Raw genomic sequence first — 72089 nt, 5'->3', positions numbered from 1 at the left:
AGATGGTCATACCTGTGCTGTCGTAGAAGTGTTCCATGACATTAACAAAATTATCATCATGGAAGTGTCCACTTCCATGACGATAAATCGCACGTCACAGAAGTGCTTTCGTCAAGAGTGACTGACACGTGGCATCCACCGTAACGGGTCGCTGTTAAGCTATCGGGTCCGGTTTTGGATCCGATAACCCGCTAACAGCCCGTACCAATAAGGATTTTCCACGTGTAAAATTCTCATTGGCCGGAGGAAACACGTGTTAGCTCACCGTTGGGACAGATATCATCCATTCATTGGACAGGAGGTGCCTATGATACATCGACACATGGCACGGCCCAACAGAGGCCCATTCTGGTGAAAAGGCCGGCCCGTTTGACTTGGTCAAAAGGTAACGGGACGGCCCACGGAAAGCCTGTTAACGGCATGTTTGTATAAAGCCCATTTACGGCACGCTAACTCATGGCCTGTTACAGCCTATCGGAATTAAGCCCAGTAGCTTCATCTGGGCCGTCCAATATGATTCCATCATGTTGTAACTTCTGGCCCATGATGTCTTTCGGTCCATACGAGGCCATTTGTAATTCTTCGCCCATTAACGGCCCGTGGTGAATCTAGCCCGCGATGAACAGTGTACCCCTTTATACCCATTAACGGCCCATTATTCCATTGGGCCGTTTCCAGCCTGTGTTATCTTTCGGCCTTCTCAGGGCCCATTTATTCTTGGGCTCATTTCCATCATTCGATTACTTACGGCCCGTCATTGGTCTTTTCTACTTGTGGGCCAAATTCAGCTCGCGGTTACAATCAGCCCGTTTGAGGCCAGTTAATCCGTTGGGTTGTTTTCATAACGTCATCAAATACGACCGATTAACAACGACCTGTTATTGTCGGCCCATGAACGGACGATTCCAAATCTAGCCCGTTTACGGCCCATAATGCGGTCTGTTATTGGCCCATGTTTGGCCTATCGATCATACGGCATGTAGAAGGCCCATTGATGCTACAGCCCATAGAAGGCCCATTCTTTCTATGACCCTAAGAAGGCTCATTGTTTCTACGGCCCGTAGGAGGCCCATGGTAACTACAGTAAAAATAGGTTATTGCGGCCACTAGCAAACTGCGGAAAAAGAACTACACTGACTACAAGCAAACAAATAGACAAGACAACAAGGAAATAAATAAGCAAGCAACTTACGCTAGGCTATCACGGCTATTACACATATTATATCCACTTGGCATCAAAGTTCGCCACCAGTGCAAATATAGGGAACAAATCAGCATATCATATACACTGGTTGTCAAAGTTGGCGACCAGTGCAAATAAATGCCGCAGCAAAACAAGTCCAGAACTGAAACCACTTCAGAAGAGCTCAAGAAACAATATCTTGGGTACCCATAATGTTGGCAAGATGCTTAGCAAGCTTATTAAACTTCTCTTGTTTGGCGCTTAAATCTTCCAGCACTTGCTGTTGCACCAGAAAGTATGCATCTGAATTCTGCAGGGACTTCCTCAGTCCTTCGGCTTCTTACCGCAGCACAGCTGACTGATGCCTTTCAGCTTGTAGCTGAGACTGACGAAGCTGAAGTGATTCAGGCAACGAGGTCGAAGAGCTTGTGCCAGCAGTACTGTCCAGTAACTCAAACACTACATCAACGCATGACTGTGGGGTTTTCTCACTGTCTACAAGATCGTTTTTATCACCTTTCTTGGAGACCAACAGGGTTGTCTCACTATCTTGAACCTTATCTGCATTACTTTCTCTACCATTGCATAGTGGGGTGCTCTTCTCCAATATTCTGTTTGCATACTACAAGAGAAACAAGCAGACACATCACAAATTTAGCATGTAGTATACCAAACTCATTTTGGTAAACCGGTTCAGTAGTAAGGTGTACAAGATAACAACATGAAACAAACATATCTCTATGTTCTATGGTCACTGTATTGTCCATATCATTCTAGTTTATGTTGCCAAATCAAGATAGAGACACAGTTCAACTCATATATTTTTAAGACACAACAGCATAGACAGAATATAAGTGTGAGAAACTACACAGCATTGGCAACACTTGTAATGTGCATCACATGAGAACATAACTGTTTATACAACTAAAAGTGAAATCAACATAGAGCAAGAAGTTAGAACATCAATCCAGTTAAAGAAATAGGTTTAGAACATACCTGTTGCGCCATTGGAGTTTCAATTGGATCCTTCAAATTCGAAAGTAGTTGGTATGAGTAAATACAGTGATGCAACAGCAAAGGAGTATGGACCATAGCTACGGAATCTGACCTGACAACAGTTGCTCTTCTGCTTTAAACATGGAGTTTGGGTTCGCTGTGGTGGTGTTCGTGCTTTGGGCACTGCAGTTGCTTTACAAACTGCTCGTGTGGGGGTACTCTATGGTGGACATGGTGCTTTATCAACTAGAAGTGGGTTACTATCCGCTGGGGTTGGGGTTAGATGGGTTGTAGCTGGTTCCCTGCCCAACGGTGTAAGTGTGCAATCTAGAAGAGTGTCGATTATGTGTGGTAGGGCATGTTTGTGGGCCAGTACAACCATGGTTCTATCTGCATCGACGGGTAGCACTGTCTTTTGTGAAGAACGGGTTTTTGCTCCCTTAGATACTGCCATCACCCCCTCCAATTCAAATGGCTGATAAAGAAGAAAAGAAATTGAATGTACACACATTGTATGATAGACAGATGTGGTAATTCACATATATGTTGTCTAACCAAACAGGACAGCATGACACAATTTCAGATATATGATGCCTAACTAAACAGGATAGCATGACACAGTTTCAGATATATGATGGATAACTTAACAGGATATAATGGCATAATTCAACATATGGTGAGTATCTAAACAGGATGACATGACAAAACTATATGATGTCTTTCTAAAATAGATTGGGATGAAATAATTCACATAAATGTTGTCTAAGTATACAAGATGGCATGATATAATTAACATAATTGATTCATATACTAAGCAACCGGCACTCGCATGTATGATGTCTAAACTAAGCAGATGTAATTCAATATTGTGCATATGATGTCTAAACTAAGCAATGCAAGACACCATATGAATGATATGAGAAATATAAACATTGCAACTTAGAGCATACACCTCAGGTGGGATGTAGGACTGGTCATTTGTCTCTGAATCCTCCTCCGAGGAGCTCCCTATAACCATCGAGATATATGCTTCAACAGGTACCATTGCATGCTCTGAAGACCTTGTTTTCACTCCTGATTTTTCCATAACCGGCTAAAATGGCTGATACACATGAAGAGTAGTTCAATATACACAGATTGTCGACAATGAAATACGTAATGAAAAAAAGATGGCATGAGATAATTCACATATATGATGCATGGCTACATGGCGGTGCATAATTCACATATATGATAACTGGCTGAAAAATATGGCATTGCATAATTCACATATCTGATATAGAAAGCAAACAGGAGGCATTCACACAAAGCATGTCTAATCTAAGTAGATGGCATGGCAATGCAAGACACCATATGCATGATATGAGCAATATAACCTTGCCAAGTTAGAGCATGCACCTCGGGGGGTGGGGGGAATACGACTGGTCATCTGTCTTTGAATCGTCCTCTGAGGAGCTATCTGTAACCAGGAAGAAATCTGCATCGACAGGTAGCACTGACTGCTCAGAAGACCTTGTTTTCACTCCAGATTTTCCCATGACCGACTCAAATGGCTGATGCATAGGAAGAGTGGATGAATGTATAAATATTGTTGACAAATGGAATACATTATGAAAAAAATATGGCACAATACAATTCACATAAACGATGACTGGCTAAATAGGATGGCATTGCATGATTCACGTATATGATGCCTGGCTAAAGAAGATGGCATTGCATAATTCCCATATACTCCCTCTGTTCCTAAATATTTGTCTTTTAGAGATTTCAAATGGACTACTGCATATGGATGTATATAGACATATTTTAGAGTGTAGATTCACTCATTTTGCTCCATATGTAGTCACTTGTTGAGATCTCTAAAAAGACAAATATTTAGGAATGGTGGGAGTATGATATAGAAACCAAACAGGTGGCATTCACGCAAAGCAAAACTAAACTAAGTTGATGACATATAAGATGAATAATGTAAGCAATGCGAGGCGCCATATGCATGATATGACCAACATCAGCATGCCAGGTTAGAGAAAACACCTCAGGTGGTAAATAGGAGTGGTCGGCTCCCTCTGAATCCCCATCTGAACAGTTATCTTCCTCTAGAATACAATTTAGAATGGCGGGAGGGGGGCACTTTGGCCACCATGGAGCGGCGTCTGCATGACATCGTATTCCCACACAATGGTCTTCTCTTTTTCTCTACATGTTCAGTACGATTGTGTACAATAAGTAACATGCATAATAAAAAATTAGTTAGATTTTGTAAGGCCTAGGGGGTGCATGTAGAAATCAAGACTGATGGTAGCAAACGAGTGGATAAACCCAAAACTAATGATAGCAAGTAGATTATAGCTTCAGTTTAAAAAGATAGACAATGGATCATCTACTGTTTGTTGCCCACCCAAAATGAACCACATGGAAGACCCCAGATGAACCAAATAGTAGACAAATACTATTCATTGCTGCCTCGATATGAGACCCATGGGCATTTTAAAACTCAAGTTTGAACGATAAAGTAGCAGGTAATAATAACCGATGTATAACGTAATCAAACACGAAAGATTGCGACCTCTCTTCTGGAACTGTGTAATTCTCAGGTTCATCTTCTCAGTCGATGATGGTAATGCAGTTGGCGTGTCTGCCGGCAACGGGGAAGATGATCTGAGGCAGCGAAAGAAAGTTTACAGGGGGAATCTCTGCTGCAGTGAACGCTTCTATCGATGGTGCACCTCAGGTGGGGTGGATGATGGCACGACAGGAGTAGGACATAACACACAGAGTTTTCTTTGATGCCTATCTGCAAATGAAGTAAATCTGTAAGGGCTCCTTAGAATTGGAGGATTCTATAAACGCAGGGACATGAAAAACACGGAATATGATAGGAATGCACTTGCAAAATAGAGCATTTGGAAACATAGGATTTCTGCAAACCTTGGTGTTTGGTTCACATGAATTGGAAGAACACAGGAATGGAGAAACATGGTCAAATTAAAGTCAAACCAAGTGAAAATGAAAAAATAAGAATCTTATTATGACAGTAATGCAAATAGCCTTGTTCTTCATGCATATTAATTTGAAAAGGACGTCCAACTGGATATTAAAATTCCTACCATTTTTCTTTGAAAGAGACACCAAAGGAAAAAATCCTCCAGTTTTGCTTTGCTCCACTCCTAACCAAATGCACGAATAGTAGTACCATAGTAGTTCCATAGCAAAGGATCCCTGAGGGATCGACATGAATGCAGAGTAACAAAGTGATGCAACGATTGTACAAGCTCTTTGGCATAGCCTTGTCGACCTCAGTATCATTGGGTTGGATGTGGAGGATAGTGATGCTGGTGTGACTGTCAGAGGTGGGGAAGAAGATCTGAGGCCTATGGAAATGGCGCTGAGGGTACTGCTCCGCTGTGATGGACGGTTCCGTCATTGGAGCAGCTTCGATGAGGTGTACAGCGGCGAGGCTGAAGCAGGACAAGATAGACAGCGTTAATCCAAAGTGGGACTCTAATATCATCTACAATAGATGATGTAAAATACATCACCAAAAAGTGCTAGATGTAAAACACATCAGCCGCATCACGGCCGCTCTGACAGATGCTATAAATACTATTTACTCTGAACTTAACTGAAGAAACTGAACTTTATAGTCGAAACAGAATTTTACTGTCGAAACTGATTGAACTAGTAGAATAGCATTGCAATAGATGTTTAGGGCGTTCAAGCACTAGTAGCAGGGAAGCAGTGATCTAAATCAGCAGACGCTCGAGCAGGGAACACACTAGCAGAGAGCAAGTCATCCAGCAGAACCGCAAGTGAGTGCTAATTAGCAACTCCTGTAGCTGTCGGAGGTCGTGCAGCAACAGCGCGAGTGAGAGCAAGAGCAGAGCAACAACACGAACGAGAGCAAGAGCGGAGCAGTAGCGCAACCGACAGCAATATCATAGCAGAGCAGCAGCACGAACGAAAGCAAGAGCAGTGCAGCAGCTTAACTGACTGCAAGAACAGAGTCACATCACGAGCGAGAGCCAGAGCAGCAGTAACATCATGAGCGAGAGCCGGAGCAGCTGCGGCTAGTGCCGGTGTGGAAGTCGCTGCCGAGGACGCAATGACATGGGGGAGAGACATCGTGGATGAAGTGGCCGGCGACTGCGCTATCGATGGAGAGCCGCCATGGCTGCTTGGTATCGAGCAACAACAGCCCCGTGAGATCGAATAAAAGATAAAATGCAGCGGCAAGTGCAGAACCTCCTTGGTGGCGCCGAGTTGGCCTCGGCTTCATCGGAGGAATTGGTGAGGGTGATGCGGTTTCGGTGGGGCAGGTCAAGATGGCACTGTGGGGATGGAGGTGGCGCGATAGACGAGGTGAACATCGGGGCAGCTCCTTGGAGGTGGAGGACGGGGCGACTGATCCGGCGGGACAATGAGATCGACGACGGATCCTCATCCAGTGTGGTGGATGAGGGACGGCGAGCTGTTACGGTGGACGACGTCGTCGGGGAAGAGTCTCCGGCTGGGTGGCGGTCGGGAGGCCGACCGAGGAGTGTGGGGTTTCGTGGGTTTTGGCGGCTTCAGTGTACGAATGGGGGTGAAGGGGAAGGTAGGGGGATCCATGGCTTAGGGACGCGCTTGTCCGAAATGTAGGGTAAGTTACCAGCGTACCCCCATCGGTTTTGACACCACGACGTCGAACCGGCATTTCCGGCTGAGGGGTAGAAGGGGGATTTCACGTGTCTGGGCTGTGGGACCAATTTTGGATGAGGAGGGAGTTTTCGCGTGCGTCAAAATTTGGGGATAACAAGGCGTGGTGCGGGTTGAAGAGATAGGAGTTTCAAAGCAGATGAGACAAAAGATACTCGAGCTTGAAAATTTTGGGATAACAAGGCGCGGATTCCTTGTTCGGGAGAACAAACTTAACATGTACAAAAAAACAATTCATACAAGACACAAGAGAGTCATGTCCCCTTTTACTATATTGCTATAGATGTCATTGAAAAAACTACAAGAAAAATGTAAAAGGATCAGGAGAACAAGATTACCCTGCACAGTACCAAATCGATTCGCACTTCCCTCAACAACAACAAAAAACAAATCAATTCCCACCAAAAGAAAGAGTCATGTCCCTTTTTATATGATTACAAATGCCAGGATCTCGAATTTCAATTTTTGAATCCACGTTATGTTGAATTGGAATATATTGTTAGGTGACCTTGCGGTTTATAATGGATGTAGTCCTATATTTTGATCTTCCATCATATATGAACATTTTACACCACCCTATGAACGTATATATTGTCGTCTACCATATGTACTAAATTTGAATCAAATTTCCTTATTTGAATACGATTGTTGTCAAGTTATACAATCATTTTAAATAATATCTTGATAAAAAACATGCATATAGCAGTAATCATATTTCACTATAAACTACATGTAACATACGATCTCCAATTCAAATATTTGTATCCATTTTATGTTGAATTCAAATTAGAGTACATTGGTCTAGGTGGCAAGATGTTCGGGATAATCTAAACCTTGTTTTAATATGTATATAATTATTAGCTGAATTGGGAAAAGTTTTGGTATAAGCTTCTTGCAAAACCGGAGATTCTCTCAACAAGAGAGGGAACGTGTCACCTTTGTGTGCGAAACAATATACGCTGCCTCCCCCCAGATTTTCTTTACAGAGGCAACATAGAACTATATGAGTGCCCAATTGAATTTTGGAATTATTCCGGGTTCGTTTAGCCTTTTTTATACATTAATTGAGTTTCTAGACATTTAATGTGCATAATACAAATTTGAACTACAAGCAGATGTTCCGGTGCACCAAAGTTGGTTGAAAAAACACATGTGTGTCCTTGGCTGAATTTCTAGGTCCCATGCAAGAAATGGGAATGGAATTCAAACATCTGGGCGTCATGCCTCGGCCGAGAACATCGAGAAACTTGGTTTTTAAATTCATGTAAATCCAAAACTCGCCTGGAAATCATGAAATTTGGCATGGTGTCATGTCATGGCACTAACATGATGTGGTAAAAAATTGGGCCGATTTGGAACAAGATTTGGTATAAGCTTCTTACAAACTGGAGCTTCTCTCAAGAAGGCTCGTGGTTCTGAGAGGGAATATGTCACCTTTGAGTCTGAAAAGATATACGCTGCCCCCTGACTTTCTTTACAGAGGCAACATAGAACTACATGAGTGCCCTATTAAATTTTGGAATTATTCCGGGTTCATTTGAACCTTTTTATACATTAATTGAGTTTTTGGTCATATAATGTGCATAATTCAAATTTGAACTACAAGCACATGCTCCCGTGCACCAAAGTTGGTTGAAAAATCACATGTGTGTCCTCGGGTGAATTTCTAGGTCCCATGCAAGAAATGGGAATGAAATTCAAACATCTGGATAGCGTGGCTCGGCCGAGAACATTGAGAAACTTGGTTTTAAAATTCTTGTAAATCCAAAACACGCCTGAAAATCATGAAACTTGGCATGGTGTCATGTCATGGTACTACCATGCCGTGGTAAAAAATGGCCGAATAGGAACAAATTTTGGTATAAGCTTCTTGCAAACCGGAGCTTCTCTCAAGAAGGCTCGTGGTTCTGAGAGGGAACGTGTCACCTTTGAGTGTGAAAGAATATACGATGCCCCCCTTGAGTTTCTTTACAGAGGCAACATAGAACTACATGAGTGCCCTGTTAAATTTTGGAATTATTTCAGGTTTGTTTGGCCTTTTTTATACATTAATTGATTTTCTGGTCATTTAATTTTCATAATTCAAATTTGAACTACAAGCACATGCTCCCGTGCACCAAAGTTTGTTGAAAAATCACATGTGTGTCCTCGGGTGAATTTCTAGGTCCCATGCAAGAAATGGGAATGAAATTCAAACATCTGGGCATCGTGGCTCGGCCGAGAACATTGAGAAACTTGGTTTTAAAATTCTTGAAATCCAAAACATGCCTGAAAATCATGAAACTTGGCATAGTGTGATGTCTACTACACAACGTTCTTCTTGTAGACGTTGTCGGGCCTCCAAGTGCAGAGGTTTGTAGGATAGTAGCAAATTTCCCTCAAGTGGTTGACCTAAGGTTTATCATCCGTGGGAGGCATAGGATGAAGATGGTCTCTCTCAAACAACCCTGCAACCAAATGACAAAGAGTCTCTTGTGTCCCCAACACACCCAATACAATGGTAAATTGTATAGGTGCACTAGTTCGGTGAAGAGATGGTGATACAAGTGCAATATGGATGGTAGATATAGGTTTTTGTAATCTGAAAATATAAAAACAGCAAGGTAGCAAGTGGTAAAAGTGAGCACAAACGGTATTGCAACATGTGGAAACAAGGCCTAGGGTTCATACTTTCACTAGTGCAAGTTCTTTCAACAATAATAACATAATTGGATCATATAACAATCCCTAAACATGCAACAAAGAGTCATTCCAAAGTCACTAATAGCGGAGAACAAATGTAGAGATTATTGTAGGGTACGAAACCACCTCAAACTTATTCTTTCTGATCAATCTATCATAGAGTTCATAATAGAATAACACCTTAAGACACAAATCAACCAAAACCCTAATTTCACCTAGATACTCCAATGTCACCTCAAGTATCCATGGGTATGATTATACGATATGCATCAAACAATCTCAGATTCATCTATTCAACCAACACAAAGAACTTCAATGAGTGCCCCAAAGTTTCTACTGGAGAGTCAAGACGAAAATGTGTGCCAACCCCTATGCATAAGTTCACGAGGTCACGGAACTCGCAAGTTGATCACCAAAACATACATCAAGTGGATCACATGATATCCCATTGTCAGCACAGATAAGCACATGCAAGACATACAAAAAGTGTTCTCAAATCCATAAAGACTCAATCCGATAAGATAACTTCAAAGGGAAAGCTCAATTCATCACAAGAGAGTAGAGGTGGAGAAACATCATAAGATCCAAATATAATAGCAAATCTCGCGATACATCAAGATCATGCCGACTCAAGAACACGAGAGAGAGAGATCAAACACATAGCTACTGGTACATACCCTCAGCCCCGAGGGTGAACTACTCCCTCCTCGTCATGGAGAGCGCCGAGATGATGAAGATGGCCACCAGTGAGGGATCCCCCCTCCGGCAGGGTGCCAGAACAGGGTCCCAATTGGTTTTTGGTGGCTACAAAGGCTTGCGGCGGTGGAACTCCCGATCTATTCTACTCTCTGATGTTTTTAGGGTATATGGACATATATAGGCGAAAGAAGTCGGTCAGGGGAGCCACGAGGGGGCCACGAGGGTGGGGGCGCGCCCAGGGGGTAGGGGCGCCTCCCTGCCTCGTGGCTTCCTCGAAGCTTCCCTAACGTCTACTCCAAGTCTCCTGGATTGCTTCCATTCCAAAAATAACTCTCCCGAAGGTTTCATTCCGTTTGGACTCCGTTTGATATTCCTTTTCTTCGAAACACTGAAATAGGCAAGAAAACAAGAATTTGGGCTAGGCCTTCGGTTAATAGGTTAGTCCCAAAAATAATATAAAAGTGTTTAGTGAAGCCCATAAACATCCAAAACAGATAATGTAATAGCATGAATACTTCATAAATTATAGATACGTTGGAGACGTATCAGCATCCCCAAGCTTAATTCCTCCTCGTCCTTGAGTAGGTAAATGATAAAAGAAAGAATTTATGAAGTGTGAATGCTAGCAGGTGCACAAGTTTGATCAATGGTAATTTCAATCACCTTTTCTAGCATCATTATATCATAACAGTAGCTCAACTCATAGGACTTCTCATGATCAAGTAACAAGCTATTCACATGTTAAAGTATAGATCATAAACTTTCTTGAAAATTAACAAACCGTGTTATTGGTCATCAAACAATTACAATTCATCTTATTTTCAGGAAGGGTCTATGTCAGAGCTTTGATTCAGCAAACTTCACATACTCAACTATCATTTAGTCTTTCACAATTGCTAACACTCACGTGATATTTATGGGTTCAAAGTTTTAATCAAACACAGAGAAAGATGGGGGCTTATAGATTCACCTCCCAACGTTTTACCTCAAGGGTAATGTGAACAATAATTGTTCATGATGCGTTACATCCAATTGGATATATATATATATATATATATATATATATCAGGATCTTTCCAACACAATGTGCTTGCCAAAGGATACAATGTAAAAAGGAAAGGTGAAGATCACCATGACTCTTGCATAAGGTATAAGACAAGAATAAAAGATAGGCCCTTCGCAGAGGGAAGCAGAGGTTGTCATGCACTTTTATAGTTTGATGCACAAAATCTTATTGCGAAAGAACGTCAATTTATTTTCCACTTGTGATAGGGACCTGTATTATGTAGTCCGTCGCTTTTATTGCTTCCACATCACAAGATCGTATTAAAAGCTTATTTTCTCCACACTAATAGATCATACATATTTAGAGAGCAATTTTTATTGCGCACACCGATGACAGCTTGCTTGAAGGATCTTACTCAATCCATAGGTAGGTATGGTGGACTCTCACAGCAATACTGGTTTAAGGGATGTTTGGAAGAGCAAGTAGTATCTCTACTTGGCGCAACGAATTTGGCTAGCATGAGGGGGAAAGGCAAGCTCAGCATGTTGAATGATCCATGACAATATACTTTATTTCAGATATGAAAACATAACCCATTACGTTGTCTTCCTTGTCCAACATCAACCTTTTAACATGTCATATTTTAATGAGTGCTCACAATTACAAAAGATGTCCAAGATAGTATAATTATATGTGAAATCTCTCTTCCCTCAATATTCTTTCATGAATTGTTCAAGTGACCAATACAATGTTTGCTAACCTTCAATAAATTTACCACCTCTACTTCTTATATGTGAAGTCATTACTCCCCATGGGATAAGCATATGAAACATATATAATTTCAGATTTATTATATTCAATTCATTCAACCATTTACTCATAGGATATATGTGAAGCACGTGAATGAATAACAAACTACTCCGAAAGATATAAGTGAAGATCAATGAGTAGTTAAATAATTATTTAGCGATGTGAAGACTCTCCCATTTAATAATTTCAGATCTTGATATTTTATTCAAAAGCAAAACAAAATAAAATCACATTCTAAGAATAGCAAACATCACATGAAGAAGCAAAAACTTAGGATCAACCGATACAAACCGATAGTTGTCGAAGAAGAAAGGTGGGATGCCAACTGGGGTATCCCCAAGCTTAGACGCTTGAGACTTCTTGAAATATTATCTTGGGATGCCTTGGGCATCCCCAAGCTTGATATTTTGTGTCTCCTTAATTCCTCTCATATCACGGTCTCCCTAAATCTCAAAAGCTTCATCCACACTAAACTCAACAAGGACTCATGAGATAAGTTAGTATAAACCAATGCAAAAACCTTATCATACTCTTCTGTAGAAAATCACTGAAATTATTAATCAACATTGAATACTAAATGCCTCCACATATTTAATAGTCCTATCCTCAAATATAATCATTAAACAAGCAAACATATGCAAACAATGCAAACATAACAGCAATCTGCCTAAACAGGACAGTCTGTAAAGAATGAAGCAAGATCCATACTTACCTAGCTCCAAAAATTATGAAAGAAAATTCCCATTGTGGTAAATTTATCAGAGCATAATATGCAAAAGGTTTCAACATTTTATCACATTCTAACTTTTCTAGGGAATTATTGCAACAGTGGTAAACTTTCTGTTTTCAAACAGCAACATGAAGACTTGTAAAATAGGCATAGTAAAGGCTATCAATGCCACATTTATTGAAATAAAAGATGCAAAACATTGTTCTAAATAACAGCAAGCAAATCCTAATAAAATAAATTGACTCTCCAAGCAAAACACATATCATGTGGTGAATAAAGATATAGCTCCAAGTAAAGTTACCGATGAACAAAGACGAAAGAGAGGATGCCTTCCAGGACATCCTCAAGCTTAGGCTCTTTGTTTTCCTTGAATATTACCTTGGGCTGCCTTGGGAATCCCCAAGCTTAGGCTCTTTGCCACTCCTTATTCCATAGTCCATCGAATCTTTACCCAAAACTTGAAAACTTCGCAACACAAAACTTAACAGAAAAGTCGTAAGCTCCGTTAGTATAAGAAAATAAACCACCACTTAAGGTACTGTAATGAACTCATTATAAATTCATATTGGTGTAATATATACTGTATTCCAACTTCTCTATGGTTCATACCCTCCGATACTAGTCATAGATTCATCAAAATAAGCAAACAACACATAGAAAACAGAATCTGTCAAAAACAGAACAGTCTGTAGGTTTAGAATACTTATGGAACCCCAAAAATTCTAAAATAAATTGCTGGAAGTGAGGAATTTATCTATTAATCATCTGCCAAAAGAATCAACCTAATCGCACTCTCCAGTAAAAAATGGCAGCAAAACTCGTGAGCGCTAAAGTTTCTGTTTTTTACAGCAAGATCGCAAAGACTTTGTCACATCCCTAGTTCTGGTAAGCTCTAGGCTAGCTGGTCGTGTGAGCATCATGTTTAATTTTCAAATGAACTTGAAATGGGGATTGGTCAAACCCCTAGAACCAAAACAATGCAAATAGGTTCAACTTAATATTATTGTCAATAACCCAAATTGATCTGCAAAAATGTTCATGATTTATGGAAAAGGGTGAAAACCATATCCAGAGATGATGCATATTTTTCCAGGACATTTTTGGTATTTGAATTAACACAATACCTATTTGAGTTGGAGCAAATAAATCCTATAAATATATTTATTGCTCTAAAAATTCTGAAACTTGAGGTGGGGCTCTGTAATAATATAGTTTGCACCCACAAATATTTTTCAGAAGCAACCAACTTGAATTGGTTTAAAAACCAAATTCAAAACACATATGAAAAATAGAAAAACAGAAACAAATAAGAAAGGGAACCTACCCAGGCCACTTACCTGGCGGCCCACTGGCCGGCCCAGCCCACCTGGCGGCTTGCTAGTCATCTTCAACCTCTGCCAGTAGGCAGACGGAGAGACCTCGCACGCGGCCGAGCGCGCCACCTCCTGCTTCGCGCTGGCTATCCTCCCCCGAGTCCACCTGCACGCCCAGGAGATGAGGACGACCCCCTCTCACTTTCCCCTCCTTCCTCTGCCTCGTCCCCTTCCTCTGGCCTCTCTTCCTCGCGCCGCCGAGCAGACCCAAGACCGCCGCTCGCCATAGACATGGCCACCGGCCACCCCACTCCCTGCCGATGAGACCTCGAGCTCCGCATCATTGTCTTCTTCATCCACACCGAGCCAAGAAACCGGGGAAGCACCACAACGTCGTCCCCGACGTCTTCTTCAACCTCGGTGCCCGGAGATCCCCGGTGTCGATTCGCTGCCCACCGGCCGTCCCCGCGCCCGCCGACCCCTCCATTAGCCTCTCTGTGAGCTTCCGCGTCGAACCCGTCTCCTCCCTCCCTCGTTTATGCTCGCTAGCTCCGATCCCCACCATGCCGTGAGCTCACCGCCGGTGTCCTCTTCGCTGCCGTCGCTTTAGTTCGCGGTAGTCGCACCCGAGCGCACGGTCGTGCTCCTGGTTACGCCAGGAAGCCGTAGACAACCCCAGTCGGGCTCCTCATGCTCCGCCGCCTCCATGGTCGTGGTCGTCGTTTCCGGCGACCCTACGGCCTCCCGAGCAGCCAGCAAGATGCGGGCGTGTGCGGGCTATCTTCTGGTGGCCTTCGCGCGTCCACCCACCGCCTATAGCGCAGCCCCGGCGAGCTTCCGCCGTAGCTTTGGTCGCCGCCGGCGGAACACCGGCGAGAGCCGACTTGGCGCGGTCGTTAGCACTAATCCCCCCTAATTAGCCACCTCACTTCCACTGACTGTGGGCCCCAGTGCCCACTAATCTTGTAATTATGCTAAACACACACATGTTTAACTCTGTGACACTGATATGTGGACCCCACACGTCAGGTTTGACTCCAGTCAGCGCTGTTGACTTGCTGACGCAAGCATGACGTAGAAATTGACTTTCTGGATTTTAAATAAATCAGGAAATTCTAGAAAATTCCCAAAACTTCTAAAAATCATAGAAAATTATCTATAACTCCAAATAAAATAATTTATATATGAAAAATTATCAGAAAAGTTTAAGGAATCCATCTGTACCATTTTCATGCATGTTTGAACAATGGTTGTCCTTTATTTTGGACAAAAAAAATAAAGGGCATTTAAATAATCATATATGGAGTTGGAATTTGAATCATGTATTCAAACCAACTTCATTTAAATCATAGCTAGATGCATTAGCTCAAATCACATCATATTGCCATGTCATGATCATGCATCATATTGTCGCATTGCATTGATCGTGTTCTTTCTCTGTTGCCGGTGTTTGTCCCCTCTCAGTACACGTGGTTTTGACGATGAGATCGATGACACCGATGAAGAGCTATACTATCTTCGGAAGTGTCAGGCAAGCAAAACCCCCTTGGTCATTCCGATACAATCCCACTCTCTCGCTCCTACTCTCTTTTACTGCATTACGACAACAACATTTCAACTGTTACATGCTGCGGTAGTTGAACCCCTTTCCTCTGCATGACCTGTCATTGCCACAGTAAATAGAGGAAACCCACTAGCATGAGTAGGAATTGTTTGAGCCCTGATGTGCCTACTCATTCATGCTTGTTGTCATGCCTGCTACTGCTTAGAGTTGAGTCAGGTCTGATTCATCGGGAATGAATTGGAACGTGGTGAACATGTCCTACCGTTGAGAGCTAAGTACTTGAACACGATTTGGTAAAGGTAGTGGTGAGAGGCCATGTAGGAGTACATGGTGGGTTCTATGTTTGTGATCCATGAACAGTTCCTACCACACATTGGGTTCCGGTAACTCGGCCCCTCTCGGCTTATTAATCAACTCGATCTCTGTCCAGGAGTTGCAACTAGTTTCTGGTGTTTGTAGGTAGTGTTAGTAGTCTACGAAGTGGCACCCGGTACAGGTGGGCTTGGGACAGACTAGGCACAGTGGCATGGTGTACCAAGTGGCACCCGGATGGTGGGCTAGGGAACCCTGCACACATCGTTTGGGCCCGTGAGCGACACCCCGGCCGGATGTCCTTGTGGATGGAACCCGAATAGGCGATAAACCTGGACTAGAGACTTGTGGTTAGTCAGGTCATGGCCGATACCCTCGCCCGGCTTCCGCTTGAAGGTTGCCGAGGTACATGACGTGTACAGGGCGATAAGTGGCGAGAGAGCGTGTGTGAAGAAGTACACCCCTGCAGGGTTATCATTATCTATTCGAATAGCCGGATTCCTCGGATATGGAAACTTGGACCCCTTGCATAGTTCATAGACAAGTGAAAGTGGATACTCTAAAATGCGCCAGATAAGTGTGAGTGCTATGGATGGCGTTCTCGCAGGGAGACGGGAGCGGATCCATAGTGGTGTATTGGTATGGTGAATTTGTGGACTCGTGTGCGCCACCTCAAAAGAGTTACTTGCAGTCATAGTTCAGGTTAGCCACCGAGTCAAAGCTGGCTTGCTGCAGTCAAACTCCACCACCCCCTTTGTTGATACTGATGCATATGTAGCTAGTTCTGATGTAAGTCTTGCTGGGTACATTTGTACTCACGTTTGCCTATTTTATTTTTTGCAGAGAGACGTCGGTCTCGCTAGTAGTCCCGTGTGGACTTCGACGTTTAGCTTGTTACCTCAGCTACGATCTTGTGCCCTCGGCAGGATCTGGTAGATAGTCAGTCTTCTCAGCCTTTTTTTCTTTTGTAGAAGTCTGTACTCAGACATATTAAGCTTTCGCTTGTGCTTTGACTTGTATGCTCTGAATGTTGGGTCATGAGGCCCATGTTTGTTTTATCTGGCTCTTCGGAGCCTAATGAATAAATACTTCAGTCGTAGAGTTATGTTGTGATGCCATGTTGTATTTACACATATCGAGCATATTGTGTGTATGATTGAAATGCTTGGTATGTGTGGGATCCGACAACCTAGTTGTTTATCCTTGGTAGCCTCTCTTATGGGGAAATGTAGTCTTGTGCTTCCATGAGCCATAGTAGTCTGCTACAGCCTGGTTCACCGGAGTCCTGCTAGCCCAGCACTACTGCTCCGGAACACTTGACTAGACGGCATGTGATTCACTTTGTTCCTGTGTCTGTCCCTTCGGGGAAATGTCATGTGGTGACATCCGGAGTCCTGCCTAGCCTGCTACAGCCTGGGTTCCCGGAGTCCTGTTAGCCCAGTGCTACAGCCCGGATTCACACGCTGATGACCGACATGCTCGATGTTGATTCATGTATGCCTGTTCCCGTAAGTTAGTGCCACTTTGGGTTCACGACTAGTCATGTCGGCCCGGGTTCTCTGTCATATGGATGCTAGCGACACTATCATATACGTGAGCCAAAAGGCGCAAACGGTCCCGGGCCATGGTAAGGCGACACCCGTGGGAATACCGTGCATGAGGCCGCAAAGTGACATGAGGTGTTACAGGCTAGATCGGTGTGACTTAGAATCGGGGTCCTGACAGCTTTGGTATCGGAGCCTGACTGCCTGTAGGATTACCAAGCCAAGATGGTCGAAGTCATGTCTAGAAATGCTTTAGTTATTTAAGGGAATTGATTGTGGATGGGAACGTAAGGCTCTTTTTACTCCTTATCCTCATGACCTTGTGATCTGAGTCATCTTATCTTTTCTACGGGGTTAAGAACTAGGCTTCTCTTCTATCTCTCAGGATGACGTGTTACTAAACCGTGGTTGCCTAGGATTGTTGAGTTCAAGCCTCAATTCAGTTCCTACTACTTCCATATGTTCATAGCTGGCCTTAGAACCTTGATATTGTGATGTTGAGTGGTTATGCCACCATTTTTGCAGGATGTCTCAAATCATTTTGAGCATTTACAGTCATTATGCTGTCCGAGTCATCCCAGGTTTCTAAATAGTCTGATGCACTTGCAAATCTTTCCTCCATGTTCCGTTGTATTTTTGGGCCAGATTAAGCACACTAATCGGTGTGTTGAGGTACTCCGTTGCCTTGACGTGTATGTTGGAGTTAGTATTATGACCCTAGGTGTCCTCGAGAATTTAGCAATGCTTTATATTGCCAGTGTGATGATTCTAGCCACCATTCTCGAGAGCATCCCGCGATGCTACTTAGTAGTAGGTATTCTACTCTTGGGTTCTTGACCCAAGATTCACTCTACTTACCTCGTGTTGATAGTGTTGCTCGTACCTTTAGGATATTAGTAACCTTTGCGATAGTCTTCGAGGTCCGTGATATATCATTTTTCCTAATACCACGAACCATTATGGCAGAAACTCGTTAAGCCAATGATCACAACAAGAGTGCTCTTGATGAGGTCTCCATTCATAATTATGATTCTGCCAATTCTACCTTTCTGCATGGGTTATCCAGAAGAAATATGTTGAACTCGTTCGACATACTAATCCATGCATCCACAACTCAGAAAGTATATGTTCCTTGAGTTGTCCCCCTTCAGTTATATTCCGACCTTCATCTATCAATTGATAGTCAAGGGTATGTCTGCGATCATGTTCATCGATGCCTACTATTCTTGTGGTCCGTCAAGCCGTTCTATTTTAGAATGAATAGGAGATATAAACTCCAGAACCTCATCCATATCCAGGATTGGGTCAAAGTAGTGGTATTCCGCAGATCAATTGCCAAATCCGCTTTTGTTCTGTTCTACCTTGGAGTATTACCCTATTTATGTCGAGAATATCATAGGAATTGCACCATCTCTTATGAATTCTTGATGCAGTGATACTTCTCACCATCATCATTCATTCCTCGGTCCTCGTGTTGTTGTAACCGGAATGCCGAAAAGTGAATTGTGATGTGTGAAATCAATACTCCGAGCAACTCGTTGCTTGGTAGTAAATGGACAATATTCTCATTCTTAGTGTGTTGGTTATTGAATCATCATTCTAAGATAGATTGTGCTACCTAGTCCTTATTTCTGGTGCACTCTTCGATCAATGAGTTAGGATTATTAAATCCCTTGCTTATTTGATCATATCGTCTTGCTCTAAAAAGCAAGATTGTTCTCGAGCTTAGTAACATATCGGTGGTTCGTGATGTTCCGAATATCTTCTCGGAGGTATTACCAGGTTGTCACCTGACCGCTATGTTGAGTTCCTGATCATGTTGGTTTTCCTCCAAACCACCCATTCTCCAAGAATCTGTGTTGGATACCCCTCGGCTAGTTGGTTAAAACAAACAACAACTTGGAGAGTTGGAAGATAAAATCTTGTCTGACTTAGTTCATGTTAAGGGATATCTTTTTGGTGTGTGTGTGTTCAAGAAAGATGATATCTCCATCGATTGGTCCTTGTGATCAGTTGTTGGATCTATTGCCTTGTCAAAACTTTGACTTGAGTATGGGCTATCGTCAAGTCAAATCAGAACCAACGATGTTCGTAATGTTGTCTTACTCGTGGTTGATCCCTCAAGCATACACCATTACATCTTTTGGTCCGACCAATGCTATCACCATGTTCACATGATGGTGGAAGTCTAGTGATATGGAAATTCCGATGGGTTGCTGTTGAGCCCATCAACAGCATTTTGTCTCACCCATGATTCATGTTGAACATCAACCTAGTGTTGAAAACTCTGTAAGCAATGCCTTCATGTTCCGTTCATGAAGCTTATGCTTGGATGGAAGAAGTGACTTCCTCGAATTCATGTGCATTTGGTGCAAGTTGTCGTCGTGAGTTCGAGAAAGATTGTTTTTGTTTCCTCTGGTACCATCCCAAGTCAGTTATGCATTTATGAATGTATTCTATGGTTTGGTAGATTAATTACCTCCACTCCATATGTATTCCCTAGCACAACAAGCCACTGATTGACTTGTTCAAGGAAAAGAAGTCTAGCGCGCGTAAAGACTTCGAAATCCTTGATGATGGAACCTAACCTGAACTCGATAGTGTTTTATTATAAGACTACTATGTGGTCATTCTTGTCTTGGACAACATGCTCACGTGTATGTAGCAGAACCAGCTCGTGTTTTGGAGCTTGCTATCATAGCTCATTCCCAAGAATCTCGCAATGTCATCTCGTCGATTTGTGTTGCAACTTTCTTTTCCAGACATTCTGTCTGAAATATTCCGTTACCAACCGGATCTGAATCTCAGGAAAATATGATGGTTGGAACTTTTCCAAGATCTATGATGTAGGTCCCGACAAGGTTGATGTTGGCCGACACACCTAGCCGGAAGATCTATTATTGTAGCTTCTTGATTAAGCAATTTGACAATCTTCTCCATGAGGATTTCGTATGATCTATACTAAAAGTTGATCCTTATGGATGTTTGTGCCCCCGAAGTCAGACCCTTGTTTGATGTTCCAGATACCAAATGATATTGAGTTAAGCTGGTACATCAAGGAGAACATTAGAAGCGGAGTGCTAAATGTCTCTCGGTCGATCATCCAAATTTTGTTTCCTTGGCGTCGTCAAGGTAAAATCTGAGAAAGTGTTGTCCTCCTCTACACTTGCATCCTCCATCATTATTCATCATGGTAGTACGAGGTGTCACCAGGATCTTGGCATAGATGTTGGTAAAACCTTGATGAATATGGGAATGCTCAAGTTCTTGAAAGAATGCTCAGTCACTAGGTTATATCCTTGGTATCAACTGGAATGTGCCTTCCACTTGTTGAGTTGTTTTATAACCGTAATTTCCTTTTCAAACTGAGTATACCATCCTCTCGAATTCTTTCAAACAATCAATTGTGATTTGCCTTAGGCTGGTATTGAGAGTTTCAGTGATCTCTGAATCAAAGTAATTCTTTTTTCCACTTAAGGGGATAATACTATGAGTCACCTTCCCTAAGGTGCCCCGCTATGGAAGCATGGCAGCTACCCCCCCGCTACGTCATGACCGGGTGTGGGATTGTTGCCTACCAAATTGAACCCTTGTCATCAGTTTGGTTCCATTGCTTCTGATGGGTGTTTTGCATCTCAACTCGAGAGATATTGTTATGTCTCATTCCATTAGTTGATCGTCAGTTGTTCGATCTTTGAGAAGATCGATTCCTATAGAGTCTCTTTCTGTCATCGTCGTGCTGGATGAAGATCTCGAAAGCGAAGACGTCAAGATCAATATGAAGTATGGGTCATGAAGATTGTATCAGCTTTGTGTTCCCTCTGTCTCCTTACCTCACGTCTTGAATCTCGGGACAAGATTCTTGCTTAGTGGGGGTGAGCTGTCACATCCCTAGTTTTGGTAAGCTCTAGGCTAGCTGGTCGTGTGAGCATCATGTTTAGTTTTCAAATGAACTTGAAACAGGGATTGGTCAAACCCCTAGAACCAAAACAATGCAAATAGGTTCAACTTAAAATTATTTTCAATGAACCCAAATTGGTCTGCAAAAATGTTCATGATTTATGGAAAAAGGTGAAAACCATATCCAGAGGTGATGCATATTTTTCCAGGACATTTTTGGTATTTGAATTAACACAATACCTATCTGAGTTGGAGCAAATAAATCCTATAAATATATTTATTGCTCTAAAAATTCTGAAACTTGAGGTGGGGCTCTGTAATAATATAGTTTGCACCCACAAATATTTTTCAGAAGCAACCAACTTAAATTGGTTCAAAAACCAAATTCAAAACACATATGAAAAATAGAAAAACAGAAAAAAAAAATAAGAAAAGGAACCTACCCAGGCCACTTACCTGGTGGCCCACTGGCCGGCCCAGCCCACCTGGCGGCTTGCCAGTCATCTTCAACCTCTGCCAGTAGGCAGACGGAGAGACCTCGCACGCGGCCGAGCACGCCACCTCCTGCTTCGCGCTGGCTATCCTCTGCCGAGTCCACCTGCACGCCCAGGAGATGAGGACGACCCCCCTCACTTTCCCCTCCTTCCTCTGCCTCGTCCCCTTCCACTGGCCTCTCTTCCTCGCGCCACCGAGCACACCCAAGACCGCCGCTCGCCGTAGACATGGCCACCGGCCACCCCACTCCCTGCCGATGAGACCTCGAGCTCCGCATCATCGTCTTCTTCATCCATGCCGAGCCAAGCAACCGGGGAAGCACCACATCGTCGTCCCCGACGTCTTCTTCAACCTTGGTGCCCGGAGATCCTCGGCGTCGATTCGCTGCCCACCAGTCGTCCCCGCGCCCGCCGACCCCTCCGTTAGCATCTCTGTGAGCTTCCGCGTCGAACCCGTCTCCTCCCTCTCTCGTTTATGCTCGCTCGCTCCGATCCCCACCATGCCGTGAGCTCACCGCCGGCGTCCTCTTCGCCGCCGTCGCTTTAGTTCGCGGTAGTCGCACCCGAGCGCATGGTCGTGCTCCTGGTTACGCCAGGAAGCCGTAGACAACCCCAGTCGGGCTCCTCGTGCTCCGTAGCCCCGTGCCTGTGCACCACCGAACTCCGGCCGCCGCCTCCATGGTCGTCGCCGTCGTTTCCGGCGACCCCGCGGCCTCCCGAGCAGCAAGCCAGATGCGGGCGTGTGCGGGCTATCTTCTGGTGGCCTTCGCGCGTCCACCCGCAGCCTATAGCGCATCCCGGCGAGCTTCCACCGTAGCTTTGGTCGCCGCCGGCGGAACACCGGCGAGAGCCAACGTGGCGCGGTCGTTAGCGCTAATCCCCCCTAATTAGCCACCTCACTTCCACTGACTGTGGGCCTAGTGCCCACTAATCTTGTAATTAGGCTAAACACACACCTGTTTAACTCTGTGACACTGACATGTGGACCCCAAACGTCAGGTTTGACTCCAGTCAGCGCTGTTGACTTGCTGAGGCAAGCATGACGCAGAAATTGACTTTCTGGATTTTAAATAAATCAGGAAATTCCAGAAAATTCCCAAAACTTCTAAAAAGAATAGAAAATTATCTATAACTCCAAATAAAATAATTTATATATGAAAAATTATCAGAAAAATTCAAGCAATCCATCTATACCATTTTCATGCATGTTTGAACAATGTTTGTCCTCTGTTTTGGACAAAACAAATAAAGGGATTTTAAATAATCATATATGGAGTTGGAATTTGAATCATGTATTCAAACCAACTTCATTTAAATCATAGCTAGATGCATTAGCTCAAATCACATCATATTGCCATGTCATGATCATGCATCATATTGTCGCATTGCATTGATCGTGTTCTTTCTCTGTTGCCGGTGTTTGTCCCCTCTCAGTACACGTGGTTTCGACGATGAGATCGACGACACCGATGAAGAGTTATACTATCTTCGGAAGTGTCGGGCAAGCAAAACCCCCTTGGTCATTCCGATACAATCCCACTCTCTCGCTCCTGCTCTCTTTTACTGCATTAGGACAACAATGTTTCAACTGTTACATGCTGTGGTAGCTGAACCCCTTTCCTCTGCATGACCTGTCATTGCCACAGTAAATAGATGAAACCCACTAGCATGAGTAGGAATTGTTTGAGCCTTGATGTGCCTACTAATTCATGCTTGTTGTCATGCCTGCTACTGCTTAGAGTTGAGTCAGGTCTGATTCATCGGGAATGAATTGGAACATGGTGACCATATCCTACCGTTGAGAGCTAAGTGTGTGAACACGATTTGGTAAAGGTAGCGGTGAGAGGCAATGTAGGAGTACATGGTGGGTTGTCTCATTGCAGACGTTCTCAGGAACTGAGTTCTGTGTTTGTGATCCATGAACAGTTACTACCACACATTGGGTTCCGGTAAATCGGCCCCTCTCGGCTTATTAATCAACTCGATCTCTGTCAAGGAGTTGCAACTAGTTTCTGGTGTTTGTAGGCAGTGTTAGTAGTCTACCAAGTGGCACCCGGTACAGGTGTGCTTGGGACAGACTAGGCAAAGTGGCACGGTGTACCAAGTGGCACCCGGATGGTGGGCTTGGGAACCCTGCACACATCGTTTGGGGCCGTGAGCGACACCCCGGCCGGATCTCCTTGCGGATGGATCCCGAATAGGCGATAAACCTGGACTAGAGACTTGTGGTTAGTCAGGTCGTGGCCGACACCCTCGCCCGGCTTCCGCTTGAAGGTTGCCGAGGTACATGACGTGTACAGGGCGATAAGTGGCGAGAGCATGTGTGAAGAAGTACACCCCTGCAGGGCTATCATTATCTATTCGAATAGCCGGATTCCTCGGATACGGAAACTTGGACCCCTTGCATAGTTCATAGACAAGTGAAAGTGGATACTCTAAAATGCGCAAGATAAGTGTGAGTGCTATTGAAGGTGTTCTCGCAGGGAGACAGGAGCGGATCCATAGTGGTGTATTGGTATGGTGAATTTGTGGACTCGTGTGCGCCACCTCAAAAGAGTTACTTGCAGTCGTAGTTCAGGTTAGCCACCGAGTCAAAGCTGGCTTGCTGCAGTCAAACTCCACCACCCCTTTGTTGATACTGATGCATATGTAGCTAGTTCTGATGTAAGTCTTGTTGGGTACATTTGTACTCACGTTTGCCTATTTTATGTTTTGCAGAGAGACGTCAGTCTCGGTAGTAGTCTCGCGTGGACTTCGACGTTTAGCTTGTTACCTCAGCTACGATCTTGTGCCCTCGGCAGGATCTGGTAGATAGTCAGGCTTCTCAGCCTTTTTTTTCTTTTGTAGAAGTCTGTACTCAGACATATTAAGCTTTCGCTTGTGCTTTGACTTGTATGCTCTGAATGTTGGGTCATGAGACCCATGTTTGTTTTATCTGGCTCTTCGGAGCCTAATGAATAAATACTTCAGTCGTAGAGTTATGTTGTGATGCCATGTTGTATTTACACATATCGAGCATATTGTGTGTATGATTGAAATGCTTGGTATGTGTGGGATCCGACAACCTAGTTGTTTATCCTTGGTAGCCTCTCTTATGGGGAAATGTAGTCTTGTGCTTCCATGAGCCATAGTAGTCCGCTACAGCCCGGTTCACCGGAGTCCTGCTAGCCCAGCACTACTGCTCCGGAACACTTGACTGGCCGGCATGTGATTCACTTCGTTCCTGTGTCTGTCCCTTTGGGGAAATGTCACGCGGTGACATCCGGAGTCCTGCCTAGCCTGCTACAGCCCGGGTTCCCGGAGTCCTGTTAGCCCAATGCTACAGCCCGGATTCACACGCTGCTGACCGACATGCTCGATGTTGATTCATGTATGCCTGTTCCCGTAAGTTAGTGCCACTTTGGGTTCACGACTAGTCATGTCGGCCCGGGTTCTCTGTCATGTGGATGCTAGCGACACTATCATATACGTGAGCCAAAAGGCGCAAACGGTCCCGGGCCATGGTAAGGCGACACCCGTGGGAATACCGTGCGTGAGGCCGCAAAGTGATATGAGGTGTTACAAGCTAGATCGGTGTGACTTAGAATCGGGGTCCTGACAGACTTCACCCAAGTCTTCCCAAAGGTTCTGCTTGACACATAGCTACTGGTACATACCCTCAGCCCCGAGGGTGAACTACTCCCTCCTCGTCATGGAGAGCACCGGGATGATGAAGATGGCAACCGATGAGGGATCCCCCCTCCGGCAGGGTGCCGGAACAGGGTCCCGGTTGGTTTTTGGTGGCTACAAAGGCTTGCGGCGGCGGAACTCCCGATCTATTCTGCTCTTTGATGTTTTTAGGGTATATGGACATATATAGGTGAAAGAAGTCAGTCAGGGGAGCCACATGGGGCCCATGAGGGTGGGGGCGTGCCCAAGGGGGTAAGGCGCGCCTCCCTGCCTTGTGGCTTCCTCGAAGCTTCCCTGATGTCTACTCCAAGTCTCCTGGATTGATTCCGTTCCAAAAATAACTCTCCTGAAGGTTTCATTCCGTTTGGACTCCGTTTGATATTCTTTTTCTTTGAAACACTGAAATAGGAAAGAAAACAACAATTTGGGCTGGGCCTCCGGTTAATAGGTTAGTCCCAAAAATAATATAAAAGTGTTTAGTAAAGCCCATAAACATCCAAAACAGATAATATAATAGCATGAATACTTCATAAATTATAGATATGTTGGAGACGTATCATAGTGTCATGTCATGGTACTACCAAGCTGTGGTAAAAAAATGGCTGGATAGGAACAAGTTTTGGTATAAGCTTCTTGCAAACCGGAGCTTCTCTCAAGAAGGCTCATGGTTCTGAGAGGGAACGTGTCACCTTTGAGTGTGAAACAATATACGCTGCCCCCTTGAGTTTCTTCATAGAGGCAACATAGAACTACATGAGTGCCCTGTTAAATTTTGGAATTATTCTAGGTTCGTTTGGCCTTTTTATACATTAATTGAGTTTTTGGTAATTTAATGTAAATAATTCAAATTTGAACTACAAACACATGCTCCCGTGCACCAAATTTGGTTGGAAAATCACATGTGTGTCCTCAGGTGAATTTCTAGGTCCCATGCAAGAAATGGGAATGAAATTCAAACATCCGGGCATCATGGCTCGACCGAGAACATTGAGAAGCTTGGTTTTAAAATTCTTGGAAATCCAAAACATGCCTGGAAGTCATGAAACTTGGCATGGTGTCATGTCATGGTACTACCATGCCGTGGTAAAAAAAATGGCAGAATAGGAACAAGTTTTGGTACAAGTTTCTTGCAAACTGGAGCTTCTCTCAAGAAGGCTCATGGTTCTGAGAGGGAATGTGTCACCTTTGTGTGCATAATTCAAATTTTAAATACAAGCACATGCTCCAGTGCACCAAAGCTGGTTCAAAAATCACATGTGTGTCCTCAGGTAAATTTCTAGGTCCCATGCAAGAAATGGGAATGCAATTCAAACATCTGGGCATCGTGGCTGGGCTGGAAACATTGAGAAACTTGGTTTTTTAATTCCTGTAAATCTGAAACATGCATGAAAATCATGAAACTTGGCTTGGTGTCATGACTCTCGGTGTTCTGGGAACGGGGGTCCCCAGACTTGCTTGCCTGCGGCCTGTGGCGTGGCTCAAGCGGGGGCCCAGCGCGGCCCATCTTCATCAGCTCAAGCTCAAGACCCTCGCGAGGGGCCAAGCCTCGCGGGGCAGACAACAGGAAGCTTCCTCACAGGCGGCCTCATCAGGCAGGCTCGCGAGGAGGCGGGGAGATCAAGGCAGGGGTACCTCGCGAGGAACCCATGATGCAAGCCATGACGATCGAGACCAGGCGGGCGCCAGGCGAGCGCCAGCCTGCGCAGTGTCCTTGTTTCCCCTTTGGTGCAAAGGGGGCAAGCACAGGCCAGGGCATCAGGCAAAGGTTACCATTCCGGTGCAACAAGACGAAGACCAGCCGGACGGCAGGACGGAGGTCACTGTGGAGCCCAAGACGGCGTCATCGCCAATGCTTTTGGCAGCCGAAGACCACCTTTGGTCAGGATGACTTGTACTAGATGTTCCCCTTTGAAATGGCCAATTGTTGGCGCCCTTTCCGCTCATTATTTAGGGAGAGGCCCAGGGCCTCTATAAATAGAGCTAGCCACCACAGAAGAGAGACGGCTGGAAATCTGGTAAAACCATAGCAGAGAGAGAGAGAGAGGTGACTGAACTCACCCTAGCAGTTCATCGCACCAGCTCAAGAACACCTCTCGCGAGGCTGTTCTTCCCTTGTACTATCCATCATCAGCCCCAGAGGCAATCCACCACACCACACACTGGAGTAGGGTATTACACCACAACGGTGGCCCGAACAGTATGAACATCGTGTCCCTTGTGTTGTTCATTTTCATCTTAGTTCGCATGAGAGGATTGGACGTAGATCGGTAGGGGAGAGATCTCCGCGCGCACCCCAGTGTTCGAACCTCAAGGGTCTGCCGGAACCCGAAACCCGACATTTGGCACGCTAGGTAGGGGTGCACCGGAGTCCTCCTTCCTCCGCGTCACGTTCCGCCGCTTCTCCACCCAGATGTCAAGCAACCCGGCTGCCAACACCAACCGCTGGGCGACGTGGCCCGCCCACGCCGTGTCGCCGTCCCAGGGCGACCTCAACCTTGCTCCTCAGGCCGCTTGCGCTCCGCAGGGTGCTGCGGGGCGCGAGCGACGCGGCCAGACGCCGCCTGCCCTCACGCCACGGCAGGTGCGGGCCGCAGCAAGGGCCTCGAACCACGCCGCTGCCACGGTGCCATAAACCCGACGGGAGCAGGCGAACTCTAGGGCCGCGCTCACGGTGGCCTGAGAGCTACTATGGTGCCGCTTGCTGGAAGGCGGCCGCGACGTGTTGTTGGAGCGAGTGGCCGAGCTCCTGGCCGCTGCCGCCTCAGGAGCGCCCCCTTTTTGCATCCAGCTGCCGCCCCTGGTCCAGGACAGGTCGCATGATGGCATTATGCGCGCCCATGTGATTTCAGGCGGGCCCAAGGGCCGGTCCGGCGCCAACACCTCTGCCGGCACTGGGTGGCAGATCGCGCTGGCCCTTCCCAGGGCCAACGAAGGGATGCGCGCCGCGGCCTTTGGCCTCAGCGGACCACCGCGTCATCACATACAAGGCGCCCCAAGCCAGACTGCGTGGCATGCGGGGCGCTACAGCGAGGTCCACGAGGTGGTCGCCCCGGAGGCCTATGTACCCCGCATGGTGGATCAAGGGCGCGAGCTGGAAGAAGGTCACGGCTCGTTCCTCGGGCCCGGCTAGGATGAGGATGCGCTGGAAGCCGAGCTCTTTCAGGAACCCCAAGAGAGCGTTGACAATCGCGCCGACAGCAGCAACTATCGGGTACCACTCATCCCTCAAGAGCAAGCTTACGCTAACCATGGGTCGCAGGAGGTACAGGTCACCGTAGCGGATGGCTGCCCCAATGCCGCAGCCTCTTATCCCTCGGGAGGAGGGTGTAGGGGGCTGCAGGAAAGGGGCCAAGATCCAGGATCACCCTCGCGGCGGTCGGGTCAAGATGTTCTCAGGAGGTAGGCCCTCTGCCGGGGAGGTGCAACATGGCCTGCCCCCAGCGGAGGACCCGTGGTCGTCGGGGGAACCGCTGGCGACCGCTCTACCCCATTGGCGTCGTCCTTGGTTTCCGGTCACCGTCAATGGCGGCAGAGTGAGGCGCATGGCGGGGCCCTCGTCTGGCGATATGAAGCAAGGCCAGTACCTGTGGAGAAGGCCCAGTGCGTGTGAAGCACGTTGCCCCATGACACTCTCACGTAATAATGAGTGGGGCTGTACACGCCTCGGAGTCTCAGGAGTGCCGGCCTCAGGCCCTGGGGCTCCCGCCCACGCCCGGTGGCAGCACTTAGCTCCGCGCTGGTGAGAAGACGTCGAAGACTAGACTAGGTGCCGGACGCGGCTTTTTTGCTTTTCTTCTGCCTTTTTGCTTTTTTGCTTCTTCCTTGTCGGCAAGTTTCTTTGGTTTGGATTTAAGTTGGATTTGAGTTCGAAGCTTGCGTGCATTCGGGGAGGGGTGTTTAGTCTCGTTCGAGCAATCTCTCGCGTTCTGGTTTCGGATTTATGCCCCAAGCTAGCGTCAGCTGCCCCCCCCCCTCACGAGCCCCTCGTGAGCCAGGTCGGGCCAGGCACGCCTACAGCCAGGACCATTGTCTCCGCACCCTCTCCGGAGGTACTCATCACAGGATCAGCAGGTTAATCGAGGGACGCCGGAGGCGTAGCATCCCCCCGCAGGCCCGCTCAGGGCACGCCAGGGCCGAAAGGTAAACGAATCAACCGAACCGTCACCGGGCTAGCTACTAAACTCACGCATAACGTTGTGCTCGCCAGAGTACGGATTACAAATCTTTACATGAGGGGCCTCCCCTCCCAGAATGCTCTTGTATTCTTCAGGGCCAAGCCCGAGTCTTCTTCATGCAGGATAAACTACGGAGACATGCGGTCAGTCGGACATATCACTCACCGCGTCTTCTAGGGCGCCCTCAGAAGTGTCACTGGCGTCGTCGACATTGTCACCACGCCACCAGCATCCCCATCATCGCTAGGATCGTCCACAACGTCGCCTTCATTGGCGCCCATGACCACGCCGTCGTCATCAGACGCGAAGGCCCTGACGAGGGTGTCCACGTTGTCCTCCACCCACCGCGCCAGGTCACCTCGGACAACAATGGGCACGGGTCCGATGGCAGCGTCGAAGTCGAAGTGGGGGTCCTTGTTCCGTAGATAGCTGAAGACACGGGAGAAGGCACGCCCGAGCAAGGCTCGGCTCCTCTCTTCGACAAGCCAGCGGGACCTCTCGGACCGGTTCTCCAGAAGCGTCACAACATCAGTGAAAAATTGGAGGTTGCTGGCGTAGTTGACCTCGTGCGGCTCCGTAGCAGCGGCCTCGCAGACATAGCCCAAAGCTGTGTTGGCCCTCTCTCGGAGCGTTTGAAGCATGGGGGCATGCACATGCTCCAGACCCTGCCGCCGACGGAGCTCGTCCTCACTTCGCTGCGCGACGGCCTCGGCGCCATCGACCCTCTGTTGAAGAAGAAGCTGCTCGGCCCGGGAAGAGGACAGCTCCGCCTGCGCCGCGCCGAGAGCGGCTGCGGAGGAGTCCGCACGTCGCGTTGCTTCGGTCAGTTTGGCCCTGAGGGCTGCGGTCCTGCCCTCAGCCTCAGCCTTGATCAGTCCCAACCTCGTCCTGTGTTCGCGCTCGAGGGCCGAGCGAGCTTCCGCCACGCGGCGATCGACTTCTTCCTGGGCTCGGGCTTCGCGCGCGGCAACATCATCCTCCGCCTGGGCCACCAGCCGCTCCCTCGTCTCCAACCGCTCAAGGTCAAGGTTGCGCTCGGCGGCCTCTAGCGTCAGCACCTCCTCGCGCTTCAGAAGCTCCACCCGGTCGACTGAGGCCGCCCCCATCGACTCAAGGGCCGCCTAGCGCAATTTCACTTGCTGCTCCAGGGAGTTGCTCCAGGCTTGGAGCTCCCGTGCGCGCTCCTCCGCATCCTTGCTCCGTCGGTCTGCCTCCCGAGCCTCCTCAACGGCCAGGGAGCAGGCCTCCCGCGAAGCTGCCAGCGACGCCTCAGCTTTCACGTTGTCAAGATCACGTTGATGACGTGCGAGGGCTACGACAACCTTTAGTTTGCACTTCTCCTTAGCAAGGCGCAAACCTTTGGCCTCGAGGTGCGCATCCTCGTCAGCAAGCTCTGCCCCGATCTGGCTCACCGCATCCGCCGCCCCCTAGAGGAACTCTTCACGAAGGGCACGACGCTCCCGAGCATGCCGGAGCACCTCTTCCACATCACCCTCTTCCGCTGGAGCATGCAGAGGGCCCCGCGGCGGTAAGCCCCCTCCAAGCGTGGGGCAGGAGGCTGCCGCCCTAGCCGTCGCCGGATGGACCGCCCTGAGAGTCCGGCCCGGCGTCGATCCACCCATGGAGGAGGAGCCAAGGACAGACCTCAGTCATTCGCCTTATATGACCAGAGAAGGGGCACGGGGCAAGCCTGACGCGCCCCAAGAAGACTCACGAAGAAAGGGCATCGGGCGAGCAAGCTCAAGGCGCCCTATGGAGCAGATCACTCCATCAACCGGTCCAGCAGCGAGGGCGCCACCTGAGCTCGGCAAACCCAAAGCCAGCGAAGGGGGTGAAGCTGCGGGGGCTGGCTCCTGGGTCGGCTCGACGGACTCAGCAAGGCGGGACCTAAAGGGCCACAATCAGCCACAAGGATAACCGAGCAAGTGAGGAGGGAAAGAAGAAGGCTTACTCATCCATGGCAAAGTACTTCCTGCGCTTCAACAAGCGGCAAGGGCGTTCACTGCCGCCTGAGGCCTCCTTCCTCTTGCGAAGGGCCTTGAAGTCTACACGAAACCGACCCAAGCGCCTGGGGCGGGGGTCGGCCTGGGGCGCAGAAGAAGCTTTAGGATTGTCGGCGCCGGAGGAGTGAGCTTTGGGGGCACCGTCGGGCGTCGCCTCGCGAAGAAAGGCTGGGGGCTCGGGAGCCCCGGCCTCAGGAGCCGAAGGCCAAAACCCTGCATCAACCGCCGCCCCAGGGCGGGCCTCGGGAGACGCCGCCTTCGAGGCTCCACGCGGCGCCACCACCTCGACATCAGCCACCTCAGCTCCCGCCAGCTCTCTTCCCACTCTGTCGCCTGGGGAGGGATCGCTGTGGGCGGCGGGGGGAGCAACCATGACAACTGGGTTCTCGCGTGGCCCCGTGAGTCCAGCCGGGCGCAGCCCCCACTCATCGAAGCTGGGCATCTGCTTCATGAAATCGGCCCTGCCAGAACAAAGGTACAGAAGGACGCCACCGCTCCGTAGGCTGCCTGGGGAAGGATCACCAGTCAAGACCCAAAGCACCATCCGCAGCACTTCGGGCGCCAAATCCTCCTCCTAAAGCCGCATGCAGTCTCTGCGCCCCGCAAAGTCCCACATCCGGCGAGAGTGGCGCTGGAGAGGAGCAATGCGACACAGGAGGAACTCCCTCACCACCTTGGGTGCTGTCACATTGTGCGCCCTCAAACTTTCGAAGCGGCGCCAGACGAAAGCAAGCCGGGGGCTCATGAGCGGTTCATGACCCCAGCCTGGGTTGGGAACAGCAGGCAAGGTCGGGTGCGAGAGCAAGGGGCTGGGCACCCCGACATCCACGTACAACCACGGCTCTCTGAACCTGTCCTGAGAAGGCGGAAGGCCGAAGTCAATCCCTGAAGCAGCCGTCTCGCGCACGGCAAAGAAGCTTACACACCCCGAGCACTGAGTGGGATCGCTCAGGCGCAAAGAGAAGAAGTGGCGCAGCAGGGCAACAGAAGGAGGGATGCCTATCATCGCCTCGCACACGAAAGCAAAGATGGCCAAGAGGGTAATGGACTCCGGCCCGAGGTGCATCATGTGGATCTGATAATGGGAGAGCACAACATTGAAGAAAGAAGAAAAGGGGGGAACCAGACCCGCCCATAGGGCATCGGCGAAGAATCGGACCTCCGTGACGGTCCTAGAAAGAAAGGCGCGAGATGTGGGCCAAACTGTGGTCCGGCCGCACTCGTTGAAGATGGAAGCGAGGGCGGAGTGGACCTTGTCCAAGGCTTCTGGGTTGAGTATGATTAACCGATCGACGGCGGGGGCCGCCGCTGGAGGTGCGCAGGACGAAGGCACAGGCTTCTTCCCCCGTCCCTTCTTTGTCGGTGCCATGGCATTGGGGAAGGGGAAGAGCTCAAGCCGGATTGGCGGCGGAGGTTGGAGCTCGGAGAAGAGGAAAGGTAGGAGGCGAGCGGGCAGCCAAAGGAGGAACAACTGTGTGCAACTACGGGTCCGCTTAGCCGGGCGCGTAGCAAGGCGTCATGGGAAGTGCAGACGCCCACGCCCAATCAACCGCCACGCGGCGCCCAAGGCCGCAGGCTGTTAGGGCCCGCGGAGCTTCGCGCTTGCCCCTTCGCTTCTCTGCTAAGCCAAGCCCGTGCGCGCCTTGGGCCCGGGGGCTACTGTCGGTGTTCTGGGAACGGGGGTCCCCAGACTTGCCTGCCTGCGGCCTGCGGCGTGGCTCAAGCGGGGGCCCAGCGCGGCCCATCTTCATCAGCTCAAGCTCAAGACCCTCACGAGGGGCCAAGCCTCGCGGGGCGGACGACAGGAAGCTTCCTCAGAGGCGGCCTCATCAGGCAGGCTCGTGAGGAGGCGGAGAGATCAAGGCAGGGGTACCTCGCGAGGAACCCATGACGCAAGCCATGACGATCGAGGCCAGGCGGGCGCCGGCCTGCGCAGTGTCCTTGTTTCCCCTTTGGTGCAAAGGGGGCAAGCACAGGCCAAGGCATCAGGCAAAGGTTACCATTCCGGTGCAACGAGACCAAGAACAGCCGGACGGCAGGACGGAGGTCACCGTGGAGCCCAAGACGGCGTCATCGCCAATGCTTTTGGCAGCCAAAGACCACCTTTGGTCAGGATGACTTGTACTAGATGTTCCCCTTCGAAATGGCCAATTGTTGGCGCCCTTCCCGCTCATTATTTGGGGAGAGGCCCAGGGCCTCTATAAATAGAGCTAGCCACCACAGAAGAGAGACGACTGGAAATCTGGTAGAACCATAGCAGAGAGAGAGAGGCGACTGAACTCACCCTAGCAGTTCATCGCACCAGCTCAAGAACACCTCTCGCGAGGCTGTTCTTCCCTTGTACTGTCCATCATCAGCCCCAGAGGCAATCCACCACACCACACACTGGAGTAGGGTATTACACCACAACGGTGGCCCGAACCAGTATAAACATCGTGTCCCTTGTATTGTTCATCATTTTCATCTTAGTTCGCACGAGAGGATCGGACGTAGATCAGTAGGGGAGAGATCTCCGCACGCACCCCAGTGTTCGAACCTCAAGGGTCTGCCGGAACCCAAAACCCGACAATGACATGGCACCAACATGCTACGGTAATTTTGCTATCCGATTTTCGAAGGCGCAGACATTAACAATCAACAAAGTCCTTTTGGAACAAGTGCTGTCACGTTACAATCGGAAACACAAGTATTATTGAAAACGTGGGTGTTCTATTTACCATTTATGTGCCGCCACATGTCCCTTTTTTATTAGCTAGGAGGCACCATGCAGGGTAGCTATTTGAGTACGGGAGGCGTGCGATCAGACCCCTGCGCGTGCTTATTGGGAGGAGAGCCCTTTGACCTACATCTGCCGTCCACCTCTCTCCCAAGGTCTCCATTAATGGCGCCAGAGCCTCTGTTTAATGGCGTGGTAATGTCTCACTCGATCGAGATTTAAGAGAGAAAATAGAAAATCTGAAAAGAAAATTTTGCACGGATCATGATGTAAGACCTGACGGACCTATATAGCATCTACTGCGACTTATAGCAAGACTGATGAATATATATATAAGGAAAACGAGAGTGGATAATAAATGTCTTACATAATTAGGAAGATAATTTAAAAAGCCACATGCGACTATGCCCGAAATACACAAGGGCAAAAGAAGAAGGAAGACGCATACAACGATCTGGCTCGCTGATCTCTACTTTATTTATGCACTGCAGGTCACGGAGACTAGTTCTCGCGGCGAGCGGTGATGATCTCTTTCATCAGTTTCATGTCCTTAATATGTTGCTTGGCAGCATCCCCCGATTGCTCCACCAGCCTGTTGCGCTCGATGCGGAGCATAGCATTCTCATCCATAAGTTTCTTGATGATGACGCCCGTCCTCTTCAACGAGGCAACGGTCTCCTCCGCCTGCTTCAGCCTTCTGGTGATCTTCGCCCTCAGCAATTCGTGCTCGGCCCAAAGCTTTGCATTGCCGTCCCCTAGTTGTCGGATGATGCTGGTAGCCTCGTCATGCAACCTCGCCTAGCCGGAGATCTGATCCATCTGGCTATGGACCATCGCATGCATGCACCTACAAGAGTCCTTGCCAGCCCGCAAGAAATTTTCCTAGGCCACCGCGGTGCGACAGGACTTCCGTGCTGCTTCGGCGGCGCGACAGGACATTTCTGCTGCTTCCGCGGCGTGGCTGAACCTGTCTGCTACATCGACAGCACGACGGGACCTCCATGCTGCTTCGGCGGCGCGGTGAGACCTCTGTGCTGCTACTGCTGCGTGGCTGGACATGTCAGCTGCTTTCGCGGCGAGGCGGGACATCTCCCGTGCTTCCTCTTCCATGCTCGCCTCTCCCTGGTGGAAATCTCTCGACCCAGAACTCACGCTGGCCATGGCTTGATTGACTTGATTGTTTTTTGTGGATGAGAAGTTGAGGAGGAATGTGGAGTCATCTTGGCATTATTTATAACCGAGTACTACTAATACGCTCCTAAGTTGGAAACCGTTTAGGTTGTTATCGGTGTGAACAGGTTTGCAATTAAATATGCATGGTAGTAGTAATTTGGAATGTGACGAGACGCGCTCAAAGTTTATTGACGGTTCTAGTTTCAAAGTGCGGCACTATTCCCGGATGGCGTAACATGGGCACGTGTTCTTGGCCATGGTGTAGCATATGCCATGGTACTAGTTCTTTTTCTACTGTTGTGTATGTGAAAAAACTAGCACCGTCAGATACATATCTTACGCTTATTGGGACATTCGACAGGAATAGCCTCGTGATTGTAGTTTGCACGCTCATCTGGTCAAGACAGGAATATATATTTTAATTTGTGGTGGGGTAAATGTTAGAGGTTGCAGCAAATGGAGTATTGTACACTGCGGGTATTTCAGCCAAGTCTAGAGGCAACCATGTGGGACCAATGCTATGATGTGTCGCGTCAACTCGTACAACGAGGAGATGCTTGGTTTTATTACTACACGCCTTCTCCCTCGCCCATGCGCGCGGAGGCTCGCAGACGAGGACATGCTTTTGCTTATAGTAGTACTACAACAAGCTATCCCTCCCGCTTGCGGTGGATGGACATGCAGCAGTGGATTCGATACTGTAGAAGCAGTAGTATTAACATCATTGTTCGTCTTCTCGAAGAGGCGAAGAGGCAAGCGCAACCCGAACGTGGCAGTTGTGAACCTTGGAGCACGCATATAGCCAGGCTCTTGCATGAGACAAAATTCCTATGTGAGCACACTATTCACTATAAAAAAATTCACTTCCGTGATGATACGTGTTTGTCACAGTAGGTCACGTTTTTTGTCATGCATGTACATCCATGACTATTTTATGACAGAATCAAGATAGTCATACCTGTGCTATTGTAGAAGTGTTCCATGACATTACCAAAATTATCATCACGGAAGTGTCCACTTCCATGACGATAAATCGCACGTCACATAAGTGCTTTCGTCAAGGGTGACCGACACGTGGCATCCACCGTAATGGAATGCCGTTAAGCTATCGGGTCAGGTTTTGGATTCGATAACCCGTTAACAGCCCCGACCAATGGGGATTTTGCACGTGTAAAATCATCATTGGTTGGAGGAAACATGTGTCGGCCCATGGATCCTACAGCCCATAGAAGGCCCATGGATCATACGGCTCGTAGAAGGCCCATGGATCCTACGACCCGTATAGAAGGCCAATGGATCCTACGGCCCGTAGAAGGCCCATGGATCATACGGCCCGCAGGAGGCCCATGCTTACAACAGTCTGTGTGTTGCCATGATTATTTTGGCCTAGTTTCCAAAAATAGGTTATTGTGGCCACTAGAAAAACACAGAAAAAGAACTGTAGTGACTACAACCAAACAACTAAACAAGACAATAAGGAAATAAATAAGCAAGCAATTAACGCTAGCCGATTACCGCTATTACACATATTACATCCACTGGGCATCAAAGTTCGCCACCAGTGCAAATATAGGGAACAAAGCAGCATATTACATACACTGGCCGTCAAAATTGGCCACCAGTGCAAATAAACGCGGCAGCAAAACAAGAGCATAACTAAAATAACTTCAGAAGAGCTCAAGAAACATTATCTTGGGTATCCACCATGCTTATTAGCTTTGTCCTATTTGGCGCTAAAATCCTCCAACGCTTGCTGTTGCACCAGAAAGTATGCATCTGAATGCTCCAGGGACTTCCGCGGTCCTTCCGCTTCTTGTCGCAGCACAGCTGATCGATGTCTTTCAACTTGTAGTTGAGACTCAAAAACCGAATTAATTCAGACAGTGAGTTTGAATAGCTTGTGCAAGCGGTAGTGGCCAGTAACTCGAACACTAAACCAAGACAGGACTTTGGGGTTGTCTCACTGTCTTCGAGATAGTCTTCCTTAGCTGTTTTATCAGTTTTGTTGCAGACCAACAAGGATGTGTCACTATCTTGAACCTTATTTGCATTACTTCCTTTACCATTGCTTAATAAGGAACTCTTCCCCAATATTCTATCAGCATTCTAAAATAAGAAACAAGCAGACACATAACAGGTTTAACATGTACTAGTATATGAAACTCATTTCGGTGAACCAGTTCATTAGTAAGGTGGACAGGATTAAACTACCAAGTCTTATATTGCCAAGTACTAGTACATAATAAAAGCATCAAACAAACATATATCTATGTCCTATGGTCACTGCATTGTCATGCCAAATCAAAATAGAGACATGGTTCAAATCATATCAGTTCAAGACAAAGCAGCAGTGAAAGAATACAAAGCGTGGGAAACTACACGGCACAACAAGATTTCAGATGGGTACCACGGGTCTACATGTACAACAACACTATTGGCTATGTTGTGATGCTAGGAATGTGCATGATATGAGAAGTCAACTGTATACACAATTGAAATTGAAATCAACAGAGTTATTGATAAGAGCAACCTGTTAAAGAAACATGCGTGAACATACCTGCTATGCCATTGGAGTTTCGATTGGATCCTTCAATTTAAAAATAAGTTTGTGTGAGTAAATACAATGATACAAAAGCAAAGCAGTATGCACGATAGCAATCATAGTTAAAAAAGGCGCGCCTAAGCGAGCGCTTAAGCGCACCTAGGCTCTAGGCGTTGGCAAAATGCATTGCGCATAACTATGATTAATCTGTGCATAACTGTGCATAAGCATGCGCTTTGGTTAGTAAAGCGCAAGGCGGTGGCAAAACACACAATTGATGCCTAGCCCTTTTTTGAAATATGATAGCAATGGAATCTTAAATTAGAACAGTTGTTCTTCAAGTTTAGGCACTTCTTCTACATGAACAGAGTACAGTAAGACGCAAAAATATAGTACTTAAAAATAGAAAATGAGCTCATAGACCTTACCACATTCTTGGTTCGGGACCAGTACAGAACAAGGCGTTCCCAGTCATCGTCCAGTAAATGTATCTCAGGAGAACGTAAGGGAATTTGATGAGTTTCTTTGCCGGTGAAGTACGTTTTCTTCAGGTAATTCCAATACTGCCACCAAGCATTCTTGAAGATATCAGAGGTATTAGCATAGGTTACCTCATCCTGAGTTTCCAAATCGGTCCTTCTCTATAGAGAAAAAAGGGAAAATTTGTTGTATTATAACCATCATGGAGGTAGGATGTATGGGACAAAGCAAAGTAATTGCAATGAATAACATTACTTACACATAACTCCTAGACAAACACCTGCAACTGGCATTTTCCTTCATCTTCAGTATAATATTTCCAAGATGAGAAGATATGCACATATGATTTAACAACATCAAATGCGATAGATGCTAAACTATGACTAGCTGGTTGTGCTTCCTCCACGGGAATAGGCGTACTAACTGGTGGAGTTGGGGTTCGCCATGGTAGTACTGGCCCTTTGGGCACTGGAGCTTCCTTACTAACTGCTCTTGTTTGGGATGTCTGTGGTGGAGATGGTTCTGTGTCAACAGGAACCGGGTTACTATCTGCTGGGGTTGGGGTTAGATTGGATGAAGTTGGTTCTCTGTCTATCGCAATAGGGGTACGATATGCGAGAGTTTGGGTTATGTGTGGTAGGGCTGGTTCTCGTGCATGTACAACCGGGGTGTTATCTCCACCAAGAGGTAGCACCGTTTTATTTGAAGAACGTGCTTTTAGTCCACTAGATACTGGCATCACCCGCTCCAATTCAAATGGTTGATAAACAGGAAGAGTAGTTTAATGTACAAACATTGTCGACAAATGGAAATGTAATGAAGAAAAGGATGGGCAAGATATCATTCAAATATAAGATGCCTGGTTAAACAGGATGGCATTGCACATTTCACATATATTATGGCTGGCTAAAAGAAATGAGACTGCATAATTCTCATATATGATATAGAAACTAAACAGGTGGCATTACAGAACATGTCTAAACTAAGTAGATGGCATATATGATGTCAAAAGTAGGCACTGCAAGGCAACATATGCATGATATGACTAACGTCATCATGCCAAGGTAGAGCAAACACCTTGGGGGTAAATAGGAGTGGTCAGCAGTGTTTGAATCCGCCTCAGAACAGATATCTTCCTCTGGATTACAATCTGGAGAGGGGTGGGGAGGGTTTTCCATTGAACCCACCATGGAGCGATGTCTGCATGATATTGTATTGCCGCGCAAAACTCTTCTCTTTTTCTCTACATGTTCAGCATGACTATGTACAATATCTGACATGCATACAAAAAAATATGGTGAGATTATGTAAGGAGAGCATGCAGAAATTTAGAGTGATGGTAACAACCAGTGGATGGATCCAAAAATAATGATAGTAGGCTGATGATTGCTTTAATTTAATAAAAAAGACAGATGATGATTGCTTTACTATTTGTTTCCCACCCAAGATGAACAACATAGGCATACCCTAGGCGAAACAGATGTTAGACAGAGATACTATTCATTGCTTCCTCGATATGTGCCCCATAACTAATTTAGAACTCAAGTTTGAACATTAATTTGGACCTGACTTGGAGTCCAAGAGGTGAACAGGACATCAAGGCTGAAGCAACACAAGACAGACATCGTCAATCTCAAGTGGGATTCTAATAGCATCTCCAATAGATGATGCAAAATAGATGTAAAATTTACATCACCAAAAACCACCTGACTACAACAGATGAGGTAAAAACTGTTGACTCTGAACTTAACTGTCGAAACTGAAATTTACTATGGAATCTGAATGTTGCTGTCGAAACTGAACACAATGGTAGCAGAGAGGCACTTGACATGTACTTTAGGGAGGGTCTGCAGTTCATCTTCAACCTGCACCCCCCTGAGCCACCATCCACCACCGGCCGAACCACCGTCCCTAGCGCCACCTCGCCGCCCTGAAACAACTCCCCACCGCCGGTCCACCACCTCCCTGGCCAGCCCTCTAGGCCCCCCGCCCCACCCTGAACCCTAAGATAGATAGTGGGGTACCTCTCCGGCGAGCCCCCGTCCCCGCTGCAGGTGGTTCTTCCTTAACTCCGGCAAGCCCCCCACCCCCTGAAAATCGACTGACCCAAAAGTCGATTCAGTTGACTAAAGTGTAGCTAAATCAGAGCAGAGCAGCAGCATGAGCGAGAGGGAGAGAAGAAGCAGCAGCGCGAGTGAATGAGCGAGAGCTAGAGCAGCAGCAGCGCGAGCGAGCGAGAGCCGGAGCAGTAGCAGCTGGGCGAGCAAGCGATCGAGCAAGAACCGAAGCAGCAGTAGCGCGAGCGAGCGAGCGAGCGAGAGCCGGAGCAGTAGCAGCAGATCCGGCCGGTATGGACGCCACCGCCGAAGGGGCCTTGCACTGGGGGAGAGCCGTCGTGGAGATGTTGCCCGCGGCGCCGGCTTCAAGGTAGCCGCTCCATGGGAGTGCGGGATGGAGCACCGTCGCCGCCGGGAGGTCGAGTTAAGGAGAAGGTGCGATGTGATGAGTGTACAACCTCTTTGGTGGCGCTGAGTAGGCCTCGGCTTCGTCCGAGGAGTCGGTGAGGATGCTGCAGTTCCAGTGGAGCAGGATAAGGTGTCGCTGTGGGGATGGAGCAGGCGCGATAGACGAGGCGATCATCGGAGCAGCTCCTTGGAGGTGGAGGACGGGGCGACTGAACCGGTGGGACGACGAGATGGACGACGGATCCTCATCCGGGGAGGTGGACGAGGGACGTCGAGCTGTTGCGGTGGATGACGTCGTCGGGGAAGAGGCTCCGGCTGGGCAGCGGTGAGGTGGCGGACGGAGGAGGGTGGGGTTTCGCGGCTGGAGCGGAGAGGTTATGGCGGTCTGGGATTTCGAATGGCAAAAAGGAGGCAATGGGAGGGGGTGAACCATGACTTAGGGACGCACTTTTCAAAAATGTAAGGTGTGTTACAAAAGTACCCCCACCGATTTGAACTAGAGGCCCATTCGGCTCAGTGTTTGAAGGGGGATTTCGCGTGTCGGGATTTGGCAGATGGACGGAGTTTTCGCGCGCGTTGTAATTTTGGGATAGCAAGGCGCGGGTTGTGAAGGCGCTAGTTTTGGGAGCACGATATCTGTATTTTCGGGATATAACAAGGCGCGGGTTGAATTTTAGGGACAAGCCTAACGTGTAATATTGTACTTGTACGTACCAAATCAATTCGCACTTCCCTCAACCAAAAAGAAAACGAAAATAAAATAAAATTATTCACACCACACAAAGAGAGAGTCTTGCCCCATTTTACTAAAAAAATGCTATTCAAAGCTACTCCCTCCTTCCATCTATATAGGGCCTAATGCATTTTTCGATGCTAACTTTGACCAAATATTAGAGCAATAACATATGACATGCAACTTACACAAAGCACACCGTTAAATTCGTCTGTGAAAGGTTGTTTCTATGATATAATTTTCACATTGTGCATGTCATGTACCATTAATCTTGTCAATAGTCAAAGGCGGTCTTAAAAAACGCATTACGCCCTATATAGATGGAAGAAGGAGGGAGTATGAATCCATGTTATGTCCAATTAAATTTTTTCGCTTGCTGTATGATGCATGTAACCTACTCATACCAACATTTTAGTGCATTCCAAATGTCTATACTACCGCTACAATTCGAACTAAATTTGAATTCGTTTCTCTATTTCAATAAGAATCTACAATCATGATTGTTGCCAACTTCAACCATCATTCGTGTATTACCTTAATAACACACCACATGATTACTATAGAGATAGATATGAACTATGTGTACTACATGAACTCGAATTCTATTTTTTAATACACTTGATGTTGATTCCAAATAATAGTACATTTGATGTACTAACTATATATTCATAATCTAAACCATGTTCCATACGTACACCGTGTTTATCACACATAGTATAGTGCCCCGCCCCCTACATTATGACAAGTATTTAGACCTGAGCTGCAAAAGCCACACATTAGCCCAAATTATGATCAATGTTCTATATATTATACGTAGTACTAGCAAGGTACCCATGCGTTCCACAGAACATCAACATGATCAAGGGGAGGCCTAATTTGCAAATATGGAGAGGGGTGTGGGTATCGTTTTTCAAAATTGCCATAGTTTCCTTCCTATCCGTCAGATATAAATCGGACGTCCTATATTGCAGGATGGCAGGCACACCATCATCAACAATTCCGTTTTTCATAAGAGTAGAGATAAAATATATTATATGTAGTATAACATGTTCATAACCACACCATGTGTATCAACATTATATATATTCACACATGCGTCGGTTTAAAACACTATGATAAATTCTTCAAATATCCGAATTCTCTTTTTATAATGAAGTATGATCTCTATTCATCTTTTACACCCACACAATCCTCTTATGTTTGTAGCTAGCGCTAACTTTCTCTCGTGCATGCACATGCCCGCATCCCTCTCACCCTCCCTCAGCATTCTCTAGCTCCATCGTGCAAATTCGTCTTTTCACTTTAGGTCGTTCACCCACGGTGTGTGTAGGCCCAGCTCCTTCTTTACGGCCCACATCGATTGATATGCCTCTCTAGATAGGTGTGCCTAGCACAAACACAAGCTTCCCCTCTTCTCTTATCACGGCCCATGCCTCACTCCCACCACTCTTTTCATCGATCTCGTACTCGCACACTCCTTCCCCCTCGATATACTATGACTCTCGCACCACCTCCTAGATGCACCCCTCTCTCTCTATCCTTCTCCCCGTGCCTCATTTGCTTCTAACACACACATGCATGTATACCAATCGATCTCCCAACATATACCTAGGTCGACTTTAACTATCCCCCATCAATCGACGTACCTCACAAGTTATGTCTCTCCTTTCTCTAACAAAGGACGATTGATCTTCCTATGTAGTTACGTCTACTTACCACATCCATATCGTCCCCCCTCATCATTAGTGCATGCCTCCTGACCCGTCTCTCACCATTTGTTAGAAGCAACTCCACTACCACCCCCTCCAACACTCTAGCTCTATCTCTCTCCCAACCTTATTCCTCTCCTACACATATGCATGGATGCCGATCGATCTCCCTTAATACATGAGGTAGGCCTCTCTCCTCCTCCACACATATACCAGCCATTGTACCTCTATAGTTAATTAGGCCTCCCTCCCCCCCACCACACACCAATAGTCGAGCGCTGTAGGTAGGTATCCATGCCACAGAGACAAACTGCAACTGTCCCCTCTCACGTTCCAGTAGGCCAGCCACTCTATATCTTTGACGTGGGCACACACAAATTCGATGGCACTTTTATCAATTGCGCGTGCACACACACACACACATCATCCCTCTCTTCGATTCTATGGACACCTCAAGCCGATGATACCTCCACTCTCTTCTCATGGATCACCCCTCTATATATGATATATCCAGGACTCTATTTCACACACATTGCATATGTTACATTTTTTGATTGACCCCTGATACGTCTCCAATGTATCTATAATTTTTGACTGCTCCATGCTATATTATCTACTGTTTTGGACTATATTGGGCTTTATTTTCCACTTTTATATTATTTTTGGCACTAACCTATTAACCGGAGGCCCAGCCCAGAATTACTGTTTTTTGCCTATTTCAGTATTTCGGAGAAACAGAATATCAAACGGAGTCCAAACGGAATGAAACCTTCGGGAACGTGATTTTCTCACTGAACGTGATCCAGGAGACTTGGACCCTACCCCAAGGCATCTGAGAGGCGGTCACGAGGGTGGGGGGTGCGCCCCCTGCCTCGCGGGCCCCTCGGTGCTCCACCGACGTACTCCTTCCTCCTATATATACCTACGTACATCCAAACGATTAGAACAATAGCCAAAAACCTAATTCCACCGCCACAACTTTTTGTATCCACGAGATCCCATCTTGGGGCCTGTTTCGGAGCTCCGCCAGAGAGGGCCGTCATCACGGAGGGCTTCTACATCATCATAGCCTCTCCGATGAAGTGTGAGTAGTTTACCTCAGACCTTTGGGTCCATAGTTAGTAGCTAGATGGATTCTTCTCTCTTTTTGGATCTCAATACAAAGTTCTCCCCCTCTCTTGTGGAGATCTATTCGATGTAATCCTCTTTTTGCGGTGTGTTTGTTGAGACCGATGAATTGTGGGTTTATGATCAAGTCTAACTATGAATAATATTTGAATCTTCTCTGAATTCTTTTATGTATGATTGGTTGTCTTTGCAAGTCTCTTCGAATTATCCGTTTGGTTTGGCCAACTAGATTGGTAGTTCTTGCCATGGGAGAAGTGCTTAGCTTTGGGTTCGATCTTGCGGTGTCCTTTCCCAATGACAGAAGGGGCAGCAAGGCACGTATTGTATCGTTGCCATCAAGGATAACAAGATGGGGTTTATTTCATATTGCATGAATTTATCTCTCTACATCATGTCATCTTGCTTAAAGCGTTACTCTGCTTTTAACTTAATACTCTAGATGCATGCTGGATAGCGGTCGATGAGTGGAGTAATAGTAGTAGATGCAGAATCATTTCGGTCTACTTGTCACGGATGTGATGCCTATATACATGATCATACCTATATATTCTCATAACTATACTCAATTCTGTCAATTGCTCAACAGTAATTTGTTCACCCACCGTAGAATACTTATGCTCTTGAGCGAAGCCACTAGTGAAACCTATGGCCCCCGGGTCTATTCTCATCATATCAATCTCCATCACTTTAATCTTGTTTTGCTTTTTACTTTGCCTTTTACTTTTCACTTTGCATCTCTATACCAAAAATACCAAAAATATTATATCTATCAGATCTCACTCTCGTAAGTGATCGTGAAGGGATTGACAACCCCTAATCGCGTTAGTTGCGAGTAGCTATCGTTTTGTGCAGGTACGAGGGACTTGAGCGTGGCCTCCTACTAGATTGATACCTTGGTTCTCAAAAAACTGAGGGAAATACTTACGCTACTCTGCTGCATCATCCCTTCCTCTTCGGGGAAATCCAACGCAAGCTCAAGAGGTAGCAAGAAGGATTTCTGGTGCTGTTGCTGGGGAGTCTACGCAAAAATTCAACAAACCAAGTACCCATCAGAATCCCTATCTCTCGCATTACATTATTTGCCATTTGCCTCTCGTTTTCCTCTCCCCACTTCACCCTTGCCGTTTTATTCGCCCTCTCTCTCTCTCTCTATTTGCCTATTCTAGCCTGTTTGCTTTTTGTTTGCTCGTATGGTTGGAATAGTGATTTATTTATTACTAAACAGAGAACCTAAGATTTATGGATCCTCATCCGCATGCTAATCTTTTTAAGAGATCCAGTTATGTTGAACCAATTGCTAGTGAGTTTTGTGCACTAGATTATCTTTATGAAGTTTTGCTTGAAATTCGTGAATCTGAAAATTGCAATGAAGTATGTTATGAAGTGATTCACGATATATATTTGAATAAAAAGCATGATTGCAATGATGTTATTATAAATTCTATTAATGACAATTGTGCTAATAATATGCAAAACCCTAAGCTTGGGGATGCTAGTTTTGTTATCTCCTCTACTTGTTGCAATGATCATGATTGGGGTGATTCTTATTTTGATCTTGAAAATTTATTTAAACCCCATGATGAATATGAGATTTATTATAATGTTTGCAATAATATTGAAAGTGGGTTTGGAAGAATGTCTACTTTATATCCCACATATTTAGAGAATGTTCAATCTTATGAAGTTTTTGATAAAAGTGCGTTTGGGAAGGTCATGACTTTAGTTAATGTTAATCCCACTATTTCGAAAAAGTGCCAACTATGCATGCATGTGGATCATGTTGATAATATTTTATGTGATAGCTATATTGTTGAATTTGCTTATGATCCTACATGTAATTACTATGAGAGAGGAAAATATGGTTGTAGAAATTTTCATGTTACTAAATTACCTCTCGTTATGTTGAGATTGCTAGTGTTTCTTTCCTCTTCCTTGCATAGGCTAGTTTTTGCTTGCCTTGATAATTTGTTTGCCTATAAGATGCCTATGCATAGGAAGTATGTTAGACTTAGATGTGTTTGTCACATGCTTTATTATTCTCCTTTTGTGCTTCAATTCTTGTCTTTCATGTGAGCATCATTAAAATTATCAATGCCTAGCTATAAGGCTTTAAAGAAAAGCGCTTGTTGGGAGACATCCCGATATTTTTCCTTGCTGTTACTTAATAAATAAATTATTTAGTCTCTGTTTTGTTTGTGTTTTTTGTGTTTAATTAGTGTTTGTGCCAAGTAGAACCGTTGGGAAGACTTGGGGAAAGTCTTGTTGAACTTGCTGTAAAAAAATAGAAACTTTAGCGCTCACAAGAACTGCTGTCATTTTTATTTGGAAAGTGATATTTAGTTAATTCTTTATGCAGATGATTAATAGATAAATTCCTCACGTCCAGCAATTTATTTTAGAATTTTTGGTGTTCCAGATCTTGCGCTATCTACAGATTACTACATACTGTTCTGTTTTTGACAGATTCTGTTTTTCGTGTGTTGTTTGCTTATTTTGATGAATCTGTGGTTAGTAAAATAGTATATAATCCATAGGGAAGTTGGAATGCAGTAGGTTTAACACCAATATAAATAAAGAATGAGTTCATTACAGTACCTTGAAGTGGTCTTTTTTTCTCTTTCGCTAACGGAGCTCACGAGTTTTCTACTTTAAGTTTTGTGTTGTGAAGTTTTCAAGTTTTGGGTGAATTCTTTTGATGGATTATGGAACAAGGAGTGGCAAGAGCCTAAGCTTGGGGATGCCCATGTCACCCCCAAGATAATCCAAGGAAACCAAAAATTCAAAGCTTGGGGATGCCCCAGAAGGCATCCCCTCTTTCGTCCACATCCATCGGTAATTTACTTGGAGCTATATTTTTATTCACCAACATGATATGTGTTTTGCTTGGAGCGTCTTGTATTATTTTTGTCTTTGTGTTTTAGTATGCCACAATCATCCTTTCTGTACACACCTTTTGAGAGAGCCATACATGAATTAAAATTTGATAGAATACTCTATGTGCTTCACTTATGTCTTTTGAGCATTATAGTTTTGCTCTATGTGCTTCACTTATATCTTTTTGAGCTAAGTAGTTTTGCTCTATGTGCTTCACTTATATCTTTTGAGCGTTATAATTTTTGCTCTATGTGCTTCACTTAGATCTTTTAGAGCACGGTGGTGGATTTGTTTTAAAGAAACTATTGATCTCTCATGCTTCACTTAAATTATTTTGAGAGTCTCTTAATAGCATGGTAATTTGCTTAATAATAATATGCTTGGTATTCAAGATTTGTGAAACTTTCTTTTGAGTGTGTTGAATACTAAGAAAAGCTTGAAGCATGATAATTGTTTTGATATATGGAGGTGATAATATTAAAGTCATGCTAGTTGAGTAGTTGTAAATTTAAAGAATACTTGTGTTAAAGTTTGTGAACCGTTATGTGATGAAGTCGGAGCATGCTTTATTTATTGATTGTCTTCCTTATGAGTGCCGGTCGGGGACGAGCGATGGTCTTTTCCTACCAATCTATCCCCCTAGGAGCATGCGCGTAATACTTTGCTTTGATAACTTTTAGATTTTTGCAATAAGTATATGAGTTCTTTATGACTAATGTTGAGTCCATGGATTATACGCACTCTCACCCTTCCACCTTTGCTAGCCTCTCTAATACCGCGCACTTTTCGCCGGTATCATACACCTACCATATACCTTCCTCAAAACAGCCACCATACCTACCTATTATGGCATTTCCATAGCCATTCCGAGATATATTGCCATGCAACTTTCCACCGTTCAGCTTATCATGACACATTCATCATTGTCATATTGCATATCCCGGTACACCGCCGGAGGCATTCATATAGAGTCCTATTTTTTTCTAAGTATCGAGTTGTAATTGTTGAGTTGTAAGAAAATAAAAGTGTGATGATCATCATTATTAGAGCATTGTCCCAGTGAGGAAAGGATGATGGAGACTATGATTCCCCCACAAGTCGGGATGAGACTCCGGACGAAAAATAAATAAAAGAGGCCATAAAAAAAGAAAAAAGGCCCAAATAAAAAAAGAGAGAAAAAGAGAGAAGGGACAATGTTACTATCCTTTTACCACACTTGTGCTTCAAAGTAGCACCATGTTCTTCATAGTAGAGAGTCTCTCATGTTATCACTTTCATATACTAGTGGGAATTTTACATTATAGAACTTGGCTTGTATATTCCAATGATGGGCTTCCTCAAATTGCCCTAGGTCTTCGTGAGCAAGCAAGTTGGATGCACACCCACTTAGTTTCTTTTGGTGAGCTTTCATATACTTATAGCTCTAGTGCATCCATTGCATGGCAATCCCTACTCACTCACATTGATATCTATTGATGGGCATCTCCATAGCCCATTGATACGCCTAGTTGATGTGAGACTATCTTCTCCTTTTTGTCTTCTCCACAACCACCATTCTATTCCACCTATAGTGCTATATCCATGGCTCACGCTCATGTATTGCGTGAAGATTGAAAAAGTTTTGAAAAAGTTAGAGTATGAAACAATTGCTTGGCTTGTCATCGGGGTTGTGCATGATTTAAATACTTTGTGTGGTGAAGATAGAGCATAGCCAGACTATATGATTTTGTAGGGATAACTTTCTTTGGCCATGTTATTTTGAGAAGACATAATTGCTTTGTTAGTATGCTTGAAGTATTATTATTTTTATGTCAATATAAACTTTTGTCTTGAATCTTTCGAATCTGAATATTCATATCACAATTAAGAAGATTTGTATTGAAATTATGCCAAGTAGCACTCCACATCAAAAATTCTCTTTGTATCATTTACCTACTCGAGGACGAGCAGGAATTAAGCTTGGGGATGCCTGATACGTCTCCAACGTATCTATAATTTTTTGATTGCTCCATGCTATATTATCTACTGTTTTGGACTATATTGGGCTTTATTTTCCACTTTTATATTATTTTTGGGACTAACCTATTAACCGGAGGCCCAGCCCAGAATTGCTGTTTTTTGCCTATTTCAATATTTCGGAGAAACAGAATATCAAACAGAGTCCAAACGGAATGAAACATTCGGGAACATGATTTTCTCACCGAACGTGATCCAGGAGACTTGGACCCTACGCCAAGGCATCAGAGAGGCGGTCACGAGGGTGGGGGCGCGCCCCCTGCCTCGTGGGCCCATCGGTGCTCCACCGACGTACTCCTTCCTCCTATATATACCTATGTACCCCCCAAACGATCAGAACAGGAGCCAAAAACCTAATTCCACCGCCGCAACTTTCTGTATCCACGAGATCCCATCTTGGGGCCTGTTCCAGAGCTCCGCCGTAGAGGGTCGTCATCACGGAGGGCTTCTACATCATCATAGCCTCTCCGATGAAGTGTGAGTAGTTTACCTCAGACCTTCGCGTCCATAGTTAGTAGCTAGATGGCTTCTTCTCTCTTTTTGGATCTCAATACAAAGTTCTCCCCCTCTCTTGTCGAGATCTATTTGATGTAATCTTCTTTTTGTGGTGTGTTTGTTGAGACCGATGAATTGTGGGTTTATGATCAAGTCTATCTATGAATAATATTTGAATCTTCTCTGAATTCTTTTATGTATGATTGGTTATCTTTGCAAGTCTCTTCAAATTAGTCATTTGGTTTGGCCAACTAGATTGGTAGTTCTTGCCATGGGAGAAGTGCTTAGCTTTGGGTTCGGTCTTGCGGTGTCCTTTCCCAGTGACAGAAGGGGCAGCAAGGCACGTATTGTATCGTTGCCATCGAGGATAACAAGATGGGGTTTATTTCATATTGCATGAATTTATCTCTCTACATCATGTCATCTTGCTTAAACCGTTACTATGTTTTTAACTTAAATACTCTAGATGCATGCTGGATAGCGGTCGATGAGTGGAGTAATAGTAGTTGATGCAGAATCGTTTCGGTCTACTTGTCACGAACGTGATGCCTATATACATGATCATACCTAGATATTCTCATAACTATGCTCAATTCTGTCAATTGCTCAACAGTAATTTGTTCACCCACCGTAGAATACTTATGCTCTTGAGAGAAGCCACTAGTGAAACCTATGGCCCCCAGGTCTATTCTCATCATATCAATCTCCATCACTTTAATCTTGTTTTGCTTTTTTACTTTTCACTTTGCATCTCTATACCAAAAATACCAAAAATATTATATCTATCAGATCTCACTCTCGTAAGTGACCGTGAAGGGATTGACAACCCCTAATCGCGTTGGTTTCGAGTAGCTATCATTTTGTGCAGGTACGAGGGACTTGAGCATGACCTCCTACTGGATTGATACCTTAGTTCTCAAAAACTGAGGGAAATACTTACGCTACTCTGCTGCATCATCGCTTCCTCTTCGGGGAAATCCAACGCAAGCTCAAGAGGTAGCAACCCCCCCCCCCCCCCAAAAAAAACTCTCACGAACCCACACACTATATCTCTCTATGTTTGTATCTCTCTCACACAAACCCACGTAGGTAGTGTACGTATACAAGAATAGAATCGGTGCACTGTGCACGTACTCATGCTTCGTGACCAACCACACCCGTGTGGGTACACGGTGGAGCTCATTTTTGTACGGAATGGCAGCCCACGTGCTAATTTGAACGCGTGTAGCGGTTGTTTACCTATGGAGGTCGTGTACCACGCGTGCACGAAACAAAGTTCGACTTGATGCGTTAGCGCGTTATTTTTAAGTAAAGTTATATCCCTCAATGGCACGTACACAGAATATACAATGGAGCCTGCCTGCCTAGTTTGTCTCTCTTTAGAGTATCTCACACAAGGCTGCGGTGGCCTCTCTCTCTCACCGTTGGTCACTGATCCGGCCGCATCCCGTCCGTCGGCGGAAAGGGAGGACGTGCATCGTTTCTCCATTCGAGAGCGCTGAGGCAGCACATCCCGATCTGCGGTACACGCCGTTCTCTCTGACCAAGCTCCGGCGAGGTAGGGCCTACGCCACCTGCTCGCTACCGCAGTATGGGAAGATTCTGCCCGCCGCCGCTCACCTAGTTACATCCAGACGACCTCCAGGTATCCCCTCCGGCCTTTCTCCACTGCTCGTCTTCCCACGTTGCTGCATGTGGATCTTCCATAGTTCTTTGCCCAAATCGTAGCTCGTCCGACGTACTTTCCATATTGTAATCTCGTCCTCACACTATTTTAGACAAACACAACCGTGTTGTTATCTTCCCTTAGGACAAGGAATATACTTCTTTTCGGTCGTCGCATGTGTCATCAACTGTTATTAGCCAGTAATTGTTTCCTTTCTACCTCTTTTTTGCAAACAGGGCTATCCATTTCACCTCGTTGCTATTGCGCCTTTTGGTGAACTCCACAAATCACTTTTTTCTTAAGAGTGTTTTGTGCAGTTGTACTAAAATGTCACACGGGCAACGTATCTACATTTCAGTGCGACTGCACAAAGGGAGATTGGTTTTGCTCTATCCTCCTCATCCAACTCCGAGCCTAATCTTCTCCAACTAGTTAGTCTTAAGAGAGACTGCAAAGGTGACCGGCTTCTATTTGTGTGTTTATTGTTTCATCAGTAGTCCTCTATTATCATAATCACACTTAATATCTTTGGAACAGGGACTGAGGGAATCCTGGATTAGGGGGTGTCCGGATGACCGGACTATACCTTCAGCCGGACTCCTGGACTATGAAGATACAAGATTGAAGACTTCGTCCCGTGTCCGGGAGGGACTTTCCTTGGCGTGGAAGGCAAGCTTGGTGATACGAATATGAAGATCTCCTACCATTGTAACCGACTTTGTGTAACCCTAACCCTCTCCGGTGTCTATATAAACCAGAGGGTTTTAGTCCGTAGGACAACATACACATCAACAATCATACCATAGGCTAGCTTCTAGGGTTTAGCCTCTCTGATCTCGTGGTAGATCTACTCTTGTACTACCCATATCATCAATATTAATCAAGCAGGACGTAGGGTTTTACCTCCATCGAGAGGGCCCGAACCTGGGTAAAACCTCGTGTCCCTTGTCTCCTATTACCATCCGGCCTAGACGCACAGTTCGGGACCCCCTACCCGAGATCCGCCGGTTTTGACACCGACATTGGTGCTTTCATTGAGAGTTCCTCTGTGTCGTCGCCGTCAGGCTCGATGGCTCCTACGATCATCAATAGCGATGCAGTCCAGGGTGAGACCTTCCTCCCCGGACAGATCTTCGTCTTCGGCGGCTTCGCACTGCGGGCCAATTTTCTTGGCCGTCTGGAGCAGATCGAAAGCTACGCCCCTTGCCGTCAGGTCAGATTTGGAAGTTTTAACTACACGGCTGACATCCGCGGGGACTTGATCTTCGACGGATTCGAGCCACTGCCGAGCGCGCCGCACTGTCACGACAAGCGTGATTTAGCTCTGCCGCCAAACAGTGCCCTGGAGGCCGCAGCCGCATCGGCTCCAACCCTTAATTCGGAGCCAACTGCGCCGATCGAGGATGGGCGGTTGGACGCCACCTCAGGGGCTGCGACCCCAATGGCGATTGAGCCAAGCACCAGCCCCATACTCTGCGAGACTCGTGACTCCAAGGAGCCGGACTCCTCTCCAGACTCTGAACCCTCCGCGCCCCTGCCGATCGAATCTGATTGGGTGCCGATCATGGAGTTCATTGCTGCGGACATCTTTCAGCACTCGCCTTACGGCGATATCCTAAAGTCACTGAAGTCTCTCTCTTTATCAGGAGAGCCCTGGCCAGACTATGGTCAGCAAGGTTGGGGTACAGACGATGAAGAAATTCAAAACCCACCCACCACCCACTTTGTAGCCACTGTCGACGACTTAACCGACATGATCGACTTCGACTCCGAAGATATCGACGGTATGGACGCCGATGTAGGAGATGATGAAGAACTAGCGCCTACTAGGCCCTGGAAAGCCACCTTGTCATATGACATATACATGGTGGACACCCCAAAAGAGGGAGATGGCGATGGAACAGCGGAGGATGACCCCTCCAAGAAACAGCCTAAGCATCGGCGTCAGCGGCGCCACTCAAAATCCCGCCAAAACAAACAAGGTGATTCCAGCACGGGAGATAATAATACTCCGGAGAGTGCCGAAGAAAACCCCCTCCATCAAGATTTAGCACAGGAGGATGGAGAAACCAGCCCGCATGAGAGAGCGGCAGACAAAGAGGTCGAGGACGATAATTATATGCCTCCCTCCGAAGACGAGGCAAGCCTCGACGACGACGAATTCGTCGTGCCAGAGGATCCCGTCGAGCAAAGGCGTTTTCAACGCAGGCTTATGGCCACGGCAAGAAGCCTCAAGAAAAAACAGCAACAACTTAGAGCTGATCAAGATTTTCTAGTCGACAGATGGACTGAAGTCCTTGCGGCCGAAGAGCATAAACTCGAACGCCCTCCAAGAGCTACCCAAAGTGCAGGTTGCTACCCCGATTAGAGGAGGAAGCACTTGCGGCCGACCGGCCACCTCGTGGTCACGACAGAGAGGTCTCTCGGCCCTCCACTCAAGCCGCACCCCGTACCAAGGCACGGGAATATGTGCCGGACTTACGAGATATGTTGGAGGACAAGGCAAGGCAAACAAGATCGATCTACAGATCGCGTGGCGCCCCACGGCTCGAGACGGTAACCATCACGCCGGCCACAAATTTGGTGGGGCCGAACACAGTAGACAAGGCTCATTGGAGCTACGTCACAATATAGCCCAGTACATAGGCACCGCACACCCACTCTACTTTACAGACGAAATAATGGATCATCAAATCCCTGAGGGTTTCAAACCCGTAAACATCGAATCATATGATGGCACAACAGATCCTGTGGTATGGATCGAGGATTATCTCCATATCCACATGGCCCGCGGCGATGATTTCCACGCCATCAAATACCTCCCACTCAAGCTTAAAGGACCAGCTCGGCATTGGCTTAACAGCTTGCCAACAGGATCAATCAGTTGTTGGGAGGACCTGGAAGCCGCATTCCTCGACAATTTCCAGGGCACTTATGTGCAACCCCCAGATGCTGATGACATTAGTCACGTAATTCAGCAGCCAGAGGAATCGGCCAGGCAATTCTGGACACGGTTCCTAACAAAGAAAAATCAAATAGTCGACTGTCCGGATGCTGAGGCCCTAGCAGCCTTCAAACACAATATCCGTGACGAGTGGTTGGCCCGGCACCTTGGACAGGAAAAGCCGAAATCTATGGCAGCACTGACGACACTCATGACCCGCTTTTGCGCGGGAGAAGACATCTGGCTTTCTCGTAGCAACAATTTGATCAAGAACCCTGGTAATTCGGACACCAGGGACAGTAGTGGCAGGTCGCGTCGCAACAAGCAGAAGCGCCACAATAACGGTGACAATGCTGAGGATACGGCAGTTAATGCCGGATTGAGAGGCTCTAAATCCGGTCAGCGGAAAAAGCCATTCAAAAGGAATCCTAGGGGCCCGTCCAGTTTGGACCGAATACTCGACCGCTCGTGCCAGATACATGGCACCCTCGAAAAGCCAGCCAATCACACCAACAGGGATTGTTCGATGTTCAAGCAGGCAGGCAAGTTAAACGCCGAAAATGAAGACAAGGGGCTGCATAGCAATGACGACGAGGAGCCCCGGCCGCCGAATAACAGTGGACAGAAGGGTTTTCCCCCACAAGTGCGGACGGTGAACATGATATACGCAACCCATGTCCCCAAAAGGGAGTGGAAGCGTGTGTTAAGGGACGTATACGCGGTAGAGCCAGCCGCCCCAAAGTTCAACCCGTGGTCCTCCTACCCGATCACCTTTGATTGTAGGGACCATCCCACTAGCATCCGTCATGGCGGATTCGCCACATTGGTTCTAGACCCAATTATTGACGGATTTCATCTCACGAGAGTCCTTATGGACGGCGGCAGCAGCCTGAACCTGCTTTACCAGGATACAGTGCGGAAAATGGGCATAGATCCCTTGAGGATTAAGCCCACCAAAACGACCTTTAAAGGCGTAATACCAGGTGTAGAGGCCAACTGTATAGGCTCAGTCACACTTGAAGTGGTCTTCGGATCTCCGGATAATTTCCGAAGTGAGGAGTTAATCTTCGACATAGTCCCGTTTTGCAGTGGCTATCACGCACTTCTCGGGCAAACCGCATTCGCTAAGTTCAATGCGGTACCGCATTACGCATACCTTAAGCTCAAGATGCCAGGCCCTCGAGGAGTAATTACGGTCAATGGAAACACCGAACGCTCCCTCCGAACGGAGGAGCACACGGCGACCCTTGCAGCGGAAGTTCAAAGCAGCCTCTCCAGGCAGTTCTCCAGTCCGGCCACTAAATGACCGGACACCGTCAAGCGCGCCCGGAGTAACCTACAACAAGACCGCCTGGCACGATCCGAGCAGGCGTAGCAATGCAGCCCCAACCCCAACCCTCGCAAAAAGGCGACGCCAGTACTTTGCGTACATAACTACGCTCTAGAGGTACCATGGGCACACGGGGAGGGGCACCATCACGGCACGCCCAATACACGGCTTAAACCGTACCAGGGGCTGCCGATTTTTTAATTTTCTCTTACATTCAGGACTTCATCCTTCGGAAGGCCTGTTCGGCAGTTCAATTGCCGCACAAACGATGCAAGAACCAGGGAAGCAGACAAGCCACGCCGCACTACAGAACTCCCAGGTGGTCTCTATCACGAGCAGTATACCCGTTCCGCATACTATTCCGCAGCTTGCCCCTGGAACGGACATGTTAACTAGTCCAACCTTCCACTTATCGCATTATCTGTATCGTTCTGCTTTGATTGCAGCCCTTTTTAATAAACAATGCATAGCTTTCGTCTATTTTTGCATTACCTTTTTTTTCTTTATATATGTTCCTTAACGACATGTTGCACCCGTACACGTTGGTACGGCCAAAATACGCCAGGGGCTTTAGTACCCCTCAATATGGTGTGAGAAGTCCGAACACTTTAACAAGTGCGGCACCCCGAACTTATAGCATTATATGCATCGGCTCCGAAACATGTCTTGGGTCAATAGTTGGGTTTGCCCGGCTCCTATGTTTTGGTGCCTTACGTTCCGCTATATCGGCTAAGGTAGCACTAGGAGAACCACTGCGATTGTGCCCCGGTTGAGATGGGTCGAGCACCTCAGTGGAGAAAGCTAAAACTGACTGTCATGATGAAGCAAGAGCTGGTCGCTATTCAAGAGATTTTTTCGAGTCCCTAAAGACTTATGCCGCTTAGGGCGAGGAGCCGGCTCTGTCCGGCCAAGGCGTGGATAGCGCCCCGAACTCGGTCTTCTGGATACCAGGGGCTTCGCCGAAATTTAAAATTATAGAATTCTATGGCTAAGTGAGAGTGTTCACGCATTATAGCCCGATTGCCTTGTTCGTTGGGCTGAGCACCTCCCTCGAAGGACCCAAACATGGGAAAAAGAGCGCTCAGGTTTATCCCCGAACACCCCAGCACTAGCGGCACGGGGGCAGAAGCCGACGACTCGCCATCTCTCAGAATTGATAAACAACCGCACAGAAGGTAATATTTTAAATTCCAACAGCATTGCTTAGCGCATATAAACAAGTTTTCAGCGCACAGGACAAAACGAGCAAGTTTCACTCAAAAATTACATCCCTAGAACATTCATCCGCCACAAAGCGGGCACCCTTCAGAACATCCTTATAATAATTCTCGGGCTTGCGATGCTCTTTCCCCGGCGGTGGCCCGTCCTTCACAAGCTTCTCAGCATCCAGCTTGCCCCAGTGCACCTTAGCACGGGCAAGGGCCCTACGGGCACCCTCAATGCAGACAGAGCGCTTGATGACTTCGAGCCTTGGACAGGCCTCCACCAGCCGCCGCACCAGCCCGAAATAGCTCCCAGGCAGAGCCCCTCCAGCCCATAGCCGAACAATAAGGCCCTTCATGGCCTATTCGGCCGCCTTGTGGAGCTCGACCAGTTGCTTCAGCTGGTCGCTCAGGGGCACGGGGTGTCCGGCCTCAGCGTACTGAGACTAGAACACCTTCTCCATCGAGCTGCCCTCCTCGGCTCGATAGAATGCGGCGGCATCGGACACACTCCGGGGAAGATCTGCAAACGCTCCTGGAGAACTCCGGATTCGGGTAAGTAACAAGTAACTCACGTTTATGTGTTTGCTTTGCATAAAGAATGCCTTACCTGCCGCTATCTTCTTCACCTCATCCAACTCCTGGAGGGTCTTTTGGGATTCGGCCTTGGCAGACTTGGCATTTTCAATAGCCACTGCGAGCTCGGACGCTTGCGTCTTCGAGTCAAGCTCCAAACTCTCATGTTTTTCCATGAGAGCCTGGAGCTCTTGCCGCACCTTGCCAACCTCGGCCTCATATTTCTCCCGCTTGGTGTGCTCCGAGGCCGCACTATTCTCGGCCTCGACCAGCGCTTGCTTAAGGGTCGCCACTTCAGACATGGCCCCTACAATAGCCACGATAATCTTGTCATTCTTTGCAGTTGCACCTTTATATATATTTTTTAACAAGGTATTTCTTACCTTCATTATCCTCGAGCTGCTTCTTGGCACCCTCGAGCTCTTGCTCGGACCGCTCGAGGTTCTGCTTTAGCGTGTCCACTTCCGCAGTCAATGCGGCGGACGCAAGCAGGGAAGCCTTCATACGCATATTGACTCATTTTTGTTAGACTCCTGCGAATTCTATTTGATCCTCTATTCGGCTTTTCTTCCCGAACGCTAAATAGAGCATCAGGGGCTACTGTCTATGCGGTACTATTATTTACACTTTCTTTACTTACCTCAAAGCCTGTCAAAAGGCTAGTACAAGCTTCAGTCAATCCGTCTTTGGCGGACTGAACCTTCTGGACCACCGCACTCATAATAGCGCGGTGCTCCTCGTCGATGGAGGCGCCTTGGAGTGCCTCCAACATATTGTCCGGCGCCTCTGGTTGGACGGGGGCCGCTGGCACAGTGGACTTGCTCCTCTTGGAAGGAGGTCCCCCGCCGGACTCTGGAACCTTTGAAGGTTCCGGAGCGGTGTCCGGCCTAGAGCCGGACTTGGAACCCTGAGGGGTTTCATCCCCTGTACTCCTGGAGTCCGGGAGGTCGCCTTGCGGCGCCTCCAGGACCACCTCCTCCCGGCTTGGAACCTGTTGAGAAAACACTTCGGTGTCGTCCATAGGGCGGGGGGAGGAAGCCGTCGGAAGCGAGTTCACATCCGACGAGTCCAGTGAGCCGCTCGACGACGCGTCGAGCCGGTCTTTGGGTGGGCTGCATAAACATATTCGACGTAAGGGAAAGTTGTGCAATAAACGAATACTATGAATTACTCTGGTATCCAGATACTTACGATTTTGCCAGGGCTTAGCCCTAGGCGCCCACTCCTCTCCGCCGCCGTCGGCATCGGTGGAGCAGTCCGGAGGAAGGGTTTTCCCCTTCTTGGACCCTTCGGCCTCCCCAGTTGGGGCGGCCTTCCTTTTCTTCCCTTCCCCCGCTGGAGGGGGAGGGGTCTCTTCTTCCTCCTCCTCGTCTTCACGGGAGGAGTGCGTCTTGGATTCGTCGGATGATGAATCCGACACCTCCGGGCGTCGGGCACTCTTTCGAGTACCCGTGGCCTTCTTCTTGACCTTCTTCTCCGGCACCACATAGGGTGCCGGAACCAGCAGCTTCGCCAAGCGAGCATCCGCTGGGCCTTCGGGCAACGGAGCCGGACTGTTGATCTCTCCGGATGTCACCTGCCAGTCCTGTCAAAGGTAAGGGAGTTTAGATCCCGCATGGAGTCAAACTATGAAAAACTGATACCCTGTAAAAGAAAAAGACAGCTTACCGCGAGAGCGTGACGCTGCGCACTGAATCCATGATCCTCAGTAGCGGATGCGGGAGCCTCGGCGCCCTTCAAAAGCACCTTCCAGGCATCTTCATACGTCGTGTCGAAGAGCCTGCTCAGAGTCTGGTGCCACGCTGGGTCGAACTCCCACAGGTTGAAAGCCCGTTGTTGGCACGGGAGGATCAAGTGGATGAGCATAACCTGGACTACGTTGACAAGTTTGAGCTTCTTGTCCACCAGGGTTTTGACGCATGTTTGGAGTCCAATCAGCTCTCCTTTTTTACCCCATGACAGGCCCGTCTCTTTCCAGGACATGAGCCGCGTTGGGGGTCCGGACCGGAACTCGGGGGCGCGACCCATTCAGCGTCGCGCGGCTCGGTGATGTAAAACCACCCCGATTGCCACCCCTTCATGGTCTCCATAAAGGATCCCTTGAGCCAGAGGACGTTGGCCATCTTGCCTGGCTGCCGCGCACCACCTTCGGCTTGATGTTGAAAGTCTTGAGCCATAGGCCAAAATGGGGGCGGATGCGGAGGAAGGCCTCGCACACGACGATAAACGCCGAGATGTTGAGGACGAAGTTCGGGGCCAGATCATGGAAATCCAGGCCGTAGTAGAACATGATCCCCCGGACAAATGGGTGGAGAGGGAAGCCTAGTCCGCGGAGGAAATGGGGGAGGAACACCACCCTCTCATGGGGCCTAGGGGTGGGGATGAGCTGCCCCTTTTCGGGGAGCCGGTACGCGATGTCGTTAGACAGGTATCCGACCTTCCTCAGCTTTTTGATATGTCCCTCTGTGACGGAGGAGACCATCCACTTGCCTCCTGCTCCGGACATGGCTGGAGAAGGTTGAGGTTGGGAGTGCGGACTTGGGCGCTAGAGCTCGAGTGCGCAAGAATGGATAGGCGAAGGAGGAAGAAGGCGTAGGTGAGAAGGTGGATCCTTATCCCCTTATATGGGTGGACGCAACTACATGTCCCCACCAGCCTGGTAAAACTCGCTTATCTCCAAGCGGTACAATCAATGGCGCGGTTGGGTTACCCACGCCCGTATTGATGAGAATCCCGGAATAAGGGGACACGATCTCTGCTTTAACAAGACATGCCAAGGAAACTGCCTCGCATAACGTGCTGAGATGGGACAGTAAAACGGTTCGAATAAAAGCTTGGCCGTGGTGTGATGTCACACTATGGAATACGTCAGCAGATTAGATTTGTGTAAATATTATTCTCTCTATGGCAATATGTGGAAACTTATTTTGCAGAGCCGGACACTATCTTTGTGTTAAAAATCTTCTATGAAGTACTTGGAGGAGGAACCCGCCTTGCAATGCCGGAGACAATATGCGCGCCGGACTCGTCGTCATTGAAGCCTGGTTCAGGGGCTACTGAGGGAGTCCTGGATTATGGGGTGTCCGGATGATCGGACTATACCTTCAGCCGGACTACTGGACTATGAAGATACAAGATTGAAGACTGCGTCCCGTGTCCAGGAGGGACTTTCCTTGGCGTGGAAGGCAAGCTTGGCGATACGGATATGAAGATTTCCTACCATTGTAACCGACTTTGTGTAACCCTAACCCTCTACGGTGTTTATATAAACTAGAGGGTTTTAGTCCATAGGACAACATACACATCAACAATCATACCATCGGCTAGCTTCTAGGCTTTAGCCTCTCTGATCTCGTGGTAGATCTACTCTTGTACTACCCATATCATCAATATTAATCAAGCAGGATGTAGGGTTTTACCTCCATCGAGAGGGCTCGAACCTGGGTAAAACCTCGTGTCCCTTGTATCCTGTTACCATCCGGCCTAGACGCACAGTTCGGGACCCCCTACCCGAGATCCGCCGGTTTTGACACCGACAGGGACGCTCAGCTCTATTTTAGTGGAACTGCACAAAATGATCGGAATGTTGCATGCTCCAGACAGCTACTTTTTTTCCCAACATGCCTTGTTGATTTAGATAGAGCTGGGGGGACGTTGTTGCCAATGAAAGCATGGATCAATTTTAATTTAACACCTTCTCACAACTTTGTCTTCAGTTGTGATGTAAATATTAGCTCTGATCTGCTAATAATTGAGATGCATTAGCAAGGAAGTTAGTTTTTTATTGTTTCCGAAAGAGCATCGATGGCAAGACACACGAAACAAAAGCTGAAAGCTCACACCATTGTGCAATTTCATGTCGCTGGAAAATTATTTGTATAGTACATCAATTATGTAAACAAATGTTGGAAGCTTGATAGCATTGCCATAGGCCTCTTCGGCATCCGGGTCCATGTGCCATGCACAAAATTATACTCCTTCATTCCTAAATATTTGTCTTTTTACAAATTTCAAATGGGCATTGTCGGTGTACTAGAGTAGGGGTACCCTAGTATCCCGAACTTGTGCACGGGCAGTCGCAGCATCCCGCGGCAAGGCTTGCCGGGTGACCGCCAAGGTCCTCCGTGGTTCCATTGGAGCCATTCAAGGACAAAGTATCCAAGCCAAGAAGACAAGACCCCGGCAAGAGGAGCTTGCCGGGAAGGCCAATCAAGGCAAGGCGCTTAAGGAGACAAGACCCCGGCAAGAGGAGCTTGCTGGGAAGGCCAACCAAGGCATCTCAAGGAACTTGCCGCGACGTGCCACGCATCCCGGCAAGGCCCGGTGAGCGACAAGCTCCCGGGCGTGACAAGACAACGACCGCGGCAAGGCGCTTGCCGCGGCAAGCCACTACTCTGTGCCCGCGCTCCAGCACATCCACCAACGTGTCGCTCTGGGACCCTTCCAGGCGTGCGTGGCGGGAGGCTGTGCAGCCAGTGGTGCACGGTGGCAAGCGGCGCTGACAAGACTGCCATCGTGGCGAGCGGTGGCGTCCCTGACGGTCCCTTTTGCACTGTTTAGGCGATGCAGACGGGCATTTAATGCCCTTGTTCCCTGTCGTCAGGGTTAGGTATGATACACTGTAGCAGGTAGCTGTACCTACCGCAGCACCTTTCCATTTTTACCCTTTGTCTCTGTTGCCACCTGTCGGTGACCCCTTGAGCATATAAAAGGAGGCCCATGTGCAACGTAGAAGAGGGAGGGGAGAAACAGAACACTCACGCTCGGTCTCGTTAGCTGCTGGTGTGTACTGTAGCACTCCACGCTCCCGAGCAAGAACTCAATACAAACCACAAAGCAGGAGTGGGGTTTTACGCATCCGTGTGGCCCGAATCTGGGTAAACTGCTCGTGTGTTTCGCCTCGATCTGCTCTTCGTGCGACCTCCGCCCCCGCCGAACCGAAAGGGACTCGGCCCGCCGGTCCCATAGGTGTTCGTGGATCAGTCCCCCGACATCTTTGGCGCGCCAGGTAGGGGGCGTCGAGGTTGTGTGAACCAGATCCGGCGTTCACGCGAGCTAGATCTTCATCATCTTCATCGACATGCCGCCGAAGAAGAAGGCTTCGGAAGCGGCTGCTCCGTCCGCGCCGAACCCACCACCGCCGAAGCAAACGGCTGATGGGGCGGATGCCGGCGGAAGAACGGGCGTCGGCAGGGAGCTCACGGTGCTGCCAGGTCCAAGGACAAGGCCGCGCTGCCCATCGGCGGCGTAGCCGGCTCCCACAACGACCGGGCGCACTCCAAGACCTCGGCTTCCGTACATGCACCGCGCCCATCTCAGGAGGCGCGGGATCGGCAGCGTCATGGTACTCACGGTACCATGCGTTTGCTGGACCAAGATCGAGCTGGTGGATCTCGGAGTGCACAAGACCAGCATGCATGCCAACATGCTGGCACGAGCGAGGCACGGTCGCCTGGACGGGATACTGCTCCTTCTAACATAGTTAGAAGTTCGAGCATATCCCGCTCCTCGCACCGTTCGCCACCGCCACCCGCCACTGCAGCAGAAGCTTTGGCGCGAGCTCAACTGCTCCTGGACTACCCTCCAACGGCAGACAAGATCGACGACTGGAGGGCCACCATCCAGAGTCTCATCGGCTTCGCCAACGGCGACACTCAACTGCAGCCGAGCACGTCGCAGCCGCGGCAAGTCAGCCTGGTACAAGCCGGTGACGACAAGACCGGTGGGGGTGCAACCACTGTGCACTCTCCGCCCCGAAGGCCAAGATCGCCGACTCGCCGGATCCACCTCGACAGCGACTCCACCGTGTCATCAGATCCATGAGCTCATCGCGATCAGCGCCAAGTTCTTCACGAACGACAGCAAGAAGACACTCGTACTCACATCGAGCGCCGAAGAGAAGCGCGATGTCAATTAGACCAGCGCGCTGGGCCCTCTCTCGACATGCATGCGCCAGGGGAACCAGGCGACTTGCCGTACGCGGTAGGTTGCCCTGCGTTTACTCGTGAGCTGCGGCAAGTCCAGTGGCCCAGCATGAAGAATTTCAAGCCAGACGTACCATAGAAGTACGACGGCAAGTCGCATCCGTCGGAGTTCCTCAGCATCTACACCATCGCGGTGCAGGCTGCCGGGGGGCGGGACGACAAGATCCTTGCCAACTACTTCCCGCTGGTGCTCAAGCCCAACGTCAGGTCCTGGCTCATGCACTTGCCGGACAACTCCATATCCTCCTGGGCAGACCTATGCCATCAGTTTGTCGGTGCCTTTACAGGCGGCCACAAACCTCATGGCCAAGAGAGTGACCTTCATCTGCTCGCCCAGAAGGAAGGAGAGCCCCTGCGCAAATACATTCAGAGATTCAGCCGTGTACAGCACAACATCCCAGATGTCCACCCTGCCGCGGTCATCAGCGCGTTCCATCAGAACGTGCATAACCATAGGATGCGGGAGGAGATGGCGATGTGCAAGATCAGAGACGTCAGTGAGCTGTATGCCCTGGCCGACAAGTGTGCACGTGCAGAGGAAGGGAGGAAACTCCCTGGAGAGAATATAGGAGCAGGAGGATCTGACAGCAAGGATGCTGCCCCGGCAAAGAAAAACCGGCGGCGGAACAGGAAGAAGAAAGGAAAAGATGTGCTAGTCGTTGAGCAGTCTGGCAACGAAGGTGGCGCCAAGAAAGCCAAGGCTAGTAGCTCCGGCAAGGAGATTGCCGCATGCACCAACTGCCAGGCTGTGGCGGTCGCCGACAAGCAGGACGGCACCGACAAGCAGTACTGCAAGATCCACCGCACCAAGGGCCATGACCTCCAGAGCTGCAAGAAGGTCGAGCAGCTTGTCCAGCAGCAAAAGGCTGAATACGAGCGACCGCGACAAGGAGAGGGCCCAAGGAGGTGCTAGAGAATCCGGCAAGAAGCGCGCCGGACGGGGAGGACGCGGTGGCAAGGCCAAGCAGCGGCAAGGAGACAGACCTCCCCGCGGCCGCGACAAGGATGAAGATGACGACGACGACGAAGACATGGATGATGTCGAGACCAGTGAGCAGGAGTTCCAGAAAGCCACAGAGGTCTTGTGCGTTGACGGCGGTGCTTCTCTGCATACTTCGCACCGCCAACTCAAGCAGTGGGTGCGGGAAGTCAATGCGGCAGAACCACCCGTCGTATCACGCAAGCTTCTGAAATGGTCCAGCACGCCTATCATCTTTGATATTGAGGACCACCCTGATCGCACAACTGTGGTCGGGTGCCTGCCGATGTTGGTTTCACCAACTATCCGCAACCTCAAGGTCACTAAGATGCTAGTTGACGGCGGGGCCGGCTTGAACCTGATCTCTTCCGCTGTACTCCAGAAACTCCAGATCCCTGACAGCGAACTCGAAGAGACCGGCACATTCCAAGGAATCAACCCGGGAAGGAGCAAGCCGAAGGGGAAGGTCATGTTGCTAGTAACATTTGGCAGCGAGTTGAACTTTAGGACTTAGAGGGTTACTTTTGACGTTGCCGATATTCCATTGCCTTACAATGGGATACTTGGCCGTCCAGCACTCGCCAAGTTCATGGCAGCCTCTCACTACGCATACAACATGCTGAAGATGCCAGGCCCGATAAGCGTCATCTCTGTCCCTGGCGACAAGAAGGATGCTCTTATCTGCGCCGACAAGATCTACCGGGAAGCGGCAGCCGCAGCAGATCACAAGTCACTTGTCGTTGAAGCTCCCGGGGGGAAGAAGATCAAGTCCGGCAAGAGTTCTGATGCCCACTCCGGCAAGCGCACCTCTTCGGAGTGCTACGCTGCCGTCGAGGACGCACCATCGAGCTCCACCGGCAAGCGTAAGAAGACAATGGCAGCTCCACCAGAGACCAAGAAGGTGTCCGCCAAGGAGGACGGCACTGGTGGTACCTTCACCATCAGTGCCACTCTCGACCCTAAATAGGAAAGCGCGCTCATTGCTTTCCTGCGGGCTAATGTCGACGTGTTTGCGTGGCAACCGTCTGACATCCCCGGTGTTCCCAGGAAAGTAATTGAGCACCATCTTGCCGTTTGTCCTCATGCGTGGCCTGTCAAGCAGAAGGTCAGGAAGCAAGCAGTGGAGCGCCAAGAATTCATCGCAGAAGAGATCAAGAAGTTGGAAGCAGCAGGCCTTGTCAGAGGGGTGCTCCATCCTACGTGGTTGGCCAATCCTGTAGTCGTGCGCAAGGCGAACGGGAAATGGAGACTTTGTATCGACTTTACCGATGTTAACAAAGCTTGTCCCAAAGACCCATTTCCTTTGCCGCGCATTGACCAGATTGTTGACTCCACGGCCGGATGTGACTTGCTTTCGTTTCTTGACGCGTACTCAGGAGACCATCAGATCTTCATGGCAGAAGAGGATGAGGAGAAAACCACATTCATCACTCCATGTGGCACGTACTGTTTCATACGGATGCCTTTCGGATTAAAAAATGCTGGTTCAACATTTGCAAGGGTAGTCCATGTCGCTCTCGAGCCGCAAATACACAGAAATGTGGAAGCCTATATGGATGACATAGTGGTCAAGAGAAAGAACAAGGCAACTCTGATTCAAGATTTAGACGAGACCTTTGCAAATCTGCGCAAGATCAGCATCAAGCTCAACCCCGAGAAGTGTGTGTTTGGAGTCCCCTCCGGCAAGCTTCTCGGATTCTTCATGTCTCAGCGGGGAATCGAAGCCAATCCCGACAAGATCAAGGCCATTGAGCAGATTGAAGCACCAAAGCGCGTCAAGGATGTACAAAGACTTGCCGGTTGCGTGGCTGCTCTCAGCAGGTTTTTCTCTAGGTCTGCTGAGCGTGCCCTGCCATTTTTCAAAATATTGAAAAAGGCAGGTCCAATGAAATGGACTCCGGAAGCAGAGGCTGCGCTGCAAGACTTGAAGAGATACCTGTCCTCCACTCCAATACTTGTCGCACCGAAGCCACAAGAGAAGTTGCTGCTGTATATAGCGGCAACCAATCAAGTGGTTAGTGCTGTGTTATAGCAGAGAGGGAGGCAGATGACGAGCCAGCAACCATGACAGGCGCATCAAGCGACAAGCAGGGGGCTTCCCCGACAAGCTCTGGTCCCGACAAGGATGGATCTGTGCAAGCGCGCGAGGAGATACAGAAGAGAATGGTACAGCGCCCAGTTTACTTTGTCAGTTCCCTTCTGCAGGGGGCTAGGTCAAGGTACTCTGGCGTGCAGAAATTGCTTTTCGGCCTTCTCATGGCCTCGAGAAAGCTGCGCCATTACTTCCAAGCACACGAGATCACAGTTGTCACTCGCTTTCCGCTGAAGAGGATACTACAGAATCCAGAAGCGACAGGCAGGATTGTTGAGTGGGCACTGGAACTGTCAAGCTTTGGCCTTAAGTACGAGAGTACTTCAACTATCCAAAGCAGAGCATTGGCAGAATTCATAGCAGAATGGACGCCAACACCAGATGAAGAAATTCCAGAAACGAGCATCCCCGTCGAGGAAGCAAGAAAAGAGTGGCTGATGTACTTTGATGGTGCCTTTTCGCTGCAAGGCGCCGGCGCTGGCGTGCTGCTTGTCGCATCCACCGGAGAGCACCTCAAGTACGTAGTCCATATGCACTTTCCCAAGGAGCAAGCGACAAACAATACTGCAGAGTATGAAGGCTTGCTTGCCGGTCTCAGGATCGCGGCAGACCTTGGGATCAAGAAGCTCATTGTCAGGGGTGACTCGCAGCTTGTCGTCCGCCAAGTGAATAAGAACTATCAGAGTCCCTTGATGGAAGCCTACGTCGACGAAGTGAGAAAGCTAGAAGAGCACTTTGACGGCCTACAGATGGAGCATGTTCCAAGAGCTCAGAACGCCATTGCCGATGACCTATCAAAGTGCGCCGCACTTAAGTTACCTGTGGAACCAGGGATCTTTGTGCACAAGCTGACTCAACCGTCTGTAACACCATCAACTGGACAGAGCAAGAAGAGGAAGTTGATTTCTGGTGACTATTTGCCGACAGAGCTCCCCAAAGCCGCCGCCAAGAAGGTCCCCAAGATCAACGCCAAGAGCGCTGAGGAGCAGTCTGCTCCGGCAAGCCCTAGGGTTTGTTCCGTTGAAGCAGAAGCTCCCGACAAGTTTTGCTCTGACAAGCTTGCCGGGGAACATCAAGCTCCGGCAGAGCCGCAGGTTCTCGCCGTAGAAGCGGATGTTCCCGCAGTAGTAGATTTGCCTTTAGTCCTTGTTGTCGAGCCACAAGCTCCAGCATGGGCACAGCAGATTGTCCGTTTCCTTCAGACAGGAGAACTTCCCGAAGAGCAAGAAGAAGCAGAAAGAGTAGCCCGGCAGTCAAGTATGTACCAGTTTGTCGACAAGACACTGCACAGAAGAAGACTCAACGGTGTGAAATTGAAGTGTATTCACCGGGAAGACGGACAAAAGCTGTTGGCAGAGATACATGGAGGCATATGTGGACACCACATTGGCGCAAGAGCACTTGCCGGCAAGGCATTCCGGCAAGGTTTCTTTTGGCCGACAGCCCTCCAGGATGCAACTGCACAAGTAACCAAGTGTGAAGCGTGCCAGTTCCTTTCCAAGCAGATACACCAACCAGCTCAAGTTCTTCAGACGATCCCTTTATCCTGGCCATTTTCGGTCTGGGGGCTTGACATCCTCGGCCCCTTTCCCCAAGCAATCAGGGGCTTTGAATACTTGTACGTTGCAATCGACAAGTTCACAAAGTGGCCGGAAGTGGAACCAGTGAGGAAGGTGACAGCACAGTCAGCAGTCAAGTTCTTCAGGTCGATTGTTTGCCGCTTCAGGATCCCTAACAGGATAATCACCGACAACGGTACGCAATTCACGAGCCGCACCTTCATGGAGTACGTCCAAGATCTTGGCGCCAAGGAATGCTTCGCTTCTGTTGCTCACCCGAGAAGCAACGGTCAAGCGGAGAGGGCAAATGCTAAAGTGCTGCATGGGCTCAAGACCAAAACTTTCGACAGGCTGCACAAGTGCGGAAGAAACTGGATCGAGGAGCTGCCGGTGGTTCTTTGGTCGATCAGGACGACGCCAAATCGAGCCACTGGCTAGACACCTTTCGCTCTAGTCTATGGAGCTGAGGCAGTTATCCCTACGGAACTCGTATACGGGTCACCTCGAGTGCTCGCTTATGATGAGCTTGAGCAAGAGCAGCTGCGACAAGATGACGCGCTGCTCCTTGAGGAAGACCGTCTTCAGGCTGCTGTACGAGCTGCTCGCTACCAGCAAGCTTTGCGCCGCTACCATAGCCGCAAAGTTAATGCCAGAAGTCTCGAGGAAGGCGACCTTGTTCTTCGGCGTGTTCAGTCCGCCAAGAATTCCAACAAGTTGACGCCGAAGTGGAAAGGCCCTTACCGGGTGAAATGAGTCACTAGGCCTGGCGCTGTCCGCCTTGAGACCGAAGATTGCATTCCGGTGAGCAATTCCTGGAACATTGAGCATCTTCGTAAGTTTTACCCGTAAGGCGTGGTTGCCGAAACCTGTTCCGGCAACCACCTTTTGTACAAGTCTTGCCGCTGTTGCATGTAATCCTTTGTACAAAGCCGGGCGCAGACCCCATGCATAAGTAAAGCTCATGTGCTCCGCACATCTTGTCAATTTCATGCATTCTATTTTTTGCATATGTGATCTGACACTTTGTGCAGCACTTACTCCCCGGTAAGCAATAACGAGCCGTAAGGCTCCATATCTTTATTTTCTCTTCTTTCTTTTTTCTCAAAGAAAGGAAGGTTCCCCTCGCCCACAAGTTTGCCGGGGGGGAAAGGAGAAGACGATGGTATGGACCAGGCGTCGTTCAAGAAAGTTTCGCCTGGACCAGTCGTCGTTCAAGAAAGTTTTGCCTTACCGGGAAGCAAACAACAGAAAACCTAAGTTGCCAAAGTTTGAGCAATCAGATTTTTTAAATTTTTAAGTTGTCTCCCTTGAACGACCGCACTTTGTATGGAAAACCTATGCGCGGAGGAACCAACTCGTAGCTAGTTGCGCCCTTACTTTGTTTCGAGTCCACTCAACAACTTAAGTGAGCTGCAACTAGTTGCGACAAGGTTTCTTGTCGGTAGCGGCACCGCCAGCAGGCTACTGACGTCCCGCACTCAGCGCTCGCGGCTCAGGTGCCTGCACCGGCAAGTTCCCTAAAAGCGTAGGGCGAAAACATACAAAGGGAGGAATCAAGTAAAGGGAATAACACCGCAATCATTACCCGGAATAGAGTTATATTACAAGATAGCCTGTCGCGGCTCTAACAGATTGTTTTCATAACATGGCCAGCAGCGACAAGAAAAGAAGAAACGGGCGGCCTAGTCTACACGATCACCCTCGATCCTCTTGATCCCGCTCACCTTGTCCACAATGGGTGCGACAAGGGTCTTGAGCGCCTCCAGCTCAGCATCCGGCGGCAGGGTCTTGAGGACGTTGGTGAGGTTGAGGCCCGGATTGCGGAAGGCCACCTTCACCAACACTTTCTGAAGATCTCCCGCGCAAATCTTGCGCGACTCGTCGGCTAGCTGCTTTGGGATCTTCTCCCGGAGCCGCTGAAGGGCCGTCGCCACGCCTTTGAAGAACAAGGTGAGCTTGGCGCTGGCTTGGAGGTTCTCATCAGAGGGATACCCAAGATCCTCCACCCCCAGCTGCGCCAGCTCCCTGTCAATATCTGCGGCAGCACTCACGAGGCTCTCCGTCCAGTGCTCCACATTCTCCCTGAAAGCATTCTGGGCGGCGGCAACACTCTCCAGCAGCGCCTTGTCGGCCTTGATCTCTTCCTTCAAGGCCACCTCCTGCTCCTTGGCGCCGTCCAGCGTCTTGGTCAAAGTGGTCAGCTTCAACTCAAGATCTACGTGGGAGTCCTTGGCGGCGCTAAGCTCCTCACCGCTCGCCTTGAGATTGGCCTCCAGCTGTGCCACCTTCATCTCCAGCTCCTTCTTGGCGGCCTCGGCAGCTGCGGCAGCATCCTCCGCTTGCTTGAGGGCTCTGCCAAATTTTTCCTCACACGCGGCAAGCTCCTCCTCGTGGGCGTCAAGGTTGACCTTCCGCTGCGCCAGCTCGCCCTCCTGCGCAGACAGCTTCTCAGCGGCAAGCCGCTGTTGCTCTCTGACTTCAGCCTTCTCGAGGAGGAAGGCCTTCTGCTCTTCGGCGAGTTGCTCCCGTTCCTCCGCCAGGGACCGGAGAGCTTCCTGGTGGAGACCCCGGAGCTCCTCCGCGCGCTTCTCGATGTCTGCTCCCGCCTTCGCGACAAGCGCCTCGCGGGATTCCAGCTTGGCTTGCCGCGCGCGGTAGAGCGACAACAACTTCCGCAGCAGCCGCTCTTCCTCAGGCTCGTTGCTGCTGCTGCTCGGCGCGTCAACCAGCGTCATCCCAGCGGAGGCGAGCACCTCCCCATCGAAGATCTCTCCCTCGACCGGCGCCCTGGAGCTTGACGCCCAGGGGAGGTTGATGAAGACGCCATCGCCGGCCTTCAAGTAGACGCCTGGCTGGGGCTCTTCGGAGCCTGGCGCTGCGGCAGCGGCGGACGGGTCGGCGGTCGACGTAGCGCTTGGCGCTCCTGCGGCCTCAGGGCCGTCAGTGCGATCACCAGACCCCTCGCTAGTTGCTGCGGCGGCAGCCTTGGCGGCCTCTGCGCCGGCGGGATCGTCAGCACCGGCTGCTTCTTCGGTGGCAGCGACGTCGTCGGCAGCAACCTCGGTCTCCATCGGCTCCGTAGCAGATGGGTCTGACAGCCGGAAAAGGGAGAAGAGTCAAGCAAATATCCAACAAGAAGAAGAACCCAGGGGAAGTTTTGAAGCGAAAGGATTACCTGTACCAGGTTCTGCAGTCGTGGTCTCCGCCGTCGGGGGGTCGCTGGTGCTGTCCCTTGCTGGAGAACTCTCCCTTGCCGGAGGACTCTCCCTTGGCTCCTGGTGGGGTTGCTCTGCTCCTACACAAACCAACAGTCAGATATCAGCAAAAACAGAGTATCCATGCGCACCTCACAGCGGAAAGTGAACCATATACTTACGCTGGGGGCTGCTCTGGAGAACAGTTGCCGGGTCTGGCAAGGTTGTCTCGGGCGCACCCCCTGCTATCGCGGTGGGCTCGTCCTCGATGACAATCACCGGGACCTTGGCTCTCTTTGCTGCTCTCTGGGCCAGAGTCCTAAAAAAGAACAAGTTCAGAGTAAAGCAAATGAGATACAAGACAAAACAGCAAGAATTGAAGAACTACAAGTACAACAAGAAGATCTTACTCTTCTTCTTCCTCGTCGGAGCTGAACGCGGAGAAGTCGAAATCCGG

This window comes from Triticum urartu, chromosome 7A (genome assembly GCF_056163025.1).
Source record: "Triticum urartu cultivar PI428250 chromosome 7A, HENAU_Tu73, whole genome shotgun sequence".
Classification (NCBI taxonomy): Eukaryota; Viridiplantae; Streptophyta; class Magnoliopsida; order Poales; family Poaceae; genus Triticum; species Triticum urartu.
This window is presented reverse-complemented; position numbering follows the sequence as displayed.